Genomic DNA, 72,089 nt, shown 5'->3' on the forward strand with positions numbered 1-72,089 from the left:
TCGTTCCAAGCCGGAGAGAGGGCACGTAACAATCCCAGATCCCAGTCTCTCCCTGCACGTCCGGCACTGCCCGGGAGCTTTTTCGTGCGCTGCGTTGGATCCCGCGTGTTCCCAGCGCGTGTCCTCGAGGGACGGCTGGATGAGGCGGCGGAGGCGGCGGCGAGAGAGAGAGAGGAAGCCAGGAGGGCGGGAAGGAGGGAGGCGCTGGGCGGGGGCGGAGGCGCCGCTCGCTCCCCGTGGTACGTGTGCACGCTCCCGAGCGGCATGTCCTCGCTTCTCGTATCCGGCGGCGTGTGGCGCGAGCATGGCATTTCCCGCGTGGAGCTCGGGCCCGGCCAGAAGCGGCATGCCGCCGCCGTGGTGAGGCGATGCCGCCCCGCCGGCCGGGAGCGGGACCTGGTCTTGCGCGCAAACCATGGCCTCCTCCGGCGGGGAAGCGGCCCAGCAGCAGCCCCCGGCGGCCGCCCAGCTCCGCGGAGACTCAGTAGAAAGCATGAGGAGAATTTTCATCCGCCACCCGCCCGGGAGCCGCCCGGAGGGGGGCGGAGAGGGGCAGCCTGCCGGGCCGGCCCCAGGCCCCCTCGGAGGCCTCCTGGGCCCCGCTGCGAGCCCGGCGGAGGCCCCGGGCGTCGAGGGCGCTTCGCCCTCCGCCGGCTCTCCGCCTGGCAGCAAAGCTCCTCTCCGGGAGCCCCGCAGAGATGCGCAGAGGCTAGTCTTGCGCTACGTGGTGCCCTGCATGAACGCCTATGGCTTGTGCATAGTCGACCACTTCCTGGGGCACAGGATGGCCGAGAAAATCTTCCAAGAGGTCCTGGCTTTGCACCTGAGTGACAAATTCCAGGACGGCGCCCTGGCGAGCCAGAAGGCGGGCGGCGGCCGAGCCATTCGCGGGGACAAGATTTTGTGGGTTGAGGGCAGTGAGCCGGGCTGTGAAAATATAGGCTACCTCCTGAAAAGAATGGATAAGCTCATCATGTACGCAGATGGCAAGCTGGGGCGCTACAAAATTAGAGGAAGACACAAGGTTAGTAGTTTGCAAGCCCCGACCGAAGTTCACTCCGGGCTCCTCCGGAGTTTCTGATCTCCCTCTCTGCCATTTCATGTACTCTTCCGAGTCTTAACCACGCAATTCCTGGCCGCTCTGCTACCAGCTGCAAACTCGGGCTTGGCATTTGGTCCATCCGCTCAGATCCTAACCCTAGTTCGATCGCTTTGTGAAACAACTTTAAACCGTGTAGCGTTCACAGTCTGGCAGCCCACGTGGGATTTCCTATATCCACGAACTGGAGAGGTAGTAGCGGGTGATTGTGTATGGCGGGGGGTAACCTCACTACGCTTAAAGACACAGTTTCCTTTTTTTTTTTTTTGCTTTTCCCGCCTTCATCAAAAGTTCCCTAGAGTTATTAACCAGGATTTGTGAGCTAGAGTTTCAAGGAGAACAAATTTTCTGAAACACTCGTGCGTGTATATACATATATATATAACCCCGAACATCTTACTTTAACGGCTTTCTCTAACGTTTATACAGTACTGGTAATTTCTGAAACGATAGTTATCTTGGCAGGTTAGGAGAGTGGCATATTTTCCTAGCTTTTAGGAGAAGAGGAATGAATTTAGAATCCAGGTGGTGACAAGTCAGTGAGTGCTTTTTAAACACATCATCTGTAACGAGAGGCTTTTGAAAGCCGGGAACTGGTATTCCGCACGCATGATCTTGTTTTCAAAGCGAATTCCAGCTCTGCAATATGTTTTGTCAGCAGATGATCAGGTGTGAAAAGGGTGGAGGATGTCTTGTAGTGGGAGAGGGAGAGAAAGAAAAGAGGGAGATAAGCACTTGTAACCTCGCTCCCCATCCCTATAGCATTAAGTTGCCAAGAGAAACTCAACTGGCACTTAACGCCCTTATCCCCCCCCCCCCGTTTGTTTACATTGGCTTGTAGTATGTGACCGTAGTAGAAGCGTACATGCTGGGGGAGAATTCCTCAATGGCGGAGACCACACCCACTCCGAGTTGTAGGCGGCGCATGACGAACCATAAGCCGCGCCTCCTCCGGACACGCGGCTTTTCCTCTCCGCCCTCTCCCCCACGCCTTGATTCCAGCCGTGAACCCTACGCGGGTTGGACGCTTCCGGCGAAGCCCCGCCCCGCCTCCCTCTTGATTGGCTGCCCTCACGTTCCACAGGGCTGCGGGTAGGCGCGGGGAGAGATTGTCCCCGGGACGGGGCTCCACCCACGTGGCGCTCGCCGCAGAAGTAGGAACACATTCTGCACGTAGCAGACGTATTAATCAGAGAGGGGCCATCTGCTGCCTCGGTGAAATAAATTGAAAGGAGTTTGCAGGACTCGGCACCAAAAAAAAAAAAAATTAGGGGGAGTGATCACATCAGCAATTGCGGGGTGTTCACACACTGGTCACCCGGCCTTAAAACTGGTAGAAAAGAGCTGCTTCAGCTTCCTTTTCCAGAAACTGCCTCTCTGCCAAGGCGCTGATCCCCCCCCCCCCCCGGTATTGGGTGGAGGTCAGTCCGCGGAAGGCGTGCAGCCACCGTTCACTTCATTAGCCAGCCTTGTGTCGCCCAGGGGCTGGGAGAACCCGAGAAGGTGGCTGCTGACTGCGCTGAAGACAAAAGTACGAGTTTAGCCAAACTTTTGGGCACGCCGGTTTCTCTGACTAGCCGGACACTGATTTGCTCTGCTCGCTTCTCCCAAGAGTTAGGCATCGCTGCTGGCGCGTGTGGCGGATTCAGTGTGTTTAGAATCGCTGATAGAAACCAGGTCTCCTGGCGCGCGCTCCGCCGCTTGGCTTGCGGCTCTTGACTTTCTGCTACAAGGGGCGAAATCAGTCGGGTTCATTAAAATGCCACTGGGACATATCATGAGATTAGACCTAGAGAGAATTGCCTTGGACTACATAGTGCCTTGTTTGCATGACATTGGTTTTTGCTACCTGGACAATTTTTTGGGCGACTTGGTAGGAGACTGTGTCCTGGAACGTGTGAAGCAGATGCATTATAACGGGGAGCTGCAGGATGGCCAGCTAGCCGGCAAGCGCAAAGGCATCTCCAAAAGACACTTGAGGGGCGACCAGATAAAGTGGATCGCAGGCACTGAAGAGGGATGCGAGGCCATCAACTTTCTCTTGTCACTGATAGACAGACTGGTTATGTACTGTGGAAGTAGACTTGGCAAATACTATGTGAAAGAGAGGTCCAAGGTAAGAAATTAAAATGGGGGGAAATAGCTACTAACACTTCTGATGTAATGGGGACTTTTAATTTAGGAGCCATTCTTGAATGTTTGGATTGTAAGGGGGGTTAATATCCTTATTTGCTTTCATACTGATGCTGGGCTTAATCTTTCCACCATAAACTGCAAAACACAGGTAAGCAATACCAGGGATAAGTTTTTATGATCCTCCACCCCAAGTTAAAATCCTAAAAAAGTTTATTGTGAATATGCTCCTTTGGAATCAACTGGATTTACTTACTGGTTTAAGAATTTTTCACTTTTTCAGTGCAGCATGTAAATGGCTATAATTCACACTGGGGGAGCTGATTTGGTTTAAGTGAGATTATAACAGTGTAACTGGCCATCTTGTCTCCTCCTAGAAGTGGAAATGCAGGGTGTTGCATTTGTGAGGAATTTGTTTTTTAAAAAATATTACTAATAAGAATTGCACTATAGCATTGATTATACACCTTTAGAAGTTTCCTAGAACTACATTGGCAATTCAAAATGATTTTGAATGGTGCCAAAAGTTTGTATAAGTCCATTGCCTAATTAGATTATCCTTGCTTTCCTGTCACTTTCCACTAAGCTCCAGGTTGGGTTCTTGTGGTGGTCATATGCTGAGTGCTTGTCAGGCTCCTGAGCAGCTTAGCTTGTCTTTAGAAAGGTAATAAAGTTAATCCCTAATTTATGCACATATGTACCAGCAGAGGACACTGCACAGCTGAGTAAATAAACAAAATCCACAGCAATTAATAAATTAATTTATGCTGAAAAGTGACCGAAGTGTGGGCCCATGCATAAACTCATTTTGGTTTGCATTGATCAAACTGATTGCACAGCTTCAACCTTCTGTTAGCAATCAGTTTCATACAATTTAAGCCTTTGCATGTCAGAAGTAAATCCTATTGAGCTCAGTGGAATTTCAACTTACTCCCTGGTTAGTGGAGTTAGGATTGCAGCTGTGGAATGCGAAACATATCTGGAAGTGACAACAAAAATCCTGATTAATGGCCATGAGAGGACGTTCTGTAACAGTAGTTAGATTGGTTTCCTTCTTCCTTAGTTTCAGACTTCATTGAAATCACCAGATAAATTATTTCATTGCTTTTCCTTCCTTCCCTACCACTCAAGAGGTAAAGAAGTAAAATAATGTCATGCATATGTTCAGTTGAACAAAAGCAGTTTTGACAAAAGCCAGCACATTAGCTAGTTTTTGAAAAGTTGTTCGGGACTTTCTTCCTCACTTCTGTGTTGCTTATTATTCCAGCATCCTTCATGCTAATGAATGAATAGTTTTACTAGAACTCAACTTTAGGTAGTGACTAAGCCTACAGAAGTATATCTGTAACTCTGCTATAGGCTTAATTATTTACGGTGCAATCCTATGCCTGTCAGAAGTAAGTCTCATTGATTCAAATGAGGCGTACTTCCAGGTAAGTGGGTATGGGATTAAAGTCTTTGGATTGTGTGCAACTAACTTTGAATTAGAGTAGACCCAGTGATCCATTGCTTTTAACATCAATGGGTCTACTCTGAGTCAAAGTTGACTACAACCCCATGAATCACAAATAGGACTTGCAACAAAATATTGCAGTGTGGACTGGGTGTATTCAGAGTTCCAGACAACAATGGCCTTTTGCAAGACACTTCATTTGCCCTGGTTTTGTCTTCCCAGTCAGCCAGTGTACTATGGCTACCAAGCATGCTCAGTGAGCTAGTTGGTGGCTTCCCCTCCTCTTACTTTTTTGGGGTGATATTTTACATTTTTGTGTTTCAGCAAACCTTGGGACTCTTCTGAACCTCTTATGTATTGATGCATTTTGGGTACAGTCTAATGAGTTTGCTGTTAGCATATAGAATTCTTAGATTTGCTTATGTTTATCACAGAAGTAGAAGTTAAACTGAGTTAAAAGTGATCAACCATCACTCTGACTGCTAGTAAGCATAGCCACAATCTGTGTACAGTTTTAGCTATCTACGTAAAGCTGTCTTAAGGTGGTGATTGTAAGCATGCTTACTAGGGAATAAATCCCGGCTGAATTAAATAGGACTTGTAAGCAAAGATGCTTAGAACCGTGGAGCACAGGAGATGGAACATCATGGGGGAATGAATATGGAAGAGAAATCATAACACACATTGCACACATTGGGAAGTTACAGACTATATTCATGTTAGAAGCTGATTTAAGCCCCAGTCTTGAAAATAATCTATGGCCACAATGATTCACACACTTACCTGGAGCCAAGTCCCATTGAACTCAGTTGGACCACTTCTGAGAAGATGTGCATAGGATGTCACTGTAAGTTTATTTACTTAATTACTTCTCCAAGGAGCTCATGTTGACACACATGGTCCAAACTCTCCTCGTCTAATCCTTGCCAGATCCATGTGAGGTGGGTTAGGCTGAGAGGCAGTGACTGGCCAAGGTCACCCAGTGAGCTTCATGGCCAAGTGGGAATTTGAACCCTGGACTCTCGGGTCTTAGCCTGACACTTTAACCACTATAACACACAGGCTCTCAGTTTAAGATTGTTGCTTTAGGCTGTAAGCTGATAACATACTTGGTGTAAGTCCCATTGAACTCAAATGAGGAAGGGCTATAGCTGTACCTAGGGGTTGATGAAACCCCTGCAGGGTCACAGACCCGTGTGTGTGTGTGTGTGTGTGTGTGTGTATATATATATATATATATATATATATACATACAATATTCAACTGTCTGGTGTTTGAGTCCTACCACACTACCTGGAGTGGGATGCGGGTGGTGCTGTGGATTAAACCACAGAGCCTAGGACTTGCTGATCAGAAGGATGGCGGTTCAAATCCCCACGACGGGGTGAGTTTCTGTTGCTCGGTCCCTGCTCCTGCCAACCTAGCAGTTCGAAAGCATGTCAAATGCTGGCCACATGACCTGGAAGCTGTACGCCGCCTCCCTCAGCCAATAAAGCAAGATGAGCACCGCAACCCCAGAGTCAGCCATGACTGGACTTAATGGTCAGGGGTCCCTTTACCTTTACACCACCTGGAGTGCCCCTGCCCAGCTCAGCACCTCTTTTTCCTGCAGAAGAAATCTGCCAGGATCTCCAGCATAAAAAGCTGCTGCTGCAGAAGGGACAGAATAATGCTAGAATAAGGCTCTTTGTTGCCTTTCTGAATTTTTCTCACGTCAACTTGGTTTATAAAGTCTGGACTGACTGCTTCTGTATAGGGAGCAGTGCAAGCCTAGTCTGAAGTATGTCCTGCTTGGAATATAGGAAGTGGCCTTATACCTCGGCCCATCTAGCTCACTATTATTTGACTAACAACAGCTCTCAAAGATTTCAAGCAGGAGTCTCCCCCAGCACTACCTGAAGATGCAGACGTATGCATTAGTTTTCAGTAAGGTTGATGTCAACTTTCCCAGTTGCATTATGCGTCCGCGTTTTGCATGTCACACAGAGTCTTAGTAGTAGTAGAAGTGAAGAGGAAATCCCAGTCCGGTTGAAGGAAGTCCTCTTGGCTGCTTGAAATCATGACAAATCAAAGTGAGGTATTTATATAAAACTAGGACTAGCAACTAATCCTTATGGTAAATGTCTGCTACTCCCAAGTGTTCAGGCCAAAGAAATATTTACATGCCGGCATCATTTCAGTCAGCAATTACATATGAAAGGCAGACAGTTTGAAACATTGTGCTGCTAAAAGTAAACACTACTGTAGTTCAGGGCTGCAGCCTAAAATGCGCAGTACCTCACAAGGTGGTACAGTGGTGCCTCACAAGACGAAAAGAATCCGTTCCGCGATTCTCTTCGTCTAGCGGTTTTTTCGTCTTGCGAAGCAAGCCCATTGACAGCTTAGCGGATTAGCGCTATTAGCGGCTTAGCGGATAAGCAGATAAGCAGCTTAGCGGCTTAGAAAAAGGGGGGGAGGGGGGAAAAATTCGCAAGACATTTTCGTCTTGCGAAGCAAGCCCATAGGAAATTTGTTTTGTGAAGCACCTCCAAAACGGAAAACCCTTTCATCTAGCGGGTTTTTCGTCTTGCGAGGCATTCGTCTTGCGGGGCACCACTGTAATTTCCACAAGCAGACTATCTAAAGTAGAATTTAACATGAGTGTGAATGTTTAATCTCCTGTTCTCACCAGTGACACAGTGGTCCTGCCTTCCAATGTGTGCTCCATGCTATCTATATCACAGTTAGGTTTACCTTCCCACCCCCTCCCCGGCACTACCATGCAATTTGTCATTGTTACTTTGAACTTTCAGAAACTCTGGACAATAATCCAAACCAGCCTTGGGTACTCCTCCCTGTCTCTCCCCTTTCCTTCTCATGCTCTCATTCTCTATTTATTTATTTATTTATTTATTTATTTATTTTCTATGCCACTCTTCATCCAGGTAACACTGGGCAGTTTACAATATAAAAACACAAAAATACATAGCATAGTAACAAAAAACAGTAACGCGCGCGCACACACACACACACACACACACACACACGTTTAAAGGGTCATAGATGGTTTAATTCAGGCATAGGCAAACGGGGCCCTCCAGATATTTTTGGGACTACAATTCCCATCATCCCAAGCTAACAGGACCAGTCATCAGGGATGATGGGAATTGTAGTCTCAAAACATCTGGAGGGCTGAGTTTGCCTATGCCTGGTTTAATTTAATATGAAGAAGGGCTTCAGATGATAATTGCAGGTTCTGGGTCAGTTCATATCGGTTACTCTAACCATAGTTTGCCATGATATTCATATTGGAGAAATGATGGTTTATGTATTGTTTTATTTATCTATGACATTTAGAGTCTAATCTTTGCCAAATGGCCGCAGGGTGAAAATATATAACATCATTAAAACACAATACAACAATAAAAAATCCACAGCTACTGCAAAAGTCTTTGGTTGTTATCAGAGTATCAGTAGTATTGGTGTTGATGCTAAGCACCAAACTATGATTTGAAGTCATGGTTTGAAGCAGGTTTGCAAACCATGGTTTGTTGGTTGATGCCATAGCTAAACATACTCGCCATAGTTCATTGGTGGAGCATCTGCTATGCATGCAGAAGGTCCCAGGTTATGTCTCTGGTTAAAGGTTTTCAGGTTGCAGGGCTGGGGAAGATCCCAAAGAGCTGCTGCTACGCAAAGTAAACAATATTGAGCTCGATGAGCCAGTGCTCTGAATCAGTACATGTCGCTTTTATGTGTTATGTGTCCATTATCCCATCATTACCATCAATTTCCGTGGAGCTGCTTTGGAAAACTTATTGGTTGATTCATAGTGGTTTATGTTCATGTCCACAAGTGTGTCTAAGGCTTGACCTGATAAGAAAACAATCTTATTCAAGACTGTATCATTGTTGAGTATTGGGAGCTTAGCTTGGTGAGCTATATATGTGCCTTTTCTAATTCCCAAGGCTTACTAACCCATTTTATAAACCTTTGCATTGCTCTTTTGGCATATTACAGCAGGAAAAACCTCATTGCACCTGTGATACTGCAACGGTCTTTGACACTGTTACAGAGTCGTCGTCAACAGGCTCATCACAGCTATCTGCCAAACACCCATTCCCACCACCCTTCTGAGTAATACCCCTCCCCACCTTCTCACTATATAGAAGGGTCTGGTGACTTCTGTTTCAGTGTATCTGAAGAAGTGTGCATGCACACGAAAGCTCATACCAAGAACTAACTTAGTTGGTCTTTAAGGTGATACTGGAAGGAATTTTTTTATTTTGTTTGGTCTTTGACACTGTACTGTGCAGCTGTTGCAGTACCCCAGCACATGTGTGTGTAGGTGCAGAGGTTGTCTCCAGTGATGTTTCTCCATTGACAGAAGGCACTTTGATCCAGCAGAGGCTTCCCTCAGCTGCAGGAGGAGGCTGGTGATTTTCTCAAATTCCCCTAATCGCTGCCTGTGTTCCAAAAACATGGGATGCTTCAGAACAGCATGGAAGGTGGTGCTAGGGATTGTAGGGGAGCAGGGAATCGGCAAAAGTCATCTCCTTCTCTGTTCCACAGACGGAAGTCTTCACTGGTGTGAGGGGCAACCTTGGAAATAGGCACTTAAGCACTTGTTTATTGCAAGTTTTTTTTGTACTGCCTTTCACTATAAACATCCAAAGCATAGCAAGTCCTAGAGCTAAATGATCAGTGCATATTTCTGTGGACATAAATATATTTTGTCCAAAATCCGAGGTCAAAGCTTTCTGTAAATGGAAAGCACTTCCACCAAAATGAGATAATGATATAAAAAGGTAGAAAGTTTCCACCCCAGAGAATATTGAGCAGCAGTTTGTCTTAGTGCAAAAAAGCCACAGATTTTTACTCAAAAACAGAGTGAGTTTGTTGGCACAGAGTGTGTAAGAAAAAAAGGGGGGGCTGGCATGACTAAAAAGCAGGGTGTAAACTGTTACATTGATTTAATCACTTTGTATGTATTGTGCTCATTTTTAATCTAGGTATTTTTTCCTTAGGTCAGAATTGTTAAGTTGTTGTTCATGTGACTTTACAATTTTTGTATACATTTTTAATCTGTTTATTTCTATCATTTCATTCCCTGCTTGGGGATTGAACATATCCATTGAAGAGCAGGCTATGAATGCTGTCCAGTAAATAAATAAAGGTGATTGTCTCAAACAAGCAATCCTTCAATGCATATCTGATGGGGTACTGGCTGCTTCAGATGCCCTGCCGAACATTTGAATGAATTCTCAAGCGACATCTGTGTTACAAAGGCCTGCTTTGTTGGCAGTGCAGATGGACTTGAGGTGAGCATGATGCACACATTCTTGTTCAGATCTGTATCGGCATGTACCTGAAATGACTCTGGCATGTGAGAAACAACTAATGCAGCATTAAGTCCTGAAAGATCCCATAGCCTCTTTGTGGTAGTCTACTTCTAGTACTCCTCTTAATATTGTCTTGAAATGGTTCCTCTGCTGTCAGGGTACAGGAAAAGTAATGAATATGCACAGGGCTGGATCTGAGAAACCTGGCTACCTAGCATGGCGTGATGAAGCAGCACAGCCTCTGCACAGCTAAGGTGGAAGATTGGAGGGGAGGCAAAACCTTGCTCCATACTATACTGCAGTAATTTTGTCTGCCTGCACTTTCAGCTGGTAGAGTAGGAAGGTCCACAGTGGAGAAGTGATGCTGGCCTCAAACCATGGAGGTGATTTAATTTAGTCAGAGGAGGATCTGCCCCATCACATTGTGGGTTTAGACTGCTGTTAGTTGCACTTGGGTCCCATTGAAATCAGTGAGACTTCACTTGCACATGACTAACTTTTCACGTTTGATGGTATCTAAGTGCAACTAAAGTGCATCTAAAGCTATGGTTTTCCCAGTAGTGATGTATGGAAGTGATGTATGGAAGAGAGCTGGACCATAAAGAGGGCTGATCGCCAAAGAATTGATGCTTTTGAATTATGGTGCTGGGGGAGACTCTTGAGAGTCCCATGGATTGCAAGAAAATCAAACCTATCCATTCTTAAGGAAATCAGCCCTGAGTGCTCACTGGAAGGACAGATCCTGAAGCTGAAGCTCCAATACTTTGGCCACCTCATGAGAAGAGAAGACTCTCTGGAAAAGACCCTGATGTTGGGAAAGATTGAGGGCACAAGGAGAAGGGGACGACAGAAAACGAGATGGTTGGACAGTGTTCTCGAAGCTACCAGCATGAGTTTGACCAAACTGCGGGAGGCAGTGGAAGACAGGAGTGCCTGGCGTTCTCTGGTCCATGGGGTCACGAAGAGTCGGACACGACTAAATGACTAAACAACAACAAGTGCGACTAGCTTAGCCTGGTTCCAATACATAATGACTCTGTCTCACTGTTGCAGCTGTATTTATCTCAGTTAAGGAAGTCAGGAACGACTATTACTATACATGAAGTCACATAAAAAACATGAGTTCCAGAAGTGCAAACTTATTCCTGTTCTGGGCCTGAAGCATAAGAAGCAGCATGATTTATTACTGGGTTGTTGAAGAGCACCGCCTTTGGAACTATAATTGTTTATTATAGGTTACAAAGGATTTTGATGATACTTGCATAGCAGCATGCTTTGCAATTAGTTTACAATGGAACATCTGATGAAGACTGCCATCCTGGAGAAATATGCATAATTTGTCTTTCTTTTTTTCTAATGAAATGCACATGTTTTGGCATAATGGCCGGGCTCAAATCTGTTCTCCTGGCTAACTGTCAGCATGCCCAGTGTTCATCAGACTGAGTCGAGAGCCACTGGAATTGTAAATACAACAGACAAGTCATTTTATGATATCGGACAGAGGAATTGAGCTTTGGCAGAGATCCTGGAGCAGTTGCCATAGCTGTGTCTCAGAGCTGGTCTTTAGATCTATGTTTATCAAGCAAGATTAGTTAGCCTGGTTGATTATATACAGGAATAGGGTTTTTGTCGTCTTCTTCTCCTTCTCCTTCTTCTTCTCCAAATATTTGAGGCATTAAAACTCTCTAAAATTTGACACACCTTTATTTTTCCTCACTCCAACTGCATTCTCAGTTCTTTTATGCAACAGCACTCCTTTTATATGACTATATTCCACATACAGCTTTCCAAAGTAGGTCTTGGGTTTCTATAAGGTGATTTAGAAGGCAGGGCTGGCCTTCTCAGGGGCAGATGCTGAGGAGAGGTGCTGGAGGACTGGGTTGTGTGTGCCACAGGAACTGCCTTTCCCCCTAAGCTAGCCTGTTGCCTTCAGGTGTGGTGGAGGATGCTGTCCCATTGCCAATGTTGGAATAAGATTCTGCTGGTCCCATTGGTTTCTATATGTAGAATGTGGGAGGAAGGCGCCTTTGGGAAGCAAAATGCCATTAGCCAGTTTTGAAAGACTGTTTGATTTGGATACAGGAGACATATATTCAAAATTTTGAACTGCTATGAAGCTGTGTTCAGCACAATGCCAGTATGCATGGTATTTAATGTACATTGCATAAGCAGGTTTCCTGCTCCATAGGCTGCACAGATTAAAAGAAAATGGGAAGAGAAGGCAGGACAGTGAGAATAGCTCAGTTGGTAGAGCATAGACTCTTAATCTCAGGGCTGTGGGTCCTTCATTGCAGGGGGTTGGGCTAGATGACCCTCATGGTCCCTTCGAATTCTACAATTCTATGATTCTAAGGGTAGCAGGAAAATACGTGCAAATCCACTTCGATGTACCCAGACTTGATTTCTGTAGGAGGCAAGGACTAAAAGGACTAAGCCACAGGTGTCACAGAAAAGACAAGTTTTGAAGAGAAAGAGTGAGGTTGATTCTAAACCAGGCTTCCTCAACCTCGGCCCTCCAGATGTTTTGAGACTACAATTCCCATCATCTCTGACCACTTGTCCTGCTAGCTAGGGATCATGGGAGTTGTAGGCCAAAAACATCTGGAGGGCCAAGGTTGAGGAAGCCTGTTCTATATTCATGACCTAGGAGTGAATTTCCATCATAAGAATGAGTCTTGGATAAATGTGCTCCTCTCAGCTTGGCCTTTCTCACAGGTTATTGTGGAAGATGTATTCAGTTATAATTGTACAAGGATCTGTACATTTGCAATAGAAACGATGAATGGATATAATCCACATACGTTGTCTGTATACTAATTTTAAGGATAATTTGTTCTCTTTAGATTTTGTTCCATGGGCACAGAACTACTTGGAGGGCACACAGTGAAGTTGTTGTTGTTTATTGAATTTAGTTAGTATCTGAACAATCAGATTTGGTTAATGAAGAATGTCGTTCCAGAAACATTTGTGTGAACCATGATAGTACATGAGCCTGTCACCCACTTAATGTGAATGAATGAGGGCAGTGGTGTAGAAGAATCCATTTGCCCAAATATAACCATCTAATTTCGGGGTGTGGTGTCCCCAACTTGCTCCATGCCCACCAGAATGTTCCTTGAGGATAACTAAGTCACCAAGAGTCAGACACGACTAAACAACTAAACAACAAGAACAACAAGTCACCAATTGTCCCAGCATTCTTGGTACCTACTCCCACCAAACCATGCTTGGACCTTTTATTACCATTCCATCTTATTCTACTCAAAAACATATGGCTCTCCTTCCACTCTGATCTAGGATATGGAGCAGTTTAAACATACTCACTGCTCTTTCTTTCTGTTCCTATTGGGTCCAAGCTATAGGTTGCCTAAGTTGCTTCAGCTGAAGCATGAAGTCACTGGACTATTTCTATCTGCTTCACTGCTTTGTTTTAAAATCAGGTTGCTAATCAGGTCCCCTAATCAGTCACATTGTCATTGACGTTGCCAATTCTTCTTTTCTGCTTCCTGTAGAAAGGTATTGTGTAAATTGCTTAAACTGTATGTGACCTTTTCCTGTGAACTAAACAGAGAATATGCCTTTTGCTCCTAGTCATCATAGACTCCTGAATACTTGCAGGAACTGAATTTTCATATGTCCAGGAGAACTTCATTATGAAAATATAATGACAGTATGTTTCAAAATCCACAAGGAAATACAAATGCAAGGGGGTAGATTTGCAGGGCAGAATTTTCAGGGTGAGTGCATCTGCATTTCTTCCTTCACTCCCTTTCCCCAAGCCATTGCCTTAGCCACGGTCTTGGTAGTCTTGTTTCTAGTTTTGGAGCTCAGCTGGTGGGGGGCTAGTTCTTCCAAGATCTGTGTTTGATACACCGCACAGCCCTTCCCAACAGTCATTGGCGGAAGGAGGTTGAGGACTCTCATTCACTGGAGGTTTTTAAGCAGAGGTTGGATGGCCAACTGTCTTGGATGCTTTAGTTGAGATTCCTGCATTGCAGGGGGTTGGACTAGATGATGGTTTGGGTCCCTTCCAACTCTACAATTCTATGAAGGGCTATCAAGTACCGTATTTTTCGCCCTAAAGGATGCACTTTTCCCCCTCCAAAAATGAAGGGGAAATGTGGGTGTGTCCTATGGGGCGAATACAGGCTTTCGCTGAAGCCTGGAGAGCGAGAGGCTCTCGCTCTCCAGGATTCAGGAAGCTCTGCGCAACCCTCTGGAGCCCAGCGCGAAGCAGCGCAAGCCTCCGGAGGGTCATGGAGAGCTGCCTGCCCTCCCGGGGTCTGCGCAGCTCTGCGCGACCCTCTGGAGCCCGGCGCCAAGCTGCGCCGGGCTCCGGAGGGTTGCACAGAGCTGCCTGCATTAGGAAGCCTCAGCACGCCCGGGCTTTGCACAGCTGTCCGCAATCCTGGGGAGACCAGCGTGGCTCCCTAGGCTTGCGGATAGCAGGCTCTGCTGGGGTCGGGGGAAGCTCGGGCTTCCCCCGCGCCAGCCCCGTGCCTGGGGGGGAAATAATTTTTTTTCTTTATTTCCCCCCCCAAAAAACTAGGTGCGTCCTATAGGGCAGTGCGTCCTATAGGGTGAAAAATACGGTATTTATTTTCATGCAAACTGTCCCAGGTATTCAGCCTTGGCAACTCCAGACAGACCTGGGAGAAGTTCATTGTCTGAAACCTTGGACAGTTTCCGAGTGTACAGAGTAGCACAACTTACATGTTAGTAGAATATGATTGTCATGCACTTTTACCCTCAACCATGACATTGCTCCTATCTGTGTCACGCACTGTGTCTGTAAAGAAACCCTGATGTGTGTGAGCTGCTTCTTCACAACCAGGTGCTCTGATCATGTGGAGCCCCCTACTCCTAGGGAGCTCATATTTTGGTTTTTGGTTGTTGCAGGAAGCAGGGCTGATGTCAGGGGTGTGGCTAAAATGTGGCTCTGCTCCAAGTCAACATGCCATTGAAATCCACACAAGCAATGATTGGATAGGTCTAATATTGCTCTAGGTGGACTAGTGGCCTGATTTGGTATAAGGCAACTCCCTATCCCTGTGTTCCAAAACCAGTATAATTTGCTTATGTGTTTTAATTCAATTATTTTCACCCCCAGAAATGTGTGGTTTTTTAAAAAAATGAATAATGCATTAAAAATGTCCCTAATGAATGGAAAGGCACGGATGTTCATTACACTGATTGATGCAGGCAAGTGCGTTTGCTGAAAGGCAAACCTGTTTGTTTGCAGAAGGAATTCCAGGTGTCTAATTGAGTTAACAATTTACTTTGGTATCTTTATTTCCTTCTAGAATCAGCTGCTTCAGTAAATGTCATTCTTCAAAAGCTCATGGGCAAGAGGGAATGAAAACGCCGGTCTTGCTAGGGGCTCCAGTTTATGCATAGATCTTCCATCTTGGGTCAGACAGAAAATTAATCGTATGTTAGCAGGAAGTTAAATTAATGAATAGTTCTGCTATTATAGGTTCTGATTTTGCAGTCTGTGTTAAAAGTATGGATGCTGTTGGCAGCTTGAATGGAAAGCTGTGCCAACCCTGCTTTCATTGCTTTGCATTGGTGTTCCTGTGCCTATTGCCTGTATTTTGCTTCCTAAGCTCTCTGTCCCTGATCAGCAACCCACAGCCACTTCTTGTCCTGGAACCCCTGCAGAGAACACCCACTCCCTGTCTGAGACCCTGGAGAGCTACTGCCAGTCAGTGTCAGCAGTACAGTGGTACCTTGGTTCTCAAACTTAAACCGTTCCGGAATTCCTTTGCAAAACCAAAATGTTCCAAAACCAAGGCGCGCTTTCCCATAGAAAGTAATGCAAAATGGATTAATCCGTTCCAGACTTTTAAAAACAACCCCTAAAACAGTAATTCAACATGAAATCTTCTATCTAACAAGACCATTGATCCATAAAATGAAAGCAATAATTAATGTACTGCAGTCACACAATAATCAATCAGTCAGTCATTGCCTGAACTGGGTTCCACACAGTCACAAAAACAAAAGAGACACAAAAACGCAAAATAAATAGCAAAACCAGACAGACCTCATCGTAACAATCAAAATGGAAGTTTGGAACTCAAAACGGAAGCGTAGCACTCAAAATGGAACACATTCGGCTTCTGCAAAAAGTTCGCAAACCGGAACACTTACTTCCGGGTTCCAAGTTGTTTGAGTACCAAGGTGCTTGAGAACCAAGGTACCACTGTACTGAACTAAATGGACTAATGGCCTGACTTAGCTTCCTATGACACCCTTTTTTTTGGCAACAAAAATAATTCTTTAGTTTCGTTAATTAAAATTAGATATTATACAAACTAGTAGTGAACATGCATGCATTGTAGTTTGCATAAGTGGATGTAGGCACACCCTTAGCTCACTGACTTTGATCCAGAGAAATGCTCTATTTGGTTCCCCATTACTTTTGCCTTTGTTTTTCAAACAGTGATATCTTATGGGCAGTGCTGCTGCTGCTGCTGCTGCTGCTGCTGCTGCTGTTTGGAAAACAAAATCTGCACCCCCTTCCCATTTGGGCCAACTCTTCTTCTTGCTCTCACGGACGTGCTGGAACACAAGCGTTATTTCGTAACAGGTTTCGTTGAAACTGCTGCGACTTCCTCCCATGTAAATGGGACTTAATTCCACTTAATACGTGCTGGATCAAGGTCTGGTGCAAGCACTCATTTGTAGCAACGAAAGCAATTTTTTGGCTATAAAAACCGATTACTGCCAGCTAATATTTTCATCAAAATAATCGCTTCGCTGATTGCAGTGTTTAGTTATGACTGTGTGCTTGGCGGCATTCGACTTAAGACTAGAGTCTGCTTTATTGCCTGAGATACATATAGGTAATGCTGCTAATTGTATTTACAATAGCGCCCGGGATGTAGTATAGATGAGGGATAGCATTGTACGAAGCACTTCACAAAGAGATTGGGAGATAGATAGGCAAGCCGGCATGCTTTGTGCTCACGGTCTGATTCTGTGAGCATTTAAACAATTGTCAGACACTTAAGTATGAAGCAAGGCCTTGATGTGATAAGCTCTACCTCGCCTGGGGGGGAACTTCTGCTTGTTGAGACCTTGGCTGATAGCATAGCTTCTTGAAAGTTCCCCTAGGCCTTCAGGGGACTCTCCTGTGAAGTGTGGGCTTACGTGGCCCATGGAAACAAAAGGTGAATGTCGTAAGTAGGAGCTTCATTCCTTCTTACCCACATAGTGTAGTCTAGTCCATTTTGAAGGTTCAGTTTGCTTGGGAGGATGAGGCATATTAGTCCTTTTGGTGCCATCGTGAAAACCCACCCCCAGTTTACAGGCCAAGAAGCAATGGTTCAGAAGAAGCATCAGTGAGCACAGAGTGTGCTGTTCTAAAGCAGACTTAGTGCAGGCTCCAGAGTTCAGTGAGCTATAATAACTGCTGGCAGTTTCTACCGTGCTTCTTGTACCAGCACCCAACCAGCACTATTTCAGAGCAATTGGCTTCTTTAAAAGAGGATTAGACAAAAGGATAAGGCTATTAATGGCTGCTAGACACAATGTTCAGCTTCCATTGTCAGAAGCAGGATGCTTCTTCTGAATGGTAGTTCCTGGGAATCACAAGTGCGGAGAGCACTGTTGCAGGCAGCGTTCAAAATTCACCAGGTGCCAGGCACATTTTGCACTTGGCTGCTGGCCACTTGTGACCAAGTGAAGATGCCCAGACACCAAGGATGATGCCATATGGAGGTGCGTGCCTGGGGATCCTTGGATCTTGACTGTTTTCACACACTAGCAACACCTCCTGTATAATTATATCTGCACAATCAGAATGAATTTCAGGAGCCCCAAAGTCTTATTGAAGAATGCATACAACTTTCAAGCCACCAGGCTCAAGAATGGCAACTAGGCATTCCGTTTTGGCAATTGTAACCCTGGTTGGCTGTTGCGAGAACAGGATACTGGAGTTAATGGGCCATTGGCCTGATTCAGCAGGCTCTTATGGTGTTTCTTCAGACTTATCCCCCTTTGCATCCCATATCACGGGTCAGTCAAGCTGGCCTTGGGCACTCATTTAAATTGCCACAGTTCCATTTTCTTCCGAACTCAAAGGGGAGAATGGGAGCCTTTTCCACTGGAGTCACCTTGTAATATTAGGAATGTGTGGGAGAGATGTTCTCTCCACCCAAAAGAAGAGCTGCTGGATAAGGCCACTGGCCCCTCTGGTCTAGCATTCTGTGGGGAGTCTTGTGGATGCTTTGCTTGACTGCTGCTTGTTCTAATGTGGTATCTCTCTTTTTAACCTGAGGTATGGCCTGTTCTCAAGTGCACATGTAACGTGAGCACATAAAACATAGTCGTCTTTGCTGTCAGATGGTGGCAGCATCTCTCCAGGGTCACTGTCCAAAGGACAAAATGTGTGTGTGTGTGTGTGTGTGTGTGTGTGTGTGTGTGTGTGTGTCCATTGGCAGGGGGAAACTATGTTCCTTCTTGGGTTGAGAGATTAATCCTCTTGCTTTCTTCGTGTAGCAGTTTCCGACATGATCGATGAACTAGGAAATAATCAGGATTCCTCCATGGTAGGTTATACATCTTAAGACATTTATTTCCCATTGATTACACAGGTAACACCAATGTGCCATTGATATAAATCTCATTGCATTAGCAACAGACTTGACCCCCTATCTAGTCTAGAGCTGGATTTTATAGCATGGCTCGAACGCAATCACTTTTCAAGTGAGGTAGGAGAGGTTTATTATTAACAACAAGCAATATGCCCGTCATTATGACGTGTAAAAAGGTCTTGTTTAGTTCACAGAGGTGACTTTCACCCATTTGCATTGTTTTCCCCCTTTATAGGGGAGAAAGTAAAGGGGTGCCCTTGAGAATGATCCCAAGCCTGCTTCTAACTGCATGGCCACAAACATACCTTTATCCTAGGTTCTGTTTTGTGGTCACACTAGACTCTATAATAAGCCTCATAATCAGAGACCAGTATCACACTCTAGAGACTAGACAGTAATGCTTGGGCTCTTGATAGTCCTCTGTTAACCTAACCTACCTCACAGGGTTGGTGTAAGATAAAATGGATTGGGGGGGGGACCATGTATTCCTCCTTAATTTCCTTGAAGGTGGGATATAAATGTAATTGATGATGATGATAGGTGGCTGGTAGATCATTTTTGTTCTTTCTAACATTCATGGAGCTGCAGAAATGTGCAGTGTGTGTCATACAGAGATCAGATGTTATTTGGGTCCTTCCCATGTAAAGATATAACTGGTAAAGTAAATCCCATTGAAATCAGTATGATGTATTTTCAAAAGAGGCTGATGGGTTGGACCTTAAGAACATGGATGGAAAAAAGGCAAATAATGATGTCGGGGCTGGAATATGAGGGCTGTGGAACCTGTGGTCTTTCAGGTAATTTTAGACACACCCCAACTGTCATCAGCTCCAGCAAGGGATGGTGGGAGGCAGTCCAACAATGCCTGGAAGGCTGCAGGTTCCCTATTTTTGACTGTTTGGAAGACTAGCAAGAATGACGATGTGGTGGCAGAAAGTACTAGTGGACCAATATACGACTCTCAAAAACCAGATGGGTTTTTGTGGAAGAAACTGAATTTTAAGGAAAAAAAACTTTTAAGGAAAGTGAGTTAGAGTTGATTAATGTTTGTTTATGTAAACTCATGTACTTTTCATACCTAAGCTTAGAAAGAAAAAAAGCACACATCACCTCAATTGTGCCCATTGCCTGTACAATGAAACAGTTCGATTACTTTACGCAGAGAAGGGAGGCCCAATCCTTTCCCAGCAGCTTCTTCTGTGGTTAATTATAAGTGTGGCCATTCTCAATTGCACAGGTACATACGTTTTGCCATTTAAAGCTCAGAAACTTGGATCCACCTTTAAAAATAAAATACAAATTAACTGTTAGCCATGTGCATCATGCAATTGTTGGATGGAGCATTTTCCTAGAATAATTGCGGAGGCTGTGCAAATATGAACTTCTGTAGTTTCTTGTGTGCACTTTACTATGTGCAGAATTTGGTGTCGGATTTTGGTATGTTCAGTAATCTTGGCCTATGGCTAATGTACTGTTTCAGGTATCATCCAATCTTGATTTGCTTTTGAACTCTTGCCACTAGCTTGTTGAAAAATCGCTTACTTTCCCTGGGTTTTCACCTCTGAAGTGATTAATGATAATCAATCACAAGAAGCCCTTGGGAATTACTTTGTACTTATTTTGCTTCCTGAATCTGAATATTTCAAAGTCGAGCAATTGGATTGTCATTTTGTTCTTGCGGGTTTGTTTTTTCCCTTTGCATTTTTGTATTTTTCCCCTCCGAGTTTCTGCTTTGCTGAATTAAGACTCTGTGCATGTTCCATGATCCTACACATCTGGAGAGTGATTGGCATGGGGTCAACAGAGACCTCCTTTCTTCTCTCTCTTCCTCACCTGGCTGTTAACTCTGTGCCCTGAGCCTTCTAGTGATTCACTTCCATGGCATCCACAGGTGAATCAGGCATGACTTCATTTCTTAAAACAAAACATAAGAAATCTTTGATAATTTGTATTAACTGGGGAATATTCAGTAACAAAAAAATTGCCATCATTTAGGCACTTTCAGACCAATTGTTTCCACCCACCCCATATATTAATCTGTACTGTTACCTGCGAGCATCTGTCTCATGGAGAACTACCTGGTGGAGTTCTCCTATGGAAAATGACCTAATGGAAGATACTCTAGTGATGTTTCAATGACATCAGGACATGGGGCCCCTTCCAGGCCTGCAGTTCTACTCAGAAGCAGATTGAAGCATGGAAATCTGCTTGCAATGGCTATCCCCTTCCTCCTAAGTAGAAATGCTGCCAGGGAATGGACCAGACATCACAAAGCATCTTCTTCCTCCTCCTTCTCCTGGGTGCATCTGCTGGTGGGAATGGACCCAGCTACAGTCCGCCAGTGGAGCTATACCTCTGACCTACCAGCAGATCCACCTGCAAGGAAGCACTGTTGCTATAGTATCCCCAGGTAGGGCTGGGAGACAGTCCTGTCTGGCTATAGCAGCAGCTCTCCAGGATTCCAGCATAGGCTACACTGATGAGCTATTGATCTGACACAGTATAAGGCAGATTCTTAGGTTCCTGTGACTGGAGCTGCAAATGAAATAATTGGCTGGGACCCTCCCCAGGGTAGCACTTAAACGCAAACAATTCCTGTGCTGGTTTTTGTTTGTTTGTTTGTTTCGCATTTGTGGATTGCATACATTCAAAGAGTTGCAGGAAAGCTTATAGGATCAAAGGGAGACAGGGCATACTTACCCTTTTTAAAACCAGACTGAAAATCTCTGATGCTTTAGTTTCAATTTGGTGATATTGCTGATAAAACACACTTTTCGTACTTCTTACGGACATATAGCACCATCTTCTATGTGCCTTACACTTTACAAAAAACAGGCAGGACAGGTCCTTGTCAAGTGGGACTTTTATCAATTAATTACTGTATTAATGTTACTAGAACCAGATCAGGGCCAGTGGTTTTTAAACATAGAACCTCACGTTGCCATCTCTAGGTATGCATATTTACTTTAAATGGCACCTCAGAAGGCATTAATTAATTGATACATCAGCTGTGCCAGTATTCTGTTGGGTGATTAATAAAACAGAATTATAAAGTTCTAAATGCTTGCAGGGACTGCTGAAAAATTCAGCAACCACACATTTCCCTGCTGCTGTATAGATATAACTTACACATATATAGATATACTTAAAATAACCTGAAGCAGATTCCTTTTAAGGTTATGACTCTATTCCGTGTTGAAACAGGGAGAAGATCACATACCTTTTAAGCATTCTTATACCACCTTAACAGCCACGGCTTCCCTCAAAGAATTCTGGGCAGCATAATTTTGTAAGGGTGCTGAGAGTTGTTAAGAGATGCCCTCACAGAGCTACTGTTCCCAGCACCCTTAAACTACAGCTCCCAGGAAGCCATGACTGTGGGTGATATAAGAATGCCTTTTAGATGTTTGGTGAGGATATGACTCTTGGAAGTGAGGAATTGGCAAACAGTCCTTAGAGAAACACCAACCCCCACTTAAATAGACTGCTTCCTGGTACAGTGGTACCTCAGGTTACAGACACTTCAGGTTACAGACTCTGCTAACCCAGAAGTAGTACCTCGGGTTAAGAACTTTGCTTCGGGATGAGAACAGAAATTGCGCCGTGGCGGTGCGGCGGCCGCAGGAGACCCCCATTAGCTAAAGTGGCACTTCAGGTTAAGAATGGACCTCCGGAATGAATTAAGTTCTTAACCCAAGGTACAACCGTATTAGGGAAGGCCCGACACAAGTTTTCCTTATACAGTGAATATTCTTTCCAAACCCATAAAGCACTGCAAACAAGGCATAATGCACTAAGGTGTCTTCAGAGCAGATGACTCAGGCAAGTGAATGCACTGCAACTCAGAAGGCCATCATTCTGGGGTCGCTAGTTGATCTTGTTGGCTCAGGGGCAGAATAGAAGCACTATTCATGCAAGACACCATTCTCTCAACCTCAACCACCCACCTGTGACGTTAGGAAAACGACACTGGCCAATAGCACAAGGTTGTTGTAAGCACTGCTGAGGTTAAGGGGTTCCACAGAGGATGCTCTGAGGGCAGTCCAAATCCAATTGCTGGATTTATCTTTTAAACCAGGACTGAGGAAACTGTGGCATTTCAGTTCGTACTGGACTCTTATCCACCCCAGTTAACATGGCCACTGTTCAGAATTCTGCCCACTCTCTGGGCCACTCTTCCATGTGCTGTTCATGATGTAGAATGAATGGAAAGCTTTAAACACCTCCTGAAGACCCACCCATCTCTTTATGCAGGTGTTTTCTGGCTCATAAGATTCTTCACACTGTTCTGTTTTATTATTTATTGAAATTGAACTGAATGTTTTCTTGATGGCTTTTCTGGATTCATTGATTGATTGAATTTATATACCGCCTTATACCTGGGGGTCTCAGGGCTGTTCACAGAATAAAATCAAGATATAAAACCACAAAATACATAATAAAAATAAAAATAACAAAACACATTTTAAAAGGGCATAGGATGTTTTTACCAATGCATTTCTTTGTACTTTGAGTTTTAAGTGTTGTATCCATTTTTCTTTTCTGCTTAATTGTCTTACTTTGTTGTATGTTAACCGCTTTGGGATTTTGCATATTAAGTGGTATATAAATTAATAATAATTTAAAAAAACCTATATCAACTCACTGTATATATCTCCTTGTATTCAGCTCTGGAAGAATGTGAGAGGCAAGGGAATGAAAGGGTTTTTTGTGTGTATGTTCTTGTCTGGGGATAGAAGGGTGGGGAGAGGGGAGCTTTCAGCAAGAATCAGAACTGAGAAGCGCTGTATGTTTTCTATGTGCTTTCCCTTCCCTCGACCGCTTCTCTGTGAAGTGTACTCTAGAGAAGTTTGTGTTTGATTGCTGATAGCCTCACGCTCTGCACGTAGCACTGTCATTAAGCCATCATCTAGCTGGCAAGGAGCCAGATCACACACACAGCAGTTTGAGGAAGTCTCCCTGAACCGAAAGAGCTTCCACTGAAACATGTGTGTGTATATAGACATACATATATATTATATATCTATATACACTGATGCACCCGGACTGTTTGCTCTTGCTAATTGGAGGCTGGCTCCTGACTCCCTTCCCTCTCGCACCCTGCGCAGGAAAATAATTAGTTTTCAACAGCCTCTTGCATTGTCGGCTTGTGATGGCATGGCTGCTTTCTGTGTCCAGTTGATCAGTTCTTAAATGGGCACTTCGGGGGGGGGGCAGAAAATGGGAACAACTGCTGCATGCGATTTAAAAAGGGAAAACAAGAAGTTTGAATGTTCAGGAACCTAGGAAGGAGCCTAATGAGAGGACAGGAGGAGTTAGGAGGCTTGCAGATAAATATCCATCACAATATAAGTTGAAGGGTGGAGGGGCAGGAAGGGGCTAAAGAGTAAGACAACACCCTTCTCACAAAAGAAAGATTAATTGTTTTGATAATTAGAGCAGACTGTGAGCAAAAATCACAATTCTGTGGCCTGAGCATTTCTCTCAGCCTTTATCTCCCCCCCCCCCAAAAAAAAGCCTTCAGACTTTTGCTCTGTGATGAAAATGCAAAGTGAGAATACACAGCCACGTTGAGGGGGCAAACTTTTAATTTTTTTATCCATTTATTTTATCCATTTCTAACCCCTGAAATTACATCCCACCCACCCCCAAGCTCGGGACAGGATCCTGCCACCAAGTTAAGAGATGGAGAAGATCTCTGCCCCCCTATCCCACCCCTGCCCTTAAATTCACCTGGAAATGAACCAACGTTTCTCAAGAAAGCCAGTGAGAAAACAGGTCATTTCTCCAGTCAATCCTGAGGCCTAAAAAATGGGGGGGGGCATTCTTTCAGTTTAAACAAAAGCAACAGGGGAAAGTGGAGAAAGTACTTTGGGTTGTTTTTGGGCAGGACAGGGTCTTTCTCAGACACAGATGAGCTTACATTGTTCCATTAACTTTTGTGGTGTTCCATCAGCCTCGAAATGTGTCTTCTGAGGAACGGACGCTCTAGGAAAGTGGTGGACTCTCCTTCATTGGAGGTTTTATAACACAGGTTGGATGGCCCTTTTGTCATGGATACATGAGATTCCTGCATTGCAGGGGGTTGGACTAGATCAAGCATCCCCAACCTGCGGCCCTCCAGATGTTTTGGCCTACAACTCCTATGATCCCTAGCTAACAGGACCAGTGGTCAGGGATGATGGGAACTGTAGTCCAAAACATCTGGAGGGCCGAAGGTTGGGGATGCCTGGACTAGTTGACCCTCTGGGTTCCTTCCAACTATACAATTCTATGATTGTTTAAGCCTTCATCTAGGGGTTGGTGGAAAGTATATAATGTTTCAGCCCTTCTCCACTCACATTATGCTGCCTGAGCTGTCACTTTTTAACATAAGGATTTTTGGGGGTGCGTTATTCTAATCATTTATTCATATACATTTATATATTTAAATATATAGCCTACCTCTTGGTTTTGGATCAGAAAATAGTTATAGTTTCCCATTAAAGTCCCATTGCAAATTCAACAGGAAGTTGTTTTTTTAAAACCCAGTGTAATAGGTGCAAAACCCTACCCCTTAATGACATAAATCCAAAGCCATTTGGAATAGTGTCTTGCAACATTTTTCTAGCTGTGCTGATACAGTTGATTGATAACTCCTAGTAAAAACAGGAAATGTGTGCTTCCCTCTTAAAATCTCAGGGTAGGATGCGTGCCTCCTCCAATTTTATTCCTGCAACAACCCTGTGAGGTAAATTAAACTGAAGAGATAGTGATTGGACCAAAGTTACCCACTAAGCTTCATAAACTTCACAAATATATTTATGGCATAAGCTTTTGAACGCTAGAGTTTGTGTCTGTGGCTTAGTAGTTTTGAACCTGTGTCTCTCAAGGTCCTCTCTAACCACTACACCACCTTGACTCTATGAGGTTTCCAGCTGCTCATCATTAACTGGGCTGCATGTATTATTATTATTATTATTAAGAACCTGATCTCTTGAGAGCAAACAACATGCAAACCATGTTCCAGTAAGGCTAATCCATGCCTCTCAACAGACTCTGACGCATGTATTCCCTTCCTGATTGGCTCCTACACAGGGTTAAAAATGGTTCACGCACTTTACGATGATCCTTGCAGATTTGGATCTCAGTGTGCAATCGCCACACCAGCTGGTTCACTTTGAATGCACCTGTCATCTGTTCGGGGGAACTGAACTTGAGGCCCTCCTCCAACGTGTAATCAGCGCAGCCAAGGTTTAGAGTGCCAAACATCTGTTCAGCTAGCAACCTATGCAGAAACATGTGAACTGGATTTATTATAAACCTATAATTGCTGGTGATTTTATCTTGCTTTTGATTAAAAGCAACATACTGTCTGTTCCATGTTGCAAAACGGCTAGTGTTTCTGTTTTTATGTATATGTGTCTAGAACAAATAAAGCAAGGCATCCACTACCAATTAATTGCCAGTATCTTTTTTATCATTATTTTGCTTTGCTCTCTGTGTTGCAAGCATTCTTCGATGAATTTCGACCAGAATTGGAGAGAGAGGCTTGTGTAACTAAACCACCAATTGAGTTTTTATGTGGCGGTGGGGACGAAAAGAAGGGTGGAAGAGTAGTTTTGCCTGCTGTTTCCTTTCTTGTATTCTAAATCCGAGGGTTTAGAATATGAATCCAATAATATCTCTCTGGGCAGGATTGTATGAAGTATTGTTGAATGGACATGGCACTATGCCAAGATAGTTTCCTTTGTATAGCCAGTGAGCTGTATGCTGCCCTATATTGGCCCAAGATATCCAATGGTGCATATATCAATTTATTCATATTTTCACCAATCAGTACAAGCAGATGAAAACCACTGGGTAAGACAGCCTTTAATATTTGATGTATTACTGTATTTTAATATTTTGTTGGAAGTCGCCCAGAGTGGCTGGGGAAACCTAGCCATATGGGCGGGATTTTATTTATTTATTTATTTATTTATTTATTTATTTATTTATTTATTTATGTTTTTAACCTGTTACCAAACTACTGACAATCAAGTCCTCCAATCTACAAATCTATATTATCTAGTGAGAGAACATTTGGGGTAATGGTTTAGATGGAAATATTATGTGTTTGAAGAAGATAGAGAATACATAACAAGTTGCCTTATGCCAGGTCAGGTTAATTGTATACTAGCTCAGTTTTATCTATGCTGACTGGCAGTGGCTCTTTAGAGGCTCAGGCAAAGGTCTTTCACATCACCTGCCACCTCCGTCTTTTAACTGCAGATGCAAGGCATATCATAGAATCGTAGAGTTTGAAAGTGTACCAAGGGTCATCTAGTCCAATCCCCTGCAATGCAGGAATCTCAGCTAAAGCATCCATGACATATGGCCATCCAACCTCTGCTTGAAAACCTCCAAGGAAGGAGAGTCCACTGCCTCTCCACTGTCGAACAGCTCTTACTGTCAGAAAGCTCTTCCTGATGTTTAGTCCGAATCTTCATTCTTATAACTTGAAGCCATTAGTTCAAGTCCTACACTCTGTAGCAGGAGAAAACAAGCTTGCTCAAGCTCTTAAGATATTTGAAGATGCCTATCCTGTCTCCCCTCAGTTCCCATTTCCATCAACCGTTCCTCATATGGCTAGGTTTCCAGACCCTTGATCATCTTGGTTGCCCTCCTCTGCACACATTCCAGCTAGTCAATATCCTTCTTAAATGGAGGCACCCTGAATTGGACACTGTATTCCAGGTGTGGTCTGACTGACGCAGAATAGAGCAGAACTATAGAACCTGGGAGCACCTTCATGCAGTGCATGCACTCTTCCACTGAGCTATGGTTACTCCCATTGCATCTTACTTCAAAGCTTCCTCACCAGGTTGTGGCACCACCTGCCTCCGACCCAGTGGCTTCCAGGTGAGCAGTGGTGCCCATTCCCCCACAGAGAGGTGAGGTGAGAATTTCCCCTTGTAACTATGGACACCTGCCTCTCCAGATTAGGAGACACTTGGCCTCCAGCAAGTGGTGGTAATTAAGATAATCAGGAATGACAGCCTCCGGCCTCCGATATTGTTCCAGTTGTAAAAGCAGACTGAATGAGTACGTGCCGTGAGGAACCTCCTTTTCCTGCCCACCTGGAACGCAACATGCATTCTCCCTTGTTGTCTTCAGTTGCGCTTTATGGTGGGTGTTTCAACTTTGTTGGTCTGGTAAACTAAGCAAAATGAGGACTAACAGTGTATTAAAAATATTCAGAACAAGAAGTGTAATACAGTATGTTTTGGCCAGTTCTGCAGCTCAGCCTCAGACAGCAGACACATAGACCATGTCAGCGCAGTCTGATAGATTTGGAAAGCTCAGCAAAAGAGCCAAGAGCAACCTCAGGCTGTGGAGTTTTGCTCCCTTCAAGGCGTTTAGATATAAAGCATCCTGAAAAAAGGATACTGTATCACTTGAGCACTTTAAAAGAAAATGAGAGTATATGAGAGAACAGTATGTGATTAAGGTACCTGTAATAAGTGGCTGTGGGGAAGCATTTAGAAACGCTTCTTCGGATAAGGGACATATGCCAAACCTGGGGGCAGATAATGAAAATGGAGATAATCTTTAGAGCATCACCATTACAGCCTGTTTCCTCACAAGAAAACATGGCCTGTTGTTATCCACACCTGGCCAACTCTCAGTCCTGTACTCTGAAACCACAAGCTGAAAGTTCTCAGCTTGAAAGTTCTCCTTGGAAAGTCCCCGTAAAATGAAAGTGAACTATGCAAGTGCTTCTGCACACCTGCCATTCATTTCAGTGGGATTTGTTCAGGAGAACTTCCTAGTGGATTGTGTCGTTTGAAAATCACTTGAATAACTTAGGGCTGAGAACTTGACATTAACACAGAAATATATATACTAAACCCTCTAGTTTCTGTTATCCCCAGTAAAAGCAGCTTTGGAGTAATTTTTGGAGGATAGAGCTATTGGCAGTTACTAGCCTTGAGGGTTGCATTCTACCTCTACTTTGGAGGCAACCTGCCTCTGAATTGCTGGGAATTTCAAGTGGGGAGAGTACTGTTGGACATGAGTACTGCTTTTGGGCTTCCCATAGGCATCTAGTTAGCCACTGTGAGAACAGGAAGCTGGACCAGATTGGTCCTTGGCCTGGTCCAGCAGGACTCTTTATTATGTTCTAATGTGAGTAAGAAAAACTGTATGCATGATAGGCTTCTGCTTCACATTGCCCCTTCATGCCACTTTCCTCCTCTTGCTCTCCTTTAAATGCATCACAATTTTGGCGGTGATGGAAAGGTAGTTGCCGCTGTCAGTACAAGCATTTTCATGGTATGTCTAGTTTGGCCCCTAGAACCCTAGCACTGTAGCACCAGAATGGACTAGAAAGTGACCATACACCAACAACCTGTGCTCACATGGTGCTTGCTCGAATTTTGGGTGGGGTGGGTGTACATGTGCAACATTGGGGCAACCATTCCTACACTAATTCTGCAGAATTTTTAAAATGTATTTTTAAGGTCTCTGCCGGCACTTGATTGACTATTCCTCAGTTTCACCTGCTTCTAATCTCCAGCTTAAAATTATTAACAAATCAGTTGAAATGAGAATGAGTTTCACATTCTTCATCCAGGAGCATTGCTTCTTAAGAGCATTGATTTTACAGGAGAATGGGGTGTGTGCGAATAATCTTGTTAGCACCTACAGAAATCAGTCTGTGATCAGTGGGTGAAAAGCTTGGCATTGTTGTTTGGGTCATGGCAAAAAAGAGTAAATAGAAAGTTTAAGAAAAAAGCGGAAACATTATTTGGGGGGGTTGTTTATTCATTTTTTAATTTAAAAAATCTGCACTTAATTCTATTGGTATCTGCAAATATTTTATCCATTTCTCTTCTACATTATCCCCTTATTGCCATTTTATCTCGTTCATATTGGTTTTCTCATCTCAGTTTTCTCATCCTTTTCATTTCAGTTTGTGTTACGCGCTTTGCTTGCTTCTGTGTCAATTATCATTGATTCCCAGGGTGGGGTATATGTTCCTCTCAACAGTTTTATGGTGAGCCCTCTATTGATGTTTGCTGTTTATGCATTTTAAGTATTTTCTTCAAAAAAAACAATAAAACATCCATGAAGAAAAATCTAACCAATGTTCATTCTCTTTGCATTTCATCGCTTAGGCAATGGTAGCCTGCTACCCTGGAAATGGAACTGGCTATGTGCGTCATGTAGACAATCCCAATGGCGATGGGCGCTGTATCACCTGTATTTACTACCTGAACAAGAACTGGGATTCGAAGGTAAGAAGACGGTGATATTTTGAGAGGCACTCAAAGTTTGCCTTCTGCATTGTACTGCTTTCTTACTCTTTAACACTGTATTGAACTGTGTAGAATGTCTTCAGCCAGGAGTAGCAGGTGAGATGGACAGTGCTGTGGACAGCATTTTTGTTGCCAGGTGGATTCTGTGGTGTAACTTAAGTGCTCTGACATCGCTGACGCACTGCTCCACCCCACCCCAGAATGTGGCAGTGCCACCATTGCCATGAGGTGATGCCAGCTGTGATGCTTCCCCTGCCATCCGCTCCTGGCTTAAGCCAGACTTCCCCAATTTAGCACATCGAGATGTTTCAGATGACAACTTCTCTCAGCCTCATCTGGCACACCTAATGGGAGTTGTAGTCATAAACACCAGGAGGGCTCTAGGTTGGGAAGCAACTGAACCATAACACCATTTTGTTACTGGATACATAACCACTGTTTACAGTGAGCACAGGGAAAACGTGAAGCTAAAATTCATTTCCTTGTTGCATTATTTTTATTTCCATTTGACACACAATTTTTGGAAGGCAAGTAGTTATTTGGAGGTTCTGGGCTGAGGGTTTATAGAGATGGATAATGAAGGTTTTAGCCTGATGAAAACAAAACAACACCACAAAGAAACAAATGTGCTTTTGGCAGCTGAAGCAGATTACATAAAGAATCACAGGATAGTTTGTAGTCCTCTCATCCTTTGAACTATCCCTCCCTCCCATGAAACAACCTTTAAAGAATGCTAAAGGAACAATTGTGCTTATGAGGGATTTTTTTTTTGTCTTGCGCTATGCAGAAGGAGGTTGTGCAAACTTGTATTTTTTCATTATCGGGTAAACCTCGCCCTCCCGTGCCTTAGCCTAAACCTCATAAATAGCAGTGTATTTGCTAACATACCTGTTCAGGGCTTGGAAGCAGTTTGCCATGATGTACCTGAAGAGAAATGAGTTGGCATTGTGCCCTTAGGATCTGTCAAAAACATCAATTTTCAAAGCCCTGAATCTGGGAAAAAAATGTCTTCTACAGTCAATAGCAGTGCCCAGCCCTCGTGACTGACAAGGAAATATTGACAGAATGGCCCAGCTTGCACATCGTGGTAAAACATTGCTGACTTCTATTCTCTTGTCCTGGGAAGAAGCAAAGCACAATCCCTGGCTTAGTTTTGCAGCTGAACTGGGGATTGTGGTTTGTTTGCTGCAAAACTCCAGCTCAGTAATCCAAGAACAAACTCAGCTACTGATTGTGGTTTCTTGGGAACAAAACAAGCCATGATCCCTGATTCGGACATAACACATAGCCAGGCATTCGTGGCTTCAAGGAGTGAAATAGATCATAAAGGTGTGATCGTGGTAAACCATTGATGTGCAAACCAAGCCAGTAAGATCCCAAACCCTCTGAGCAGGGAATAGAAGAACCCGGACTACATTTTCTTAGAACTCTTTTCTGCTTAGAGTTTTGTTTAAATATAAGTAGTATATAAATTGCCCGAGCGAGTGAAATGAGTTGCTACCTCCTGGGGGACTCATTATAACTTGCAAGCTGCCATATTATTAGGACCAATTCCCTAAAATGTTTTTTTTTTAAGTATACACAAAAGCGTCTACAAGTGGCAAACACAAGTATCGCATATGTAGCTTATCAGGAGCTATAATTGGCTGCAATCCCCTATTGAAATGTGTCAACCTGGACTTATTCTGGGAGCTCAGAGGCGACTGGAAAATGCTTCCAAACTCCACTATGGTTTTAAAAGGCCTTAAGGCAGCACAGGTTGGCTGGCAGATTGTGGGACCAGAGACGGCTTTGATGTCTGCGTGGTTAGACTCTTCATCCAAGTGTTGGCATTTCCCAGGAGGAAAATGTACCTGCCGTTTCCATTGATGCTTCCCACACTCCTTGTGAAATAAAACTCTCAACCAAAGTGACAGTCCTGTGGGTGTGCCCCATGGCTTACAGTTGGGCTGCTGTGTAAGTGCCAGTAACAAGCCTGAGAGCAATAAATAAACAGAGGGGAGTGGGGTAAATAAAGTCCCCAGGTTTGGCGTACCAGAGACAAACCAGTGAGGAAACTCTTGCCCCATCTGTGCTATGCATTTAAAGCCGTGTCACATCACTTCGAACAGCCATGGCTCCCCCCGGAGAAAACTGGGAACTGTACTTTGTTAAGGTGCTGAGAGTTGTTAGGAGATGTTGCTTCGCCTCAGAGAGCTACAGTTATCAGAGTGGTTTTGCAACCAATCTCTCTTCTCAGGGAACTCTGTGAATTGTTGCTCTGTGAGGGTCATAGGAGCCTCCTTGGCACTTTTAACAAACTAGATTTTACTTTTACAACAGTGTCCCACGCGGAAGTTTATGGGGATGGGCGGAATCCGAAGAGAAACAACCGTATATGCAAGTGTACACTTTGAAATATTCTCAAGAATCACACCTCGCTTGCAAGCTCCAGCGAACCCGCCAGGAAGCAGCAACCTTTTTTAAGAAAAGAAAAGAAAACCAAACAACACCACAAATGATAAGACAAGCATTCTACAAAAAGAAAGAATAAATAAAGCTGTTTCTTTTCTATCATGTGCCTAAACAGAGGTATACAGTACTTCTGTATTTATCCTGTTGACAGTCAGTCATCATTCCTAAGCCCATTAACAGTGCTTCTCCTCCCAGTAATATTTTTCCTTTTACTTTGCATTGAATCTCCCCCTCTGTTTCTCAAACACTTATGATTCACAACCATACCTTAAATTTTCTTAAGTTTAAAAATGAATCCTCTTCCTTTCTCTCTCTCTCAAGCTACATGGTGGAATTCTACGAATATTCCCGGAGGGCAAGTCCTACGTAGCAGACGTTGAACCTCTGTTCGACAGATTACTTTTTTTCTGGTCAGATCGAAGGAACCCACATGAAGTGCAACCCTCCTATGCAACAAGGTAAAGAAGATGTGAGTTAAAAAACAAAAACAAAACCATTAGATGATACCCAGTTGTGGCATCTGTGAGTGGAATGGACTTCAATTCTGGCACTCAGGCTACCCCTGCCTCTCCCTGTTTCATGTGTGCTCCCCAAATCTGCCCTGGAGGATTGAGGACCCTCCAGAGCAGATTTGGACACAATGTGGAAGAGGAGGAATAGGAAGAGAACATTTGCTCATGTGACAGTGGATTTCATCCATGGATATTTTGCATTTTTATGTCCTTGCTCCCAAGATAGACAGCAGTTGATTGGTTTTAGTTGTTGGATGGGTGCTCTGTTGATGGTGAATGGGTGATGGGTGATGGGTGCTCTGTTGATGGTGAATAAAATCAACTGCGTTGATTTTATGACTGAATTGTGGTTCAGTGGGCTTTATTGGTTTTGTTTATTTTGAATATTGTTTTAATTGTGTATTCTTTTGCACATCACCTAGAGAAATGTTGTTATTCAAGTAATAAATAGTAAATGGGTTCATCTGAGTCATTAGAGGAAGCCCTGATAAGGACTTCCTCTTGCACAACAGGGCTTCCCCCCTTCTCTCCCCCCCTCCACCTGCAGATGGGCTCAGGCGAGGAGGAGAAGAGGAATCATTCCATCTGGCAAGCCAAAATGCTTGCCCTAACACAACAATGCCTTAGTGCAACACTGAGATGTTAGAAGACATCTGAAGGCAGCCCTGTTTAGGGAAGCTTTTAATGTTTAATAGACTATTGTATTTTAATATTCTGTTGAAAGTTGCCCAGGCTTAGCCATTAAAGCTGAATTTTGCTGAAGAAATTAGCAGGGACAAAAATCTGTATCGTTTGTTTGCTTGTTTATTACTAAGAGCATTTGTATGTCACTCTACAATTCCAATTCTCTGGGTGGCATACAGTAAATAAGTGTATAAACAACTTAAATACAACATAAAACATAAGACCATCAAATCAAAAGCAACATAAATTTTAAAAAAGAACAAAATTCACCAGAATCCCAAAATCAAAATAGATTAAAATGGGATTATACTATGAATTATTTAAAAACCATCAAGAAACTGCCTATGAACCATCATAAACACAGTTTTGATTCATTATCTTTATTTTTCACCATAGCTTCTTCTAATGCCATATTTTATGATTGTGAGGAAATGACTTAATGATTTTTCACATTTAGAGTAAATAAAAGCCCTGAATGACGGTGATTTGCATATGCACGGTTTTGTTTAAAGCACTATGCAAATTAATGTTGACCTCTTGGCTCAACATATGATTCCTATTGTGCTTCTGGATGCTGAACATGTTGTCCAACCCTGTTCAAAAAAGAACCTCCAGCTGGCAGATTTTTCTAACCCACCTAGCAAGCACTTCTTTCAAAACAGCCCCATAAAGGTTGAGGTATATAGCAAATGCTTTGTTGACAGTGGCTTTCCATGTAAATCCTGGCTTGGAGGATTGAGACCTAAGTTTAATGAGCCAAAATAAGCACAAACTTAAGGCACCTGCATACACCTGTTTTGTTCCCCACTTTGCGCAAGCAAGCAAGCAAACCAACCAACCAACCAACCAACCAAGAGCCACAATTTGCTGTAGTTTCTGGTTCTGCCCAAACCAGGAAACTCTGGTTAATAGTTTTCATACAAGCCAGGATTTGGAAGCCAACTTTAGACCATATGACTTCATATTCTAGCTTGTTTGGAAGCTATCAACCATAGTTTCCTGATTCTGACGTAAAAGGAAACTATGGCTAGCTGTGGTCCCTGGCTCATTTCATCACTTGTGCAAAAGGAGGGGTGAAGTGGCTGCAGTTAGTTGTCTGAAGCTCCTGTTGACTTGAACCTTTGCCTGCCACCATCCCTTTGCCACTGTTTATGCTGCTGCTGCCATGATTGCTCTCATTGATCTGGGCATGTGTAAAATATTTTTGCTCATGTGGTTCTTTCTGATGGCATTTTTATGTTAGTGACACCTGATGATCTTTGCTTTAGACAGTGTACTAGGTAGCTATAGTCCATTATTTTCATATTTCATAATATTGCCATAAAGAACTTCGAGACAACTTAGGTTACCTGTTGTATGCTGTGTTACTCTCTAGATGTGTCTATAACCAGATGGAGATGAAGGCATAAAAAACAGCTGTATTTGTCTGCCTATTTATATCTGTGTGCCTTGCATGCAAATGAACAGAGTTGTGATGTGCATGCCTAGACTGTCACCTACTGACCAATTTGGCTGCTTATTAATATATTTCTAACACTGACGTGAATCACTGTTTCTGTATTATTATTATTATTATTATTATTATTATTATTATTATTATTTATATGAGAGAAAAGTGCAGTTTTCTCTTCTCTCAGGGTAGCATTTAGAGACTTACATCGATTTCCTCTCCTTTACAGGTATGCCATGACTGTGTGGTATTTTGATGCTGAAGAAAGAGCAGAAGCCAAAAAGAAATTCAGGAATTTAGTTGGTATGTTCATTTATTTACGACATCATCAAATCTGCCACCCATCATATTGTGATATTACAAGCTCCCTAGAATTAATTACATGGAACTCACCTTAGGCCTGATCCAGGAATTCAATTCATATGTGAAAATAGGTTTCTGCCAGAAGATGTACTGTATAGTATGCAGCAGCCTGTCTGCATCCCACAATTTGGGCAATGCAGTCAGAGTATTTATCCCCCATGCAGAAGCGCCTCTGAAACTGTTGCATCTTCAGAATGAGCAGTTTGCTCACAATCTTCGACCGTGCCTGCCTTTCCCTTGATTGACCACTGGACTTTAAATCAGATAATATAAGTTGTTTATAAGTGAGCTTCAAAAGATGCAATGGCCCAGTTCACACGTCACACCAGTCCATAGTTAGAACAAACTATGGTTTAGTGTGAGCAAGCAGCATCTGGCTCATGCCTTATTCCTGCTGCCACAGCTAGACCACACAGAGTTTGGCTTCTCATGTTGCCTGAACTGGGGGTTGTTGGTTTGTTTCCTCCAAACAAACCATGAGTGGAAAGCCAAGAAACCTTGGTTACCACTTGTGGTTTGTTTGGATGAAACAACCCACGAGTCAAGTTCAGATGACACCAACCAAACTCTGGTTTGTTTCCTCTCTAGCAAGGCAGAAGCAGGAGTATGGGAAGGAATGACTCTGGTATGTTTGAGCAAGGTGCACCAGGATGCCACTCCTTCACTTTAAACCATAGGTAGGCAAACTAAGGCCCAGGGGCCGGATCTGGCCCAATTGCCTTCTACATCTGGTCCATGGACAGTCCAGGAATCAGCATGTTTTTACATGAGTAGAATGTACCCTTTTATTTTAAATGCATCTCTGGGTTATTTGTGGGGCTGCCTGTTGTTTTTACATGAGTAGAAGGTGTGCTTTTATTTAAAATGCATCTCTGGGTTATTTGTGGGGCATAGGAATTCGTTCGTCCCCCCTCCAAAGAAATATAGTCCAGCCCCCCACAAGATCTGAGGGACAGTGGACTGGCCCGCTGCTGAAAAAGTTTGCTGACCCCTGCTATAAACCATAGTTTGTTTTAAAATATGGCTTGATATGATGCGGGAACCAGACCAAGATAAGGGAAGTGTAGCTGCTGCTGCTGCTGTTCTGGATGATGTGATCTCATTGTGCCAATGATGTGGAGGGTGGGTGGGAAAATTTGAACCGCAATGACATCACACCACAAATCATCTTAGAAAGAAACATTTGTTGTGAAGGTAGGAAAGAGATGCAGAGAGGGGCAACCATACGTTCCCCAAAACATTTAGTTTCAGCCTACTCGGATTTCTTGTGTTCTCATTGCTGATTTAGCATTTGAGAGATCTTTTTTTAAAAAAATAAAATAAAATAGTACAGTTGTGATAAGCAGCAAGACCAGGGTTTGGTTTTCAAGCATGTGGTGTAGTAGTTAGGACCACGAAATTCTGGGTTCAGATTCCTGCTACTACAAACCCGAACAGTAAGAATGTTGCCATTTTCTCTAGGAAGGATATATAAACTCAGATATTCAGTATGAGTACTGTGTTGGCCCGCCTGCAACATGTATTCTGGCATTTAATCATATATTTGGTCTTTCATTATAGATGCAGGGAAGACAGAAGCAGTTCTCAACGAAGACTGAACAGAGGGATACCCAGCGTAATTCCTTTTAATGATGATTACGGGACTGTTTTGCAAGCAATAAGATCCAAAGATGTGGTCTGTTTCCGGTGATTACTGGACTCTCTTCTTGCAGAAATGCACTAATTTTTTGGGCACTGTCTAGCATTTGCATATTACAGTGATGGTACTCCTGGCAGCTTCCTACCACATCCATTTGGCATAAAGCACCCCTCTTTTCTACCTGCCTTTTAAGTGAAGAACGCCACCAGGTGTTGTTTTTTAGAAAGTGAAGAATATCGCCAAGCCTGGTGCTAGTGACAAGACCAAGTTGGCAATACTGGTAATAAAGATCCTAAGCATTCGAAACTGTTGGGTCTTGATTTGCACTTTATGTACGTTTTTCTAGTTCAATGGGAAGGATCCCTCTCTGGCAGACTGCAGATGGGCAGCAACAGAAACAACCAGGGATGCAAAACGGAACTACAGTACACGTCTGTCAGGAGCCAACTTCATTATGTTCAACGTGGGGCCTTTGATGGGCCACCTTGTCACTTTGCTGCACAGGCTATTGGCTTCACCAGCCTATATAGTTAATCCCCCCCTAAAAGGATAAGCCTCCCACTTCCCATAAAATTGCCTGGATTTTATTCATGTTGCTAAAGCCAAGCAGCAGCAGCAGCGTTCCATTGCTCTGCCTTTTAGAGCCCCAGGACAGAGGTGGAAGCAGTTGAGCAGCTGTCCACTGTTTCCTTTTTCCCCCTCTTCTTTTTCTGAAGTATGAATGATCTGTCTATACACATTTTACGAAGCAGCCACCTCCTACCCAAATTTGTAAACCTTTTTTAAATAAAAAAAAGTTGATGATAAACTGAATGCATATATGCCAAGAATTAACCTAGTCAAGCTTTATTTTTATTCTTTTAAAACTGATCTTCCAACTGCCACAATTTGAATGATGGAAATGTAACTCTGTCTGGTTTTTTTTGACCTACAATTGCATGGCAGGATAGCTGTGGTCAGATACAGAATGCCATCCTGAGTCACTTTACATCTCTGATTTAATTTCTCCTCTAACATTAATGGAGCTCGGATTGTACAATTGAATCTCAAACCTAATCTCTGTTGTTTGTGAGTCTATGAGGAAGTGTGTTCGATACTTCAACCTTTACAGCTCAATCCTAAAATTTGTTGTGCCAGCAAAAAGTGTCAGATGGGACGTATGATACTGTCTGTACTTACGCAATATCATAGCACATTACGTTGCAGGCAGACATGCTATAAAAACGTTTTGGACTAAGGTTCATAGTCTCTGTGGTGCCAAGTCATATCCCCACTGCAGGTCAGATGTTTGTGTATTTTTATTTCAGGGTAGGTTGTGATTTGTGTGGGGAGAAATTACTTGGTCCCAGGTTTTACATTACTGCAGGAAAATATTTCCATCCTGCATTTGAGCCATGAATTGTGCTGAGGCAGGATTAGTAATTACCAAGCACAAGATTTCTTACCCTAGTTTCACTTTTTTTAAGGAGAGAGAAAAGAAAACCTTTTTTATTCTCAGTAACAGAAACCTAGACATTCAGCACTTACCATAGATCATGCGTAGTATGGGAGCAATACAATGGTTATTTCCCTCAAAATCATATTGTTTTCACCAAAGTATGTAACACAAACAACACATGAGTATAAATTCATTCATTTCATTGATACCTATAGCAATGATGTGAACCTTGCTTTGTTCTTCCATATGTATATATTTTCTTCCATGTTCCATATATTTCCACAAACTTAATTGACACAGGCAGTTTGCTTTTTTCTTGTTCATACAAACCAACATTTTCTTCAGTGTTTTCATTTTGTGCTATTACTCTTTATACATTTAAATAAGGAATGACCATTATCATATTCCCAGACAAGCACAATGCTCTCCCAGAACTAAAGCCCATGAACAAGACTAATATTTAAGCATTGCTTAGTCTTAGCACATACCTGTGTGTGTGTGTGATAAATATTAAGCCACTTAACAACACAGCATGTAAAGGCAATATGTTTTGTAGCAAATTAACAGTTGTTTCTTTAAGGGAAAAAAAGGACTCTCTTGCTGCCATATTTGAAGCCTGAATTTTAAGATGCTTCTGAATGAGTCCATGTCCTCAGGTTCCTGTGTGATCAAGATGGTTTTATGCATTTTGGTGGGATTGCTGTGTGACTTCAACACAAAGAGCCTGCTTAATTTCAGAAAGAATTGATCAGCTCAAATTAGACTTCAATAGATAAAGCGTAGAAGCTGATTCATCCCATCTGTGCTAGTGAGTGATAAAACCTCCCCCCTCACAGATAACATAAATAGCTCACATCAGTTGAAAAAGAATTATATTACCACACACTTTTATAAAGCTACTGTCAGTTTCGTTGTTCTGTATGGGACAATGACAATAAAGATTATCGTATTGTCCTCACCACTCATAGATAAGTAACAGCCTGCGTGCTCATCTTTCTTAACTCCTAAGCATCTAAAAACTTGAAAATGCAGGAATACTCAGAACTATGGTTGTAAGTGTGGTAAAGTATTTGAATGTTTTAGTGATGTTATATTTATGCAAAATTTTGGATACTTTTCAGATTATTACAAAAAAATGGGTGAACTGTTTTGAATGGTTCTGAATTCTGTTTCAGCAAACAGTCTAAGTGGTCTATTAAGTAATGGTGGCAGCAGATCAATGAAATAATTGGATCAAGCTAAAAAGTATTGATGGTTGAGTTTTATATGAGTGAAATATTCACTGCTGGTATCTCAACCAAACGGCGCCAATTGGACAGAGGGAACTGGAAGGGGTGTGAAATAATTCCAGTGCCTTTAGTAATAATGAAGTATGATTACTAGACATTTGAGTTTCACCTCAGATGCTCTTACCTGAGGTCAAATACTGCAATTCAGCATTGTGTGGAGTGACAGCATAATACTCCTTATATGAATACATGGTGTGTGCACCATTAAGAGCACAGGATTCCAGCCTTCATTGATTAGTCTAATGGTTGACTCAATTAAAAGCATGCAGCCCAATAATTACCTTTCCAAATCTGTTTCCTTTGCACATCAAACACACCAGGAAAAGTTGCTGTTCAAAGCAATTGTGTTTGCTGTGGAATAAACACTGGGCAAAAATGCCAACTTTCTTAAAAAACAAAAGAACTATTCCTATGAGTAGGCTATTTGTATTTTAAACCTGAATGCCCATTTGTAGACTTCCTGTGCTGAAAGGCTTGTGGTAATCTCATATTCCTTCAGTGTTTCCTTTGCTCCTACGAGGTAGCATCTTCAGGGGAGTGGGGTGGAGAGTCCAGAAAGTGTAGTCTTTAATTTGCATCTCGTACGAATGTTTTGTTCCATACCCACTGATTAGGTAATTTTTGGTATTTTCATCATAATTGATTCCTAATTTTGCTTGCATGAAAATTGTATCCATTTGCTGGCAAATCTCTCTCTCTCTCTGGTTTTCGCTTTTTACACCTGTGACTCACTCCCCAACAATCTCTGGGAGTGCATTTTGGACATACCTTTTGCCAGGCTACATGCTGGTCATCGTTGCTGGCAGGTGGGCCGATTACTGAAACATTCTGTGGTATTTTGCTGTTCTCCCCACATTTTGTGTTCATGTTAATTTAAAAAAGAAAAATGTGGAAAAAAGTGTTTCAGGAGTCAATAAACACTGGGTCATACCATCATACTCTGTACTGACTCAATAATTCATTTCCATATATTCCTATTTTCTACCGAAAATCTGGGAGCATACCTTGGTTTATAATGCTGCAGATTTTATCAGCGTGTGAAGTCTATCATGAATCGTTGTGGCTGGACTTGGGCGCTGAGTCAATAGGGGGCTGCAACAATGATATAGAATGGAAGGCGAGAGGCCGGAGTGTGTGTGTGTGTGTGTGTGTGTGTGTCCCAGTTTTTAATGTTGCACAGGGTGCCGCTGGAATTTGAGACCCCAAGGTCTGCCGCTGGTCCCACCTTGCCATTTTTAATTCTTTCCAACACATTATCAGGCTCTGGCTCCTTCCATTCTGCAATTCAACTACACGTCTCCTCCGTTCAAAAATAAAAATACAAACTCCACTTCACAGAATCACAGACTTGTAGGATTAGAGGGAACTATGAGGATCATTCTAGCCCAGGCTTCTTCAGCCTCGGCCCTCTAGATACTTTTGGCCTACAACTCCCATGATCCCTAGCTAGCAGGACCAGTGGGGTGGAGAGTCCCTAGCTAGCAGGGATGATGGGAATTGTAGTCTCAAAACATCTGGAGGGCCGAGGTTGAGGAAGCCTGTTCTAGTCCAACCACCTGCAATACAGGAATCTGTCACCCAACATGAGGCTCAAACCCATGACCCTTGGATTAAGAGTCTCATGCTTTACTAACTGAGCTATCCCTTGAACCATTGATTTATGGGCAGTACAATCCAAAAAGGTATATGAGGCAGTGGAACTACTAAATCCAAGGCCTTGCCTCACTCACCCCAGTAGAGAAGATGGGGAAAAGGTTTTCCTTCCAAATGGTCTGTTGGAAAAGTAAATATGCATGTCATCAATAAGGCCAGCATATTCCTCCCCACCTTCTGGTTTCATTCTGCAGGCATAGCAGGGCTTTGGAGCTAGCAGATTCAAAGCCTTTTGCAATTTGTCCACAGAATGCCACCTTTTTGCCATTCACTTTCAAAGCACTGAGGGTGGAGGCACAGCGCAATGAGGAAATCTCCACAGACTGATCTGCTCTGCCCACAAAGAGGGAGATCTACAAAAATCCAGGGCCCCCAGGATCTCCTCCCTGGGACAATAGGCTTGCACCCTCACAACAACAACAACAACAACAACAAATCTCCTTGGATGCACTCCTGCTGTTGCTGCAATTTCTGTAATCTCTGTGTGTAAATCAGACGTGTGCCTACACTTTTCTGTGCATCTCCTGTATTTAGCAATGATTGCAAGAGATCGACTGGAGACTGTTCTAAAGCAAAACACTCCCCACTGTAAATATTTGCACTTCCTCAGTATTAAGTGCCAGATTAAGAAGTTCTGAATATGCTCAGGGAAGAAGAAGTCCTCTTGGCGTTGAGGAAATCTGTGCTTTTCAATATTGATTAACATTTTCCATCCACTCAAGTTTTAAACCAGGTTGGGCATTTTCCATGTAAGCATCTTCTAAGCTTTGGGGCAGTTCCACACCTTAAATTGCTTTTAGGTTGTCTTGCCTTGCCTGTTTGTATGACAAACATCACAGTAGTAAACTGTGGCTTCATACCTCTTTTCTGGTGCTTCCCCCTAAATATTCTCACTCTGAAAGTGTGAGGGTGAGAGGAAAAACCTCAACACTTACTGAGTTCTAGTAAGGCAAGTCTTTTTTCATATATTTAAAAGTCTACGGGACTTCTTCCCCTTTTTATTCAACTGCACCCCAACCCCATGCTCTGTCCCCCTCAATTTTATACAGTGGCACCTCAGGTTAAGTACTTAATTTGTTCTGGAGGTCCGTACTTGACCTGAAACTGTTCTTAACCTGAAGCACCACTTTAGCTAATAGGGCCTCCTGCTGCTGCTGCCGCGCCACCAGAGCACAATTTCTGTTCTCATCCTGAAGCAAAGTTCTTAACCTGAAGCACTATTTCTGGGTCAGCGGAGTCTGTAACCTGAAGCGTATGTACAGTAACCTGAAGCATATGTAACCCGAGGTACCACTGTACTGCCCTGGAGGAATTCCAAATGCCCATTGTTTGTAGCCCTTTCCTGTCCATTTCCAGGTGTGTCTGAAGCCCACCCAAAATGATAAAAAATGAAGGTGAGGGTGGAAATATTTCTGTGTCACAACCTTGTATTTATAGGCACACAGTAAAGTTGGCAACCTATGGCAATCAATATCCTTGCTGGACATCCAACGTGTATCCTATTTTCTCACTATAGGAATTTCAGACACAGATAAGACAGGAACATAGTGAGGGAGAGCAATTTAAGGGAAAATAACTGGGGAACTAAGGACATTTAGAACAACCTGTGGTGGGGCAGAGAAGATGAGGGGGGATGCCATGGGATGCACAAATAAAAGGGGACAACCATGATGGATAGACAGAGCTGGGGCAAGACATTTTGGAACGGAAGGTGAACTAGAAAATCCCCCCCCTCTGCCAGGGAAGAAGGGGTGAGTGAAGATCTACATTGGGAACAAGGGTGGGAGGAGACTAGTAGTGCCTCCTTGTTCACCAAGAGTCTACTGTAGAAGTGGCATTGGGAGAGGCTGCAGAGAAGACAACAGAACTGGCCTCCAATGAGTGGTGGCAGCAGTAGGCAATGTATTTCTTGGAGGCCAGATTTGCTACCCCTGCAGATCCTGACGCCCAAGGTAGTCACCTCACATTGTCTCATGGGCTGGCCAGCCCTGTGTATAGAGGAACATAGTACTCTGCCTCATACTGCTTCATCTGCTTGGCCCATCAAGTTCAGTGATGGCTATGGCAAGCAATAGCAGCTCTTCAGGTTTTAGATGGAGCACTTTGGATAGGTAAAAAAAGAGAAAAAGGTTACATTCATGCCATACATTTAAAGCACTATGATACTACTTAAAATAGCCACAACTTCCCCCAAAGAATCCTGGGAGTCATAGTTTGTTAAGGATACTGAACGTTGTTGGGAGACCCCTATTCCCCTCACAGAGCTATGCTTTCCAGATTGGTTTAACAGGGAGCTCTGGAAACTGACTATTTAAAGCTGTATCATAGTGTGGTGAATGTGGCCAAAGAGAGGCTACTTACTCCCTGGTGCAGGGGAAGAAAGAGAAGTTGGAAATGGAGAGAAAGAACAGAGTCTGTGCTGTGGGGTTCAGAGAGAGGAGACAGTGTAATGGAGTGCAGATGGAAAATTTGGGGGGGGGGGTTGGGGGGAAGGGAGATGTCAGATGGCAGGCTGTGGTGCTGCATTGTGAAGGAAGGATATATTCTGCCCCTGGATCACAAAGAGGGGAAAGGGTCAACAAAGAATAGACTGAAAAGAGCACACTGAGTGACAGAAAAGCTCTTCTGTGCTTGATCTAGAATTATGGTCCTGCTGAGTTAGTTTAAAATATATATAAAAGTGGTCATCTGGCAGACTTGAGTTGCACACTCCTGTAGGAAATAATGCCTTTCACTGCTCTCTTGTAGAAACACTCTGTGAAAAGACAGAACATGACTTCTTTTAAAAGGTAGGCACTATATAAAAAAAATACTATAGGAGCCGAACTAAGGATCTCAGTGCAGCAATTCTCCCATGCTGACAACCCTGGTTAATGCCAACATCTTATTCAGTTCCTCTGCTGGACTCCCACAGCGGTAAATCCTCCCACTACAGCTAAAAGATAAGAGAGTTTGGTCCTTGATCTCAGCCAAGGGGCCTTTACACAGTGGAATCTGATTTCTCTGGAGGGTAATGAGAAATGAGAGAGCGAATGGTTTGTCTCAGAGCTGCTGTGGTGGCAAGAAGTTGCATCTGGAACGATCGACGTGCGGCTCACGATTAAGGATGGAGATCCTCAGCCTGTGGAGAGGATTAGCCCAGGCTGAAGCAGCATTTCAACAACCACTGAAATATTGCTCTTGTGGTCTGCTGCTAGGCCACATACACACCACCTACTGTTATACCACTTTATGGTAACTATTCTTTGTTAAGGGTGCTGAGACTTCTATTCCCCTTGCAGAGATACAATTCCCAGAGTTCCCTCGGAAAAGGGATTTATCAGCAAACCACTCTATTCTTGAGATCTTCGGCTCTGAAAATTCTGCACATGTACCAATTCAAGGGGGTACCCTGCACATGTACCAATTCAAGGGGGGTCTCAATCGGACCAGGAATTCCCCTCAAATGAAGGAGGTCTGTACACCTACATTGGTAGGCCCATGGAATCCCTTGTGATGCATGTTAAGTGCAGGAGAGCTAGCCTGTGCAATCTCAGGAGTGAGTGAGCTGTCTTTTTGTTCTCTTCCCAATGCACCCAATGTAGCAATTGCCAAATTTGGGGCATGGTGAGGGGAAGGGGGATTAAAAAGGCTGCCTACCCGCTAGCTTAGGATAGCCACATGGCTGAGAAACAAACCCATCTAACAGCGAAAATCCCAACTTTTTATGACCCCGCAGTGCCCCTGATGTATCATTGCTATGTTGGGAACAAGTGCTGCATTAACAAATAGCTTGCTCACTGCAACCACCTCTGAGCTTTCTCTTGCCGCCGTTTGTTACGCCCTGTTGCCAAGTAAGTTGAGCAAGACCCACACATATGGGGATGGGGCACTGAGCCCAGAGTCCCCTCTGACCTGGAACCGGCCCAATAGTTCTGTGGGAAATGGGTTTCACCTGTTAAGTTGAGCAAGAAACTCCACTGCTTCTGTTTAGGAATTGCTGCCAGGCAGTGCTGAGATAAAAGGGTCCAAGGATGTGACAGCATCAGAAGGTTCTCTCCCCTACCCCCCCCCCCGACGTCTGCGTGGGAGTTTCACAGTGTAGCGAGAGAGAAGAATGCTCTCCTGTGGGAATTCATTTCAGAAAGATGAACTTCCCTTCCTCTGTTTTCGGAGAGGAATGCTAATGGTAAAAAACGCTGCCACCACAAAAGCTGTTTTCTTTCACAACAACCACATTTTCTAGGCAGGGCTGAGATGGCTACAAGAGTACGGAACATAAAGGCTTTCTCTAGGCATGGTCTTTTTGCAGGCTGAATATTCAGTGCTAAGAATAAATCCTGCGCTGATCTTCCAATTACATTCATTCATTCATTCATTGTGTTTATATCCCACCTTTTGCCAATGGAGCTCAAGACTGCAATTCCCAGGTTATCTTCCATTCAGACACTAACCAGACCTAGACCTAAGCAAGGTTGCTGCATCCTATGCCATCAGACCATGAGACCCCCCCCCCAACCTGAACTTTTTGCCCTCCACCACCTTGTCCACATTAAGGTAGGGTGATTTGTTGCATTTATATCCCAACTTCCCCCCCAAGGAGCTCAAGCTGGTGTGCACAGTTGTGCTGTTCCTCATTTAATCCCCACAACAACCCTTTTGAGGTAGGTTAGTCTGAGAGGAAGTAACCAGCGCGGGGTCAGCCAATGAGCTTCATGGCCAAAGGGGGACTTCAACCCTGGTCTTCCAGCTCCTAGTCCAACCATTAACTCCATACCGGAAAAATTAGTTTTGAACACTCGTCTCTGGACTCACCCTGAGCATTAATAATCACTGAACAATCATCCTGATTTGCTTACACAAAGCTGATGCTGAGATTAGGTTATGCCATCTTTATAGAGCATTTGCTCTGATTTCTTTGCAGGGAGCTGATACACCAATGAGCATCCATCCTGATCTGCATGTGCCATGTTTACAACTCTTACCTTTAATCATTTTGTTATTCCCACACTTTTCAGTGCATTTTCCCATCGCTTTCCTAACTGCAAAAAGTCCAGGTGTTGTTTTTTTTTTAATGAATTTGTGGTGCCAAGGCTTTAATCTGCTTTAATTGCACAAACGTAAAGAGGTGGTATGCAACTGAATCCCTCCAGCAAGATATTGACAGACAAGCCACCTCTGATTTGTTTCATCATCACCATCATCATTATTATTGTTCTTTTGCCACGTCCTTCCCTGCCTTTCAAGTTTACAAGGAACAGTGAAATCCTGCGCAAGTTGCTTCTGGGGAGCATTGACATGCGTGCATAGCACAGCAAAGGAAGAAAGCAGAAAATAATGCATGCAAGGCATAAACAAATACTTCCTTATGTAATCAGCCTTGAAACGTGATATGTACAGACTTGCCCAATCCACCTGATGCCGTTTTTCCATGGCAATAGCATTATGTTATAGTGTGTCACTGGATAGAGATTAAGAAGTAAATTGCTCACATTTCAGAGGCACCAGCAGCTTCTATCATAATTTTTTAAAAGACAGTTCAAAAGCTGTCTAATTGGCAAAGGGAAAGGCTTAACTGACTTAAGCTCCTCAGTCTTTAGAGAGTTTTCCAAAGCTCACTGCAAACACTTCTGCTTCAAAGCTTATGCTGCTTTATCTATGAGAAGCTAAACATTGGATAATTCTTTAATTAGTTCCCAACAAGATGCTTTCTCTGCAGCACAGGCTTGCAACAGGGTAATTATGTCCTTAGTTTTAAAACAAGTGTCAATACAAATGGTTTTCTGGCTTTCTTGTCTCTCCTCCCCTACTTCCCGCCCAACATCTTATTTCTACCATTTGATTTAACTATTGCACTGCCAGCCAGGAAACTGCAGCAGCGCCTTAGGGCTTGATACACCTTATGGGTGAGTGAGTGTGCAAAGGAAACAAGCACAACATGGCTCCTTCCTGGAAAGTATTTGTGTGTGCACTGGGAAACCTGCAGGCAGGAAGGTGAGTATCAGAGGGGAAATTGCAGGGGTGGAGGGAATGCCACTTTCTCATGGCAAACTGCCACATCCCAATGTGCTGAGAAGTTTTCATTATGCACATCAGCACAACACATGCGGCTAGATGCTTAGGCATCTATATATAATGGGAAAACATTGTTTTCCACTACAAGAACGGGTTACGAGCAAGCCTCAGAGTCACATACACTCCCTCCCCTCCTCCTTTGGTGGAAATTTAAAGCTTCTCTTTTTGCTTTAAAACTAACAGTAGTTGTCTGTGATGTCAGAACTGTGGTTTGTATAAGCCAGGGATGAAGCATTAGATCTGGCTGGAGGGTGGTTTGCTTAAACCATAGGTGGGGAATTAGATGCTTACCTCCCCACACACCTGTGGGCCAAATCTGACAGGAGGGCAGGCCTGTCCACCTGTCATCCACCTGACTATCAATCGATATAAGTTTATTGTTCTAGCCGAGTACCGTGACAAACCTGCATCAACAGTACCAGTAAAACAACACAGATCATGCATCCATAATATGAGCCAGCATTCATGGTGTAAGGGAAAGGTTATCAGAGACACCAGCAAGCTCAAAACTAGCTTGATTTCAAATTAAACCTTTGAATCAACACAACAATTTATAGTGATTTTATCTAACTCCTTTTTACTGATTTATTTATTTATTTTTTAAAGCCGGTACATAGAGGGCCACTCTGGGTGTTACAAAGCTATTATTGTCACTCAAAAGAAACCGGACCATTTCTGCTGGAGTGTACCTGCTTGCTTGCGTGAACAAAGGTTTTGGAAAACAATCTTATATAAAGGGGCAGGATAACATATTAAGAGTGATATCTTCCACCTCAAGTTGATCACAAATACAAAGTGTGTCTATTGCAGCAGCCATTCAATGGGCATCACTTGGAAATGCAGCTCAATTAAGGCATTTCTTAAGGAAGCTGGTGAGAGTTTGGTCAGATAACTAGCTATAAGATGTTCTGTTCTCAAGAGTGGATTCCAAGGGGAAAATTTGGTGTTTCTGATTAGTTGCAGGTCCCTTCTGGATTTCATCTAGAAGAGCCATTCCCTTAGTTGACACCTACTCAAGGTCAGAGCAGAGCTCAGTTCTAGAAAATAATATTGTAATAGTCTAAAACATATGGACAAACTACTTTCCAGAGTTGGTTATCATTCAGTTCCATATAGCACAGAGCAGGAAAACACTCAATCTTTCCTCTCAGAAGTCCACCCATTGGCATTTCTAAGTCGTGTACAGAACAACAAACCATGCAGAAAATGAAATACTAAAACAATAAAGTATCTAGCATGAAACACAACCATAAAATCTCTGCCAAAAGAGGGCAGTCTTAGTCACTGTGGTTCAGCAAGGAAGGTGCTTATCTAATCTTAATTGGGAGGGAGTTCCACAGACTTAGGCCCACTACACCATATGCATGGCATCTACTATGTAATTTGATGCAGTGTTTCACAAATGAAGCCATCAGCAATGCTAAAACACGACCTAAATTAGGAGCACAAGTTATGCTGCTGTTGATGGCAAAGAGAATAGAGATCAATATTAGCTTAGGAGGAGAGACACAGAGGAGCAAAGCTGCTTTAGAGAAATGCTCCTGCTCAAACTTGTGACTGAATATGTAGGAAATACAACTAAAGGTGTTGTACAGCAGTTCTTCCAACACATTGCTTTGTGAACAATTCCATGCAAAGTTTGCAGCGTTTGAAAATCTAGATCCTGTATTAAGTTATTCAGCAGTTTTACTTTGTTGCAGTGTGTGTCCTGAGAAAGAAATTAAATTCACTGAAAATATTTCCGGGATCCTATTTATGATGAGATGACAGCGTAACAAGCCTTTTAATGATGCTTCTGTGGCATGTAAAAATTCTTATTAAAATACTCCAGGCAGCATAGCATTATAACACATTATTTATTACTCTTGGTGAATGGGGGGTGGGTAAGCCTTATGGTTCAAGGTGGGAGGGGGATACTGGTAGTGGTGATGGGATTGATATCTGCTATAATTAGTTGTACAGTATTCTGGTCTAGGGACCACACTTATTTTTTCAATTATCAGAACAGCAGCAATACTGACAAGATTCAATAAATCAAATATGGAAGTGTTGCCACCAAGTGGTGCAAGATGGGTTAGTCACTTTTAATTTAGTGATTAAAAACATCTTTGGGGAGGGGAAAAAAACCATCACAATTCCTTTAGTTGCTAGACAGACATTTCTTTGTACATCTTGCTTTATGCTGGTACCAGTGCCAGCATCTACATATTCAAACGCTGCCAATTTTAAAGTGCTCTTTCAGCTGCAAAGAAAGGCAGAAATAGTGCATTCCACCCCCGAAATGCCAAGTGGGTGTGTAGGAGGGAAGAAATTGTTTTCTGTTAATGTTATATGGATGGTGGGAAGAAAGGGAGAAGCTATCTTTTCCCTGCGTTCTGCAGCCACTGATGAGGAGGATAAAGCTGCTGAGTTAGTCATACCATTCTGCAGGGTCTATGTCAACACTGGTTCTGTGTCAATTGTGTGCATGACTAAGATAAAGACCACCTCCTATGGTCTATGTGTGAATTTAAAAAAACGAAACCCACAAAATCCAGTTGTTTTTCTTAAATTTACTTAAATTTTACTATACAATTGTATAGTATTTTTGGCAGAAGGTAACTGAAACCATCAAAAGAACTGTACGGAACAACCTTACATTTACAGAGCAAAATATCCTCTTGAATTATATACCCAGCACATGGAACCTTACAAAAGGACAATATGAGTGGACTCTCCATGCCCTTACTGCAGCAAAAAGACTGATACTGATGAATGGGAAAAATAAAAATGCGGCTCCCTTCTATGATTGGATTGAAGACTTTTACAAACTCGCAACATATGAACAACCTGCACATAAACACAGACTTGCCATGGACAAATTCAACGATACTTGGAATCCATTCTTTCAAATACTGTAATAGGTTAAGATATGGTGAAGTATAATAGCAATCTTGTAAAATATACAGTTTTTGGGTCTTTTCCCCTCCCCCCCTTTGTTTTCCCTTCTGCACCTTTCTTATTTTTCTCTTTTTTGTTTGCGTCTCACCATGTTTGGTGCACATATAAGTATGTACTTTTTGAACTTTTAATAAAGATGTGTTTTTTTTAAAAAAAATAATTTTTACAAGGTGGTTCTGAGGGGGTGACTTTCAACCTTAACCCCCCCGACTCTAGTCACTTGGAAAATGACACAACTGTCACACACTTTGCAAATCAGTCTACAAAAGCCCCTGTAAAGATGGAATGGGATGACATTCCGTTCCTCCCTCAAACTTTGTACAGAAAAAAATTGCTGCCCCTTGTACCCATTTGAGACAGCCGTCTTTTTCACCATTCAGTAGATGCCTGCATTTTTAAAACTCTCTTTGGAGGTGTCACTAGGGACTTGGCCGTGTGTGACTGAGGTACCTCCTTCGAGGGATGACCTCATACACCTCAACAAGTTCCACTGGCTTGGAGAGGCTTCACACACAGGCCTGTTTGGGACTGTGAGAGCCTAATTAGGCACAACCTGTGCACAAGTAAGTGGGGAGGTGGCCAAAGGCAGCCTTGAAGTCATTTTGCTGTTCCTTCTTCTTCCCCACCATGCCTCCCCCTGCCCCATCATTTTTGCAATGGTTTCCCTTTAAATTCCTCAGGTGGTTCAGCCACAGAACCACCTCCATATCCAGTTAATAGGTGTGCTGGTAGCTCTCTGGAATGGGCATATATTCAATTTAATGTGACTGGGGAGTATGTCACAGTTGCAATATTTTTGTGCACATGCTGTTCTTAAACTAAGAAAATGCCAAAGGGAAGTTTATACTGAAATTTTTACCGCATGTCTGGTCCAGAAAGTTAAAATGATTTTGGGGGGATATTGGTTGCTAATTTAGCAAAGTCTTAAACTTCAGATAATCAAGCAAAACAGCTCATCTACTCTCAACCCTCAATTTGAAAATAGATTAAAGGATTATGAAACAAATATCATGATTAAAATTACATGGAATGAACTTAAGTATAAATACTTGCTGCACCTCTCTTTGTGCACCTGGAATGAGCCCTTCTCATCTTAAGCACTCATCATTCACGCCTTTGGACTCTCATGTCAAAACTAGTACGCCACATATCACAAAGGTTGATGACCATTTGAAAGCTGCAGAATTCAACCATCTGCCTCCTTACAGAGCAGGAGCTCACTCATTACAGCAGATGCCCAATCTGCCATGTCACAGTTGACTCCTAGCGTTCAAACCCTAACTAATTACACCTCCAAAAGCCTCATACTGCTCCCAAATTTGCTTGTCTATAATTATATCATAGCATCATTCCATTTAAATTGTGTTTTGGGGGCAGTGAGAGGTGAGCATGTCACTTAACTTTGAAAGGTGAGGCAGCAATGCAGAGGAAATGGGCTGGGACCTAAGAGGTTTGGACACAGAGCAGACCCTCCCCGTTGTGCGCAATGGTGCCAAGCAGCTCGTCAGAGTGTGTAAATGAGAACCTGAAGTAGATTGCTGCTTCTCTCTTTCCCTGGCCAGGAAATGGAAGGAGCAATGAATGAAATGGTGGAGAAAGATTTGAGGTGGTTTTTGTTTTGTTTTTGTTTTTGTTTTGGTTTTTGGAAGAGGGAATCTGGGACTCTGAAGGATATAGTGAAAAGCCATGATGGCTTAAGGTTTTTCATGATGGTCCTGGCATTTTGTGGGCAGTTGGAGAGTATGGAGTACAACAGTATATGGTTCCCTGACCCTTCTTTATGGAGTATTGGGCCTTTACTCCTGGATGCAGTCTCCCTGACATAGCATAACTTTTGTGTTCCTGATACAGAAGATTTGCCTGGTAAAACTTCTTGCCATAGATTGCAATTGCTGAATTTGGATGTGCTTATCCTGGACACATACATATTTTGAATTGCCCCTTATATAAAAGTTTGCTGCAGTGCATGGATACATGCACGAACTATTCCACTAGGTGAAACATTCTGACATCCTGACTAATTTTTAATCAAAGAACATGGAATGCCACTGAGTATTCCAGAAATTGTTTGTAAGGTGCTCCATGAGATAACACACTGCAGCTTTTGCCCCCGAGAGATGACTCCCATATTGACAAGTATAAAATTATGTGATTCCTGCTTTTCATTTGCACTAATCAGTTTCCTTGTTCTCTCTTTGCCCAAGAATTTTCTCTTTGGGAGGAGGGGGAGGAAGACACATACATCATTAGCTGAGATGTTTAAAGTCTTACTACCAGAGATTCTATTTTTCCTTTCCTCCAGTAATGTAGCAGTATATTTGAAATGTCTTCAGGGTTTAGTACTAATCAGCTTTGCAGATGATCTGGCTAACTGCATCACAAGACTGCTTCTTGTAAGACGAATCGCTATGAGCACTAACTGACCTTGGCTGGAAGTCTTTCAGAGGCAGCATCCCCCTAATGTTATACAAGGAGGCGGAGGGAATGATGAACAAATCTAACCACAAATTCAATGACCTCTCAATTCAGATTAAAGTGGAGAGACAAGCCTTAAGACACTTACACGATCTTCAAAAAATATGTAATACTTCCTCACCATTTGCAAGTCACATAATCCATCCCTGGGGACAAAAGCGGGCACCTAGTTTCTTAGCTAATGCCATACCAGGATGACTAGGGGGTATTCCCAATTAAATTTCTCCTTGATACTTCGAAGCATTTTCCATAATATGTATAAAGTTGGAATACTGTGAAACAACGCAAAAGAGCCCCCCCCCAAATGTATCCTCCTCTCTCTATTAAATCTATAAAATAAAAGTTAAAACAAGTAAAACTGTTAACATTTCTAGGTGTGCCCTTATACTGAGTTTGTCCATCAGTCCATATAGCTCTATATTATCTGCACCTTTTGTATGCAGGGATTGAATTCTGCATGCAAGGCAAACGCTCTAACACCAAGCTATGGATTTTACCACTCCTAAACTCTTCCAGCCTACTTCCTGCCACTGTCCAACCCTATCAGTGCAGGCTGCTTTCAACCCCTTCATATTCTACAGTTCCAACTACCATTTTCTTTGAAACAAGACTACTTCCTGAACTCCTCGGGCATACAGGAGGGGCTAGCAAACTCATTGTTATAAGGCTGATTGCTGCAAAGGAGCCTGGAGTTCTGACAGGAGAGAGTTAATGGGCCCAGAATGACTGGAAGTGTTCCTTATTGGTCAGCAGGCCAAGCTGCCAGGTGCAACTGTAGTTTATGTAATTGTAGGTCAGTGACCTACAAGGAATGGTAAACAGCTGGAGTCACCTCTTGAAGGTAAGAGACATTTTGGCAAAAGGCATAGATTTCTCTTTCACCAGCTCACCAAGGGTCATGTAAGCCAAGATCTCTAGTCTTTTCAGAGGGAATGGGAAACAGACTGAGATAGCTTCGAGCTCTGGAAAAGGCCTTTTAGTGAGCTACCTTTCTCTGAAGATCTGATGTGGGGCAAATCTATTTCTCAGTCTGGAAAAACTGTGGTGTGGTGACAAATCCCATGCACATAAATAGTGAGAGTTGTGTGTGCTGGTGGTCTACATCAGTATATGAACTGATGAGAAAGACCATCACTTGAGAGAAGTTTTTATTCCACAGAAAGAAAGACACAGGTGAAAGACATGATTTTCCCACTAGGTGGCTGAAGCAGAGGGTCACATGACTCCATCTCAAGGGAAGACTCCTCTCAGCTTTGCTGAGGGCTTCACCTGCCATTCTTATTGCCAACTACCATGAGGAGGCATGGCTTACACAAGAGGGGAAAGAGGGAGCCCCCAGAGGTGAGGATAGGATGAAGTCACTTAGTACATAACTAAGTTGAGGGAGTTGGGTATGTTTTGCTGTAAATAGAGAGGCCCTCTTGCGTGGCGCTCTAGCACTGCCACCCTCTATGATATCTTATTTCTCTCCTCCTGCCTTAACTCTGCAGTGACTTTGACACCAGCAGGCAGGGGAAGAGGAGGGTGCGAGGCCGAATGCTGCCACTGCAGAGCTAAGGCTGTCTCACGGGCCTCTGTTGCTTCAGGGAAATGGGGGGGAGCCACAGCCACAGCCCTTGCTGGTCACCATCCATCCACCATGAGGGTGAAGCTGAGCGGCAGAGCCTCTTAAAGCTGCTCTCACAAGGCTTCATTTTTCTCCTTTACCTGAGGTGATGCAGCGGCAGGACCAGAAGCCGTGGAGGTCCCCCTTACACTCCTCTTTCTCCTCTACAGGTGGCCAGTCTGGCTGCCTGCCTTCCTCTTCCTGGTGGGTGAGGGGACAGAGAAGTGACCCCTGAGGAGGGGGGGGAGGAGTTTGTCACCAAAATATGCACGAGTCAGCCAGCTCATGTAGCACCACTGCAAACACTGGCTCATCCCCCAAGCTTGGTGGCAGCATTGAAGGACGAAAATGGGAATCCTGGGATCAAATCAGAAACTGGGATGGCTTCTGCGACTCTGGGATGTCCTGCAAAATGGGGACAGTTAGAAGGTATGCAACAGGCCAGCAGAGGGTGAGCTACACGCCACACATCTGCCGCCTGATGTGGTTGCCTCACTCTGCCTAACGACAGGGCCTTCCCCGTGATGTACCGAGAACACAGCCAAGGGCTGCTGCCAAATCATTGTCACCCACTTTTTCTCTAGGAAAAACAACAACTTTCTCCTTCAACCCCCTCACACCCCATGCGTTCCACAAAGTTAAGAGCCAGAGAAGGAAAGAATGTGTGTTTGTGTGCGTACAGGGGGCAGGGGAGCAATGAAAAGTAACACGGAGGACTCAAGTCATTTGTACATTCAAATTTGAAGATGACTTAGATTTTAAGATACCGTCTGTCACAAGGATTATGCTGCTAATCATCTAAATTTGACTCCCCTTTCCCCCTCCCCCCCTCTCAGACACTACCTGCAAAGCCTCTCTCAAAATTATCTGGTAAGCCCTTCTCATGAAAGGCTTTCCTGCGAGGTTTCTTTTGGAAGGCTCCGGAAAAGGTAAATAAAAACGAATTAATACAGCATTTCCCTTTTGTAGGGAAAATATGCAAATAGCGGCTTGACAGAGCTTTAGCAGCATTAAAGGCTTTCCTGTGGTATCCTCAGAGGCTTTGCTCCCAGAATCAGAAGCCTTTAGGCAACCTTTAGCTTCATTTATGTGTAATACACCCTCTCTGGCTAATGTCCTTCTGGCCCAATTCCCCACAGCACTGTTTCCTCTCTCTCTTTTGGCTTCACACTTCATGAATTTTATTTGCAATCAATAAATAAGCCCATTAACATCAAGGTTTTGTATTTTTATCATATATCATAATTTCTCATAAACGGTTTCACTGTACAGGTCAGGTTCACTGAGCATGGCCCACTCATCTTTATTTCTCGGCAGATAACACAGAAACACACAGGAAATATGCACAGGAGAAATTATGCACAAGAGATGAAAGTCCTTATTACACAACAAAATTCCTCACCTTAATATTTTTATTTCCTTCGAAAATGATGCCCAACACTGCATTTGGTTTTCACAAGCTCTCTGCAATTTCCCAAACCAGATTGGGAAAATCCTTTTGATACCCAAAGGGCAGGGGGCGGCACTATTCTGAAAAAGAAAAGCGAGGGGATACTAAGAAGTATCCTCCACAAAATTAATGGTTTTATAGGAAAATGGAACTTTTAGTCAAGAAATTAGGTCTGCCTTTTTCCTCAACATGTTTGAGCAAGGACAAATTAGCAGTCTGTATAAAACAGACGGGTGGCGCTGTGGGTAAAACCTCAGTGCCTAGGACTTGCCAATCATGTGGTCGGCGGTTCGAATCCCCGCGGCGGGGTGAGCTCCCGTCTTTCAGTCCCAGCTCCTGCCCCCTAGCAGTTCGAAAGCACCCCTAAGTGCAAGTAGATAAATAGGTACCGCTTTATAGCGGGAAGGTAAACAGCGTTTCCGTGTGCTGCGCTGGGGCTGGTTCGCCAGAGCAGCTTCGTCACGCTGGCCACGTGACCCGGAAGTGTCTGCGGACAACGCTGGCTCCCGGCCTCTTAAGTGAGATGAGCGCACAACCCTAGAGTCGGACACGACTGGCCCGTACGGGCAGGGGTACCTTTACCTTTACCTTTATAAAACAGTCCCTTTTTATTAGAAAAAATTGTGAATGGAAGGTATAATTTGTTAACAGTTGATCCTCTTTGTGCCTCTAATTAGGAAGTGGTAAGCTGATTTTTAATGTGCTTGCTGAGTTTATGTGTTCATCCCAAGCCAAAGATTCTCTCATCCCTTTTCTCACATTAGCTATATGGAAAAATAATACATGGCTGAGGAGGGGGTGGGGTAGGCATCTTGCTGTCCCTCCTGAAAAACTGGTTGTAGTTATGTAGGTGATGGGATCTTTAAAAACACAGGATTCCTGAGTGCATAAAGAAGCCTCCACAAGTGTGTGTGTGTGCACGTGCATGCACACACACACACACACACACACACACAAACAGTGGTGCCTCGGTTTAAGAACAGTCCTGTTTTAATAATTATTCAGTTTACGAACTCTGCAAAACCAAAAGTAGTGTCCCTATTAGCGAACTTTACCTCAGCCTAAGAACGGAATCCAAATGGTGGAAGGGCACTGGCGGCAGGAGGCCTCGTTAGGGAAAGCGCACCCTGGTTTAAGAACGGTTTCTGTTTAAGAACGGACTTCTGGAATGGATTAAGTTCATAAACTGAGGTACCACTGTACACAGACACACAGACACACTTGTTGTTTATACATTTTCCGATAGAAATGTTGCTTACATTTTCCAACTTATCAACAGTCTTACAATACTTCCCAACCTACCCTTCCCTGACTTCCTAGATCTTTTCTTTATTAGCTGCATCTCCGTTGTCCATCCACCCTATTTTCATCCTAGGTTTCACTTAGCTTGTCTACTGCTGGTCATAAATTTATCAATGCTTGTAAGCCGACCTCAACACCACCTCTCTTCAAGTACTGTACTAAAAAGGTCCCACTCACTTCTTGGGGGTTTTTTTGTCCCAGTTTCTGATTTTAGCTGTCATACTTGCCAATTCTACAAATTCTATTAATTTGTGTAACCATTCTTCTTTTGTTGGAGTTGTTTTCTCTTTCCAATATTTTGCACACACTATTCTTGTAGTGGTTATTGCATATAAGAATACAGTTCGATTTTTCCTAGGTGTCTCTACTCCTATAATTGTTAATAAGAAAGCTTCTGGTTTCTTTGGAAAGTTGAGCTTAATTTTTTTTATTTTTTTTAGTTCATTATATACCATCTCTCCACCCCCTTTTGGTGTATTTACAGAACCACCACATATGAATTAGTGAACATTCTGTTTCTGAACACTTCCAACACAGATTGGATCTTTTCTTGAATGTACTAGCAATTTTACTGGGCATCTGATACCATCTGTAGATCATTTTTTTGGATAGCCCAGCTCCCCCTACGTAATCCTCTTGGCTATGAGTTCTGGAAGACCTGCTCCCTGCCTTGCAGGCCTTTTTTCACCAGGCCTGGAAGCTCGGACTGACTCAAGCTACAAAAGCTGAGGTAGACCAGAGACCATCTTGGCTGCGAGTCCTGGGGGACCCGTACGATGCCTTGCAGGGATTGTGTCCAGGGCGGTTGTCTACCAGCTCCATCTGGTGCACCAGCTGAAACCTTACCTGCTTGCACATTGTCTCACCAGAGCGGTACATGCTCTGGTTATCTCCCACTTGGACTACTGCAATGCACTCTACATGAGGCTACCTTTGAAGGTGATTCTGAAACTTAAAATTAATCCATGCTGCAGCTGCCTGAATGGTGACTGGAAACAGCCTTTGGGACCTTTTAACACCAGTCCTAAAAGACCTACATTGGCTCCCAGTATGCTTCCAAGCACAATTCACAGTGTCGGTGTTGATCTTTAAGGCCCTTAATAGCTTGGGCCCTCCTATACCTGAAGGAGAGTCTCCACCCCCATTGTTCAACCTGGACACTGAGGTCCAGTACCAAGGTCCTTCTGGGGGTTCCATCATTGTGAGAAGTGAAGTTACAAGGGACCAGGCAGAGGGCCTTCTTGGTAGTGGTGCCCACCCTGTGGAATGCCCTCTCAACACAAAGTGAGAACTAATTATGCAACCTTCCATAGAAATCTGAAGGCAGCTTTATATCGGAATGCTTTTAATGTGTGATGTTCTGTTGTTGTTGTTGTTGTTGTTGTTGTATACCCTGTAGGAAACCACCCAGAGTGTCTGGGGAATAATAATAATAATAATAATAATAATAATAATAATAATAATAATAATTATTATTATTATTATTATTATTATTATTATTATTCCACCAGGCATGGGAGGTCCAGGCTCTGACTGGCTCCAGCTACAAAAGCTGAGACTTCTGAAGAGGCCAGAGGCCATCTGGCTGTCTCTTAGTGCAGACCGAGGTCACCGAGTCTGAGTTTCCACAGCCACCACCTACCATGAAGCACCGTTGGCAGCAATGGCAACAACAATGGCAGATAAGTTCTATGCTTATGATAATATTTTATCCTCTTGCTTCTGCTATTTTAAACATGCATTTGACTTCCTTTAGTAATATTTTATTTTGAAATGGTTAAGGTAATTTTGGTTAACTTTGCTGTGCTAAATGTGTATTCTGTAGTTGACCTTTGTAATGTTTTATTTTGATATCTTTATAATGATATCTTGATATCTTTGTAATGTTTTATTTTGATATCTTTCCCCCCTTAAAAACATAAAGCAGTATAGAAATGAAATTAATAATAACAATAATAATAATATGTAGGCTGCCCCAGTTATTTCAATGTAAGGACCCAACCTGTCTGGACACTCCGCTGCTCCTAGAATCCATTTGTTGAGATTAGCAAGAAGATCTGGTGGGTTGGAGAGCTCTCTGCATGTACACCAGGGACTGTGTGCCACTAACTAATTGTGGGAGGGAATATTATGTTCAGAAACCTCATATCAAAACTGATTCAAGCCATGTGGCAGCTCCACCAGTGGGCATCCCTATAGATTAAATAACTGGATGAAGTACATGAACTGGATCTGCCCATGTTCCTGGTTATACATGATTGCTGTGTTTCTATTTCCTCCAAAACGTTTCGCTGCAGTTGTGTGCCTCTGGGTACAAAGACACTTCTCGGCTTCACGTTCAACTTCTTTTCTTAGCTAGATGTCAGACATCACAAAATTGACAACCACATTCTAAGTGGACGTGAAACCATTTGATTCTTACTAAATGGGAATTGTCATCTTGCTGAGTACTGAGCAGATCTCCTGTTGTGGTTTATCAAGGAACGTTTTTAAACATCACAGATTTAGTCCAAATAGGAGAGCCCATAATTTTCCTTAGGACTGTTCACAGAAAGGGATATATGTTCTTGACAATGGTGTTGAAGGCAACAGTGTAAGAAGTTTCATATCAATATATGTTACATATTCCTTTAATGGTCTCTCTCAGTGGGTCTGTGCTTTTTTTCTGATTCATTGGTTTTCTTTGTGTAATTGATTAATCCATCCATGTTAGGCTAACCAAACCTCCACATCTCCATTTCATTATTTAAAAAAGATACTGAGATCAATACACAATAAAGCAGGCTTATGGGTTTTTGTATCCTTATTCAACTTAAATTATGCATTTCTAGACTCATCTATTGTTTTTCATTTTATTTTCTGGGCACATAATTGCCTCTCGTCAAAAGGTTCAGATCCTTGCATTCAGGTCAAACTGATTTGGGACCTCTTTAAATTGTTCCAGTGGGTCATTTCCTGTTTTCCAGTGGCTGTGATGGCTCATTAAAATGGCCAGCTCGTCTGATTTCGTTATCTTTCAAAGCAACATATGTCAGGAATACATTCACTTCTTTATTTCTGAATACAAAACAGAAGGGAAATTTAAACTTTGATTCTTGCAGTAAGCCACAACAGCTTGGCCATTAGTAAGCTGCCGGTGTGCATTGAGAGCGTACCGTGAACTGTGAGGTCAAAGGCTGTTATTGCCCAAAGAATTCTTGAACTACTCTGTGTCTCAGATAACTCAATTTATATGTCACAGAAGAAGGTGAAGATAGCATATTTTGGATAAATTATATTCCACTTGCACTTAGAGAGTTCTTGACGATGCTTAAAAGAGAAAAGGGTTACACCCCAATCACAAATGTCAAGAAGCTAGCTAGCAGAGTACTACAACCGACTGCAGAACGAAACCATTATTGCACGAGAGAAAGCATCCAGACAGAACTTCTGCAGTGCTGCTTTCTCTCCTGGGAACTGGGTTAAATTTTCAGGCAAGAAAACAGGGCGACTTGGCCACAACAAGCAAGCCCATCCACATCTATCTCATTTGTGGTTCTCTTAGCCGGGCCAGGTTTGCCCATGAAACTAAATTGTTCAAAGTCATTAAAACAAAAAAGAGGTGGTGAAGAGTTTCAAAAGGACCTCTCCAAACTGAGTGAATGGGTAGTGAAATGGCAGGTGCAATTCAATGTAAGCAAGTGTGAAGTGATGCACGTTGGGGCAAAAAAGAAGTTAATTTCACGTATACGTTCATGGGGTCTGAACTGGAGGTGGCTAATGGGGAATGAGTCCTAGTAGATAGCTTAGTGAAGATATTGACCATTCCATGCTAGGGATCATTGGGAAAGGAATTGAAAATAAAACTGCCCGTATCATAATGCTGTTATACAAATGTGTGGTTGCGACCACATTTGGAATACTGTGTACAGTTCTGGCTGCCTCACCTCAGAATGGATATTATAGATTTGGAAAAGGTTCAGAAAAAGGCAACCCAAAAAATGATCATGGGGATGGAGTGATTCCCCTGTGAAGAATGGTTGCAGCATTTGGGACTTTTTAGCTTAGAGAAAGAGCAAGGAAGAGGTGGCATGATAGAAGTTTATAAAATAATGCATGACATGGAGAAAGTGGAGAGGAAAGTTTCTTTCTCTCTCATAACACTAGAACTCATGGACGCCCAATGAAGCCAAGTGCTGGATGATTCTGGACAGAGAAAAGAAAGTACTTATTCACACAACATATAGTTAACCTATGGATCTCGCTCCCACAGGACGCAATGTTAGCCACCAACCTACATGGCTTTAAAAGGGGATTGGACAAATTCACCACAATGTAAGGAACCGAAAGACTCAAATGTTATCAATTGCTCTTATAGATGAGAAAGTTTCACATTTAATGTTTTCTTTTTCATCCCCCAACACAGCGACACACCACCAACAAATCAGCTTTTTAAAAATGCAATGCACCCTTAACGTTGTGCCCCACTGATGGAAATTGGCCCCATAAGCTATGGTTGATTAATCTACCAATCAAACTGATTGAAGCTTACAACCCTAGATAATATAAAAGGTTACCGAGAGCCAAACTCGGATGGTTTGGGCTGTGTTTCACATGTTCCAGCTGCTTGTGACGCATCCTCAGGACACATTTATGTAGCAAGTCCCCTCTGAGCCTAGACTTAATACCAATCTAATATAGATTGGTTAGAGGTAGTCAGCATGGATTTACCAAAAAGATGTCATGCTTAACAAACTTGATTCACTTCTTTGAGGAAGTAGCAATGAGAGTGGACAAGAGTGAAGAACTAGACATAATTCACTTGGACTTGAAAGGGCTTTCAATATGGTACCATATAACAGATTCATTTATAAGGTTAGCAGGTAGAGCATTGATGGTGAAATAGTCAATTGGATATCAAATTGACTCAGTAACAAGCATTGGAGATGGTGGTAATGGTGACAGATCACACTGGAGTGTGTAAATATGCACCATGGGGTGCACAAGTGAAGATTTCATGAATCTAGTATTGATAGGCAATCATTGACCAAAGAGAATCAGAAGAAAATTAAAAACACTTTAGAAAAGCATATAAGGGAAAAGAAAACACACACACCCCTCTTATTTGAAGCCCTACCAAATGAAGAGCTATGTAATTCATCATATAGTGTTAAGGGTCTGTGATGTACTTCACCAAAATTACTCCTTCAACCTTCAACTTCATAAAAGTTATCCTAGTCTTCACTGAGGCAGTCCCGTTTCTAGATAGCATTATTCCAGAGTGCAGATGGAGCACACATGTCTAAATCCTCATGTCTATCTATCATCTATCTACCTACCTACCTACCTATCCAAATGTTAATAATAATAATAATAATAATAATAATAATAATAACTTTGTATTTACGTGCACTTGCAGTCTGAAGTGATTTAGGTCAGACATAGCTTTATCATATCAACAAAAACGAGGCTGCAGCCAGACTGTTTACCATGAATATCCTCTTCCAAGGTTGAAGTGTTCACCTAGGCTAGATCTAGACACACCAAAGAAGCATTGTAAACTTTGTATGAGAAATTGCGTTGGCAAAAACGGAACTCCACAGCGCCATCTGGTGTCACAGTGTTATAATGCAGATACAGTGGTACCTCAGTTTACGAACTTAATCCTTTCCGGAAGTCCGTTCTTAAACCGAAACCATTCTTAAACCGAGGCGCGCTTTCCCTAATGAGGCCTCCCGCCGCCAGTGCCCTTCCACCATTCGGATTCCATTCTTAGACCGAGGTAAAGTTCGCTAACTGGGACACTACTTCCGGTTTTGCGGAGTTTGTAAACCGAATTGTTCTTATACTGGACTGTTCTTAAACTGAGATACCACTGTACAACACTTTTAAAAAACTTTTTCTTTACCAATTTTTTCTTTGAGTCCCTAAACTTCTAAACGTGCATATTTGAGCTGGTTCATAGAATCATAGAATCATAGAGTTGGAAGAGACCACAAGGGCCATCGAGTCCAACCCCCTGCCAAGCAGGAAACATTAGGTGGGAAACTGTTGTGGCCCGGTGAAGAAGAGGGCAGGGCTCTTGTGCCTTTTATAGTTGGGTGGAAGGGGGAACTTCAGCAGGAGCAGAAATTCCCTCTTCTTCTCAACTGCTAAAGGGAGAAAACCCCTGTTGTTGTTTTCAGCTGGCACTTCTGCTAAAGAAAAGCATGCATAGCATATTTTTGATTTCTCAATAGTGAAAGGGTGGGGTGAGGGGACAAAGCAAACTAGGATGGACCTGAAGCTGAATCGGGCAATCTAAAAGTGCCTCAGAGAAGGTGGGCTGTTTTCCAAAATATCAAAACAGGGGCAGAACCAACTTTCGTGGCTTGTGAGCACCCCTGGTACTGGATACCAGTAGCTACGCTGTTTAAAATATTAATCCTGGTTACATGGAAGGTCAGTGCTAATACTACTTATAATGATATTATAAAGCCAACACTTCTCTCAGTCTATACAACTTGGCAGACCTTACCAGGTTTTGGGGCACCCAGGAAAGAGACTATCTATTGCCCCCCTGTAGTAATGAAGAGTAGAGCACACTAACATCTATTATACAAAATCATACTGTCAGAGCTGCCCTAGGTCCCAGCTCACAAAGGACCAACGCCAGTTCTTGTTATATACAAAAGTCTTTATTGAAGTTCAGTTTCCATTTCAAAGCCGCGGCGCGCAGCTCTACGTCTTGAACTCTAGACCGCTGAAGCTCCGTCTGAATCTCCTCCCCCCAGACACCAGTTCAAGACTCTAGCCTTGCTCCACCTCTTCCTCTGCTCTTTCCTCCTCTGGGTCCGCTTGTCCGCTGGGATCTTGCCCTTTCTGGACTCTTCTGACGCTGAGTCCCCTGATTCTTCCCCCTGCCTCCGGCGGGCTTTAGGACCTGGTTCCCAATCCGGGCTTTCTGCTGTCCCGCGCGCCTGTACATTTGAACTTGGCACGCGCGCCCAGCCGGCAACCTTTCTCCTGACCGTTACACTGCTCCTGTCTCTGCTTCCCTCTTCGGGGGGGCTAGCTGGACCTGACTTCCCCTCCGTTCCCTCACTCTGCAATAGAGGCGTGGCCAGCCCTGACTCATCTTCTCTCCCTACTGGAGGAGACGCTGGCCCTGACACATGGGACTCTTCCCCCCCACTCCGCTCTGGTGGGGGAACTGGTCCTGATCTCCCGCTGCTGCTTTGGGAATCCCCCCTGGCCCCTTGCTTCTGGGACCCCCCTTGCCCTGGCCATCGGCGCCCCCCTCTGGGAATCTTCTGAATTGCTGGAGAAGCTCATGGAATCTCTCGGGCCACTGTCATACTCCCCTACGCTGCCCTCAGATTCCTCCCCTTCGCTCTCCGTTTCCTCTCTCCCCTGTGTCTCTGCTCCTGAGCCCCTGACACATACATATTCTGGTTTAATCCAGAAAAACAACATGGAGCCATGTAGTTACTGATGGAGAGTAGAATTCCCAGTTCACCCACAGGTATGCACTTAAACTAGTCATCCTAACTGTAAGTTATCAGCAGGGTAGGTAACAGTTAATGGAACCTGATTAGTTTTGTCACCGTGTGATGATTATCAATTTGTGGCAACACAGAGTTGGGTGGGATTTTAATGTTATTTTGTTATTTTAATTATGCCTTGATTTCAGAGTTGTAAACCATTTAGAAGCCATTTTGCCATGTAAGTGGTATACAAATGTATTAATCATAAGAAGAATAAGAATAGCAAGCCTAGTTAAGACAAAGAGAAAAGCAAAGACCATGCGGTAGGAAGGTTCTATCAAATTTCATTGGTGGACCCCTCTGTTCAACTGACATTCCCACCCACACCCACCCCATGCTCCCTCTGAGATTGTTGCGTACTTTGAGCACAGTGAGGATAGCACTGCTATTGGAAGAAGAAGAAGAAGAGTTTGGATTTGATGTCCTGCCTTTCACTCCCTTTAAGGAGTCTCAAAGCAGCTAACATTCTCCTTTCCCTTCCTCCCCCACAACAAACACTCTGTGAGGTGAGTGGGGCTGAGAGACTTCAGAGAAGTGTGACTGGCCCAAGGTCACCCAGCAGCTGCATGTGGAGGAGCGGAGACGCGAACCCGGTTCCCCAGATTACAAGACTACTGCTCTTAACCACTACACCACACTGGAGTTGGAGAGGTCCTTTTACCAGCAACTTGGACCATCTTTGGAGCCTGCCCAGCCTCTGTGCCCTGGCATCAAACCCATCCCACTATTTTTCAGATGCTCCTAGATGGCACAATTAACTGATGTGGCTGTGAAAGAGAAAAATTGTGCTTAGGAAACAAGGCAAATATGAAACTTGCAATACGATATGGAATCTGTTTCTTGAAACCTTTGGAGATTAGTTTTCTCAAGGCCTTGTTACCAATCTATTCCCTCTCCTATATTCATGCCCTTCCTATCCAATTACAAATTTCCACCACTCTCTTCTTGTTATCCATCTTTCCTCTACAATTATATGCTGTCTCCTGCTTTAGGCATAGGGAAGCTGTGGCCCTCCAGATGTTGTACTGACCATTGGCCATGCTGGCTTGTCCTGGTGGGAATGCAACAACATCTGGAGGGGGCCACAGTTTCCCAGGTTTTTTCCATATGGAACTTGCTACCAATTTAGAGGGCGGGAGACCCAGCTCATAGAAAACATATTGTGCTTTGCAATCTCTTTAATATTGATCACCTCTGCATTCACCTTAAAGCATAGCAGATATGTTTAGAGGCAAAAGGAAGTGATCTGAAACCCTATTTACTTTAGTGAACCTCACAATGGCCTATCCTTCTGACAATCATCTTGATAATGACATTCACGAGAGAGTTTGGGCCTCTGGAATTTAATTGTGCAAGAAAAATGTAAAGAAAAATGTTTAAACTTTTTTGCAAAGGCTAGGGCCCATTAATGTCAGCATTTAGGATGGTGTTGATTGATTTTAATAGGCCCAGGATTTGAACTTTTGTTATTATGCAGAGCATAAGGATAAACACATACATCAATAATCCATCAAGAGAATGCTAATTCTGGTGGGGGGGGGATGTGGCTCCTGCAATTTGATCCTGTCATTTCCACCACAATCAACATCCTCAAGAATAAAAGCAAAAGCTTCTCTCTACCTTCTACAAGCTAATGTGTAGCTGTGCACTACATGTGGCTGTCATGAGCTTCTGGTATCCTAAGCTTTCCTTTCCTTTCCCTGTATGAGAAGAGAATGGATCACATACATGCTACTGTAAAATCCTCATGTGGAAAGAAATCATTATTAAGGACCAGCAACTGGTAGTGCACTCTACCTCTCTCCACACTGCAGATTTACTTTTTTAGTTCCCTCTGGGCTTTGGGGAGCTGTTAGGTCAGCAGCTAGAGATGCTAGGCTATGCACACAGACAGCCCTATGGATCAACTATTCTCCTAAAGCTGTCGGAAACAAATTCACACTTTCCTATAAGCTTCTCACGTTTCGAAATGAAAATGAAAAGGACAGGGAATTAGTAAGACTATGAAGTTATGTGATTAAGTGTGGGCTTGACCTCGTATTTATTGCGGTGCCTTGTATAATATAATGTGCCCAAGTAACATTCAATGTCTTCGCTTCTTAGGCTGCCTCTAGACTGTCACTATTTGTGTGGGGTGGGGGGGAGAGGATTCAGTTGCACACCTGAAAACTCAGGTTTTTCAAATGGGTTTGGTGCTCATGCACAACAAACTTGCTTCCCAACCGCAAAGGAATCAGGAAAGTGACAGAAAAATGTTGTGTGGAATAACAATTGCTTGCTATAACATTGTATAACTTCCCCCTCCCCTGCCAAAAAAAATCAGAATGAATGCTCCATAAGCAGCTGACATTGTACAATCTCTCTGAAAACTTTGTGCAAACAAATCAGGATGAAGGCTCAATAAACATGTTGTCTGGAAGCAACCTTAGCATTTCTTGAGCTCTTGCCTAGAACTCTGAGGTTCCTTTGGCATGCAGTTCCTTTGCAAGATTCAGGTTCATACAAGAAGCTCATTATCTGGGTGACAGCTAATTACATGATGCTGAATGCCAGCCACCCTCTACTTTCCACCTTTTGAAAACAACAACACAGCATTAATGGAAATACTATGCAAATTGCATAGGAAGCTGTGACAAGGAAGAGAACAATCCCAATAAGCTCACTGTCAGTTTGTAGTGTTTCACAATCACAGCTGATACCATCACCTTGCAGTGGATGCGGCAAAAGACTGCATTTTTAATCTTCCTGAAGCTTTCACCCAGTTCAATTTTTCAAAGATGCCAAGACTGCCCTGTCTAGTTTCTTTTGCAACCACTTCAGCCTGGTCTTAGAAGATAGTATATCAGTGCCATCGCTGAGCAGCTATTCAAAATCACGCCTCAGATAGTAGGAGATAGGAACTGTCAACAAAAGTGGATTGTGGGCCGAAGGTCTGGATTTATTTCATTTCTCTATTTTTCTTTGCGAGAGTGACTTCTCACAGTACTGGGTAGCTTTTAACAACAACAACAAGTCATAGTGCCAGTTGTCAGACTTTCACATTATCAGCCTGATCCTATGGCTTCTTACATGCATGAAAGCATCAATGTGCAAATCAGAGGTGGGAGGGCTGTGGTCTCCTGAATATTCCTGGACTACAGTTTCCATCATCCGAGACCATTGGTTGTGTTAGTTTGGGGCTGGTGGGGGCTGGTGGGACTCCAGCAACATCTGGAGGGCCCCGCACTTCCTATCCTTGATGTAAATGAAGAGTCCAAGAGGACAGACTTTCCTTAACCTGACCACCAACTTGCCTTGGAACATCTTGTTCAATCTGGCACCTAGGGCCATTGTCTGCCTGCAGAAACATGTTTGCTGGACTGTTTTGTCTATGCTGTTTGTCTCAGATCCTCACAGGGCCCTGACAAATTCTGACGTTGTGTTTAGATGAGTCACTTTGAGCCTTTCTCATGCAGTATGAAAGTGTTGGCTTTGCTGGACAGCATGCAGGACAGCAAAAGAATAGAAAAGTTGGCCTCTGTGTAATAATATTTTGCATTCACATTATAATCCAGTTAAAAGGAAACAATGATTTAAATATCTCTTGGTTAAAGTGGGAAATGAGAGTTCTGAAGCTGATCCCATTCATTCAAGGGGACTGTACTACCAAGGATCGAAGCCTTAAAAGGAATGGAAAAGCCAGACTTGATGTAGTTTGGCTAAAGATGGATAAAATGTAGAATTTGTTAACGCAAATTCATTATTTAATTAGGAAGTGTTTTCAGGCTCCCCTTCATGGATCACTGCCTTGTTGTGGCGAAGGGGCTTGAATAACTCCAAGAATCTATGAGCTATGCCGTGCAGGGCCACCCAAGACGGACAGGTCATAGCCAAGAGTTTAGACTAAATGTGATCCACCTGGAGAAGGAACTGGCAAACCACTCCAGTATTTTGCCAAGCAAACTCCATGGACATAAAAAAGGAGAAGCTTTGAGAAGTGAGAGTTTCCAAGGCATGCTCTGGTTCATGGGGTCACAGAGAGTCGAGCATGACTAAGACGACTAAACAACAACAATTCAGGCTAGAGACAGACTCAGGCTTAAGGGTCAGGACAGAACATGACATGGAAAAAGACTGAGGACAGGCCTTCTCGATCAGGACTACCACACAAGGGAAATTATGGAAGTTGTTGCAAGTCTTTGTAGAGCTTTCTTCTTATAGACTCCAAGGATCAAAACACCTCAAGGCTGGATATGTAAGAAAGTTCTAAGACTGCATTTCAAGGGAAACAAAACAAGAAACAGAATGAACTAAAGCAAGGCATCAAAGGTGAACAATTCAGTACCAATTCTTTGTAAACATGTGAAATGAGAAGCTTGCTTCCCTTATCACATCTGTAAAACAGAGAAACCAGGGAACACCGGTTAGGTCAGCCAACCAGGAACAATGCTGCGGCCATCTGAGCAGTGCTCAGTTGAATTCCACAAAAGCAAGAGGAATCAGACCAGGCCACTTGAGAGCACTGGTGGAACAGAGAGAAGCAATGGGACACAGTTATCTCTGGATACAAATTCTATAGGAAAGACACAGAGTGGCGTACTGCAGGTGGTGTCATTCTGTACATCAAAGACAACATTGAGTCCAGCAAGCTAGGAATTGCAAGAGGGACAGCCCTCTCCATCCAATCATTGTATCTGGTGATACTGGGCCCCAAGAGTAATCTAGTACTAGGGGCATGCGATTGTCCGCCTGATCAAAGCACCCAGGAAGATATTGAGATGAAGAATGAAATTAAGGAAGAATCTAAAAGAGGAAATGTTACAATTATGAATTACTTCAACTACCCTCACATACGCTGGCAATGTCCCAGTCACAACGAAGAGGTAAAACTTCTAGGTGCCCTAAATGACTGTGCCCTAAAATAGCTGGTCATGGAACCAACCAGAGTGGTGGTGACCCTGGACTTCATCTTGAGTGGGGCCCAGGACCAGGTGCAAAATAGAAGTGTTGAGCAAGTTAGGAGCATTGACTATAGTGTTGTTTAATTAAATATACAGGTGAATAGCCAGTTTCCAAGGAAATCCAAAGCAGTTACCTTCAATTTCAAAAGAGGGAATTTCTACAATATGAGATTGGTAAAAAGGAAGTTGAAAGGTAAATTTAAGAAGGTCAAACCACTGCAAAATGATTAGGAGTTATTTAAAAGCCTAATATTAGACGCTTGACTAGAGTGTATAACCCAGATCAGGAATGGAACAATAAGGACCAAGAGGAAGCCAGCACAGTTAACGAGAAAAGATGCTATTAGAAGCAAGAAAGTTTCGGGGGTGGGGGGAGAATGAAGTCTTCTCCAAGTGAACAGCACAATTTTGGCAAAAAAAAATAGTGTGAGTCGACAGTAAGGAATGCTAAAAAAAATATATCTGAGGAACACATTGCTAAAAGCATTAAGACAAACAAGAAGGGCGGGGGAAAGGAGGTTTATTGGTTGGTGGTTTTTGTTCTTGTTATTATTATGTATTTTGTGTTTTTAGATTGTATTTCTATGTTGTCAACTGCCCTTAGATCTGCGGATGAAGGGCGGTATACAAATTTAATAAGTAAAGGAATACGTTCTTTAAAAATTGGAAGCAGCAGACAGCTTAGGGAGGCAGTTGGATCTTAAGATGACCAGAGAGTCAAAGGTGTGCTAAAGGAGGATAAAGTGATTGCAGAGAAGCTGAATGAATCCTTTGTATCTGTCTTCACAACAGACAATATAGGGTAGATATCAGTGCCCAACCTAACTTGCAGGAGGGGAGTCTGAGGAACTGCAGCAGATAGCAATGAAAAGTGATTAAGTTTTAGGCTGAATAAACTAAATAAAAACTGGCAAATCTGGATGACACCCACCTGACAGTTCTCAAAGAGCTCATATGTGAAGTTGCTGATCTTCTAACAAAATGTGTAACTTGTCCTTCCAATCAGCCTGCATGCTTGGGGATTGGAAAGTAGCCAATGTAAAATCATTTTAAAAAAAAAATAAATAAAACGGAACCAGGAGAAATTTTGGAAATTACAGGCCTGTTAGTTCAATACAGAAGAGCAAGTATTGATGAAGTAGAGCCAGCATGGCTTCTGCAAGGGCAAGTCCTGTCTCACAAACCTGTTAGAGTTCCCTGAGAGTGTCAACAAGCATTTCGATAGAGGTGATCCACCTGACCTAGTGTACTTGGACTTTCAAAAAGGTACCTCACCAAAGGCTCCCAAATAAGTCATGGATCAGAAGGAAGGTAGTTTCTTATGGACCAGGAATTAAGTAGCAGGAAATAGGAAGTAGAGAGTAGAATAAATGGACAGTTTTCTGGATAAAGAGATGTAGAAAGTGGAGTCTACCAAGGATCAGTACTGGAATCTTGAACTTGTTCATGAACAAACTAGAGTTAGGGGTGAGCAGTGAGGTGGGCACGTTTGCTTATGATACTAACTTGTTTAGGGTTGTTAAAACAACAGGTATGCAAAGTGGGAATCCCTGATCTACAGGTTCAGACATATGCATAATTAGTGCAATGAGCCCACTGAGGAAGTTCACTCAACCCAGTTAATGACTTTGGAGCAGCCAGCATCTATCAAACTTATCTCATAGGGTTGTTGTGAGGATCAGAAAGGAGCGGGATAAAGCATACTGCCCTGAGAGAGATGGATAAAAATGTAATAATTTTCAATTTAAAAATACAAAAATGCTACAATATTATCCTATTAGTTCTCCTCCCCCATATGTTATATTATACCAAAACAAAGCTCTCTTTTTTTGGCCATGAACCAGCACCAGTCATAATACTTGTTTTGTTGTGCTGGAGAGAAGGTTGTGCAAGGAAATGTGCAAATGAGATTGCCCATATTGTGTAATTTCAGTGAAACAGAAGAGAAGTGAAGCAGGAGAATCCCATTCTGTCAGCATCAATGTTCTGTATTAACTCTGGGGCTTATCACCTTCCTCCTACTGTCACAAAACCATCAAGCATGTATTGTTCATCTGTTAAAAGTAAACCATTCCATTGCGTGTTGAAGCCTATTCCACATGACTTAAATCTGAAGTCAAGGCCTGTGTTTTGTGTGCTGGCAAACTCTTCTGCCCTCAGTTTGCTTGCCAGAAAGCCTGGCCAATAAACATATATGAAAACCAATGACTTAGTTGTTTTTCCACTCTGGAGGAAGAAAGTTGTTAGAAAAATCAAGAACCTAGATAGAACATGAGTGACGGAAGAGTTTGGTTATAACAATGTTGAGTATAATAAATGAAAATATAAAGTGCATTTTATGTGATTAATGTATGTGAGCAGCCCTCTTCTGGTGTGTAATCATTAAATAAAGTCACACCTTATATAACTGTTAACATTTCCGGTCTATTAGTCAGCTTTGATAATGT

At 43.1% G+C, this 72,089-nt stretch overlaps 1 protein-coding gene across 2 annotated transcripts; it reads left to right on the forward strand.

Moving 5' to 3' along the window:
• Positions 1-344: 344 nt before the first annotated feature.
• Positions 345-40,653, forward strand: EGLN3 (egl-9 family hypoxia inducible factor 3). Of its 2 annotated transcripts, none has more exons than XM_081865259.1 (5): positions 345-1,024; positions 29,748-29,867; positions 32,664-32,800; positions 35,218-35,291; positions 36,912-40,653. In XM_081865259.1, exons 1-5 carry the CDS (start codon positions 416-418, stop codon positions 36,947-36,949), a joined length of 978 nt encoding a protein of 325 aa, XP_081721385.1. In that variant the 5' UTR covers positions 345-415; the 3' UTR covers positions 36,950-40,653. The 2 variants fall into 2 exon arrangements, with proteins under 2 accessions (XP_081721385.1, XP_081721386.1); XM_081865260.1 differs by lacking the exon at positions 345-1,024 and adding an exon at positions 2,226-3,215.
• Positions 40,654-72,089: the final 31,436 nt, after the last annotated feature.

Source organism: Podarcis erhardii (genome assembly GCF_964252035.2).
Source record: "Podarcis erhardii genome assembly, chromosome: 1".
NCBI classification, from domain to species: domain Eukaryota; kingdom Metazoa; phylum Chordata; class Lepidosauria; order Squamata; family Lacertidae; genus Podarcis; species Podarcis erhardii.

Coding starts and splice junctions, on each gene's coding strand:
- EGLN3 (XM_081865259.1), top strand. CDS start 416: ATGGCCTCCTCCGGCGGGGAAGCGGCCCAGCAGCAGCCCCCGGCGGCC. Junction 1,025..29,747: donor AAATTAGAGGAAGACACAAG/GTTAGTAGTTTG, acceptor TTCATCGCTTAG/GCAATGGTAGCCTGCTACCC. Junction 35,292..36,911: donor GAAATTCAGGAATTTAGTTG/GTATGTTCATTT, acceptor CTTTCATTATAG/ATGCAGGGAAGACAGAAGCA.